This window comes from Coenobita brevimanus, chromosome 15 (assembly GCF_032717465.1).
Source record: "Coenobita brevimanus isolate Jiangsu-jjx chromosome 15, ASM3271746v2, whole genome shotgun sequence".
NCBI classification, from domain to species: domain Eukaryota; kingdom Metazoa; phylum Arthropoda; class Malacostraca; order Decapoda; family Coenobitidae; genus Coenobita; species Coenobita brevimanus.
Genome location: NC_136968.1, coordinates 36,093,384 through 36,165,472, shown reverse-complemented (window position 1 = coordinate 36,165,472; position 72,089 = coordinate 36,093,384). Strand labels below are relative to the sequence as shown.

The 72,089-nt window shown below is 42.4% G+C and overlaps 3 protein-coding genes across 4 annotated transcripts in view; 2 read left to right on the top strand and 1 right to left on the bottom strand.

Moving 5' to 3' along the window:
• Nucleotides 1–3,749, top strand: part of LOC145390757 (uncharacterized) — a 12,659-nt gene extending 8,910 nt beyond the window's left edge. The window contains exons 7-8 of the mRNA XM_080265555.1: nt 1,363–1,479; nt 3,629–3,749. Of these exons, the coding sequence (XP_080121681.1) occupies nt 1,363–1,479; nt 3,629–3,749 (238 nt within the window). The remainder of the gene's footprint in view (nt 1–1,362; nt 1,480–3,628) is intronic.
• A 16,421-nt stretch (nt 3,750–20,170) lies between these two features.
• Nucleotides 20,171–31,182, top strand: LOC145390652 (small subunit processome component 20 homolog). The gene is made up of 6 exons (XM_080265445.1): nt 20,171–20,383; nt 21,185–22,541; nt 22,659–22,962; nt 23,431–24,372; nt 24,427–26,980; nt 27,074–31,182. The coding sequence occupies exons 1-6, from the start codon at nt 20,171–20,173 to the stop codon at nt 30,878–30,880; spliced, it is 9,177 nt and encodes a 3,058-aa protein (XP_080121571.1). The 3' UTR covers nt 30,881–31,182.
• Nucleotides 31,183–42,724: 11,542 nt separating this feature from the next.
• On the bottom strand, nt 42,725–52,809 carry LOC145390651 (uncharacterized). Of its 2 annotated transcripts, XM_080265443.1 has the most exons (8): nt 52,557–52,809; nt 50,206–50,317; nt 49,898–50,014; nt 49,091–49,237; nt 47,338–47,473; nt 47,024–47,059; nt 44,219–44,354; nt 42,725–43,098 (listed from the first exon to the last, which is right to left on the bottom strand). In XM_080265443.1, the coding sequence occupies exons 1-8, from the start codon at nt 52,743–52,745 to the stop codon at nt 42,922–42,924; spliced, it is 1,050 nt and encodes a 349-aa protein (XP_080121569.1). In that variant the 5' UTR covers nt 52,746–52,809; the 3' UTR covers nt 42,725–42,921. The 2 variants fall into 2 exon arrangements, with proteins under 2 accessions (XP_080121569.1, XP_080121570.1); XM_080265444.1 differs by lacking the exon at nt 47,024–47,059.
• Between the last annotated feature and the right edge of the window lie 19,280 nt (nt 52,810–72,089).

Genomic DNA, 72,089 nt, shown 5'->3' with positions numbered 1-72,089 from the left:
TCAAAACTAAAGCTCACTGATATTCACACAACCAGAGCACAGCATTCAAGTTACGTCGACCGCCCAGTTCCACCACATGAGAACAATTCCATGCTTTTGCTGAAATCTGATGTGTACCATTCCTACCACATATCACGTATAAATTTTTCCTGTTTGAGGATTACCAAAACATTTTCTTCTCAGTTACTGAACCAATCATGGTACAGTACGTCATACTGTTTTGAAACTGGCATGAAAACTGCCATCCAGTGGTACCAGAGTTCTTCCATAAAAGAGCAAGATGTAGCTGAGAAACATTTCCAGTGGGCAAGAAAAGAGAACGAAGAAGTTTTTTCTCAGCTATTAGGCCAATCATGGTATGTCATGCCTTTTTGAAATGCAAAAACTGCCCTTCAGTGGTACCTGAGGTGGTTTGGCCATGTGGAGAGGATGGAGGGTGAAAGACTGACGAAGAGAGTGTATGTGAGTGAGGTGGAGGGGGGAAGAGGGAGGGGGAGGCCGAGGATGAGATGGAGGGATGGGGTGGAGAGGTATATGAGAGAGGGGGGGTGTGAGTTGGGAGCAGGGCAGTGAAATGGCGGGGAACAGGGCGACTTGGAGGCGATTTGTTTGTGGCCACCACAACGGGATTGAGGCGTCTGGCAATAGATAGACAGATAGACAGTGGTACCTGCCATTATCAAAAAATGGAGCTAAATGTAGTTAAAAAGGCCAAAAATACAATCTTGTTAACTCAGATATCTTCCACACTTCCGATGTCAACACTTATTCCTTCACAACTCTTGCTGCTTGAGATTTCTCTGATCTGAATAAAATCATACAACATTAACCAAAAACAATACAAATCTGATGATGACCAATTAACCTACATATAATAATAATAACAACAACAATAATAATCATACCGGTAATAATAATAATAGTCTTCGTTGCTTTATTCTTTGTACTTCCAAACAGTATCACTTAATTTAGAAATGACCTACAGTAGTGAAAGAGTTAATGAAGACTACTGACCTAATTATCTATTTAATATGCTGCATCTGAGTATCCACACACCTGATTATCCATACCTAATGACTCACATATCCAAGATTCGAAATATCTCATGACTTTGTTATCTGATGTTCATACCACCACAACTACCATCACCAGTATCACACCTACTACCAAAATTACCACCATCACCATCACAACCACAACCAACCACCACAACCACAGCTAATATCACCATAACCACAACCAACCACCACCACTACCACCACAACCAACCACCACCACCACTACCACCACATGCAACTACCACTACCACCACATCTACTACCACACCAGGACCACAACTAACCACACTACCACTGTCCGCAGATCGAACCTTTGCATACCAGTGGGTGAGAAGGAAGATGACCCCGTGATGCAAACTTGGTGTCGGGAGAACTGCCTCAAGTACCCACCAAACTGCCCTACAGATTTGTGCCGTTGTGTGTAAGTACTGGAGTGTTGCTGTTAATGGTCAAAATAGTAGTAGTAGTAGTAGTGGTACTGTATTGTTGTTGTTGTTGTTGTTTTTATCATTATTATTATTATTATTGGGGAAGTAGTAGTACTGTACTGTTTTATTGTTATTATTATTATTATTCACTCTCATCTTAAGTGTCAGGACCAACTCCCTAGCTCCGGGCTCCTACGCTCCTCATGGGGCAAAGCAGGATTGGATGATGGATGGATAGATTATTATTATTATTATTATTATTATTATTATTATTATTATTACTATCAATGTGGGCAATTGTGTGTGTATGCGCCAAAGCAAGACCGTGCAAGCAGAGTGAGAGAAGAGTTCTGGACAAATGTGGAAGCCTGCATGGAAAACTTTGAAAGGAATGAAAGAGTGTTTTTGATCAGAGATGTGAATGGAAAAGTAGGGAATGTGAATGTGGATGGAGTAGTTGGTGAGTGGAGTGTGTCTGCAGAAGTGGAAGAGAATGGCAGTGCTCTAGAGGACATCTGTGCAGGGAGGGGTTGGTGATAGCCAATACCCTCTTAAGACCCAAAATGACCCACAGGTATCCATAGCGAATGATGAGATTGGAGGCTGGTGAACTGAATGAACAGAAGGCAGTGAGTAATTATGTGTGTGTGGATGATAGAATGAGGTGTGTAATGGATGCAAGAGCATACAGAGGTTGGGAGAGTGGACTTTCTGACCAGGGAACAGAGAAGTGAGCATGGAAGTAAACAAGTAACTGCATGACAGTATTGTGATACCAACTCTAACATATGGCAGTGAAGCTTGGACTTTGTTGGAGGGACACAAGTCAAGAGTGAGAGCGGTGGAAATGAGTTGTTTGAGAGGAGCATGTGGAGTTACATGGAGAGACAGACTGACAAATGAGGAAATGAAGGAGCACTGTGGTGTGGATGTGATAGAAGGTGTTAGGAGAAATACATTGAGGTGGTTTGGCCATGTGGAGAGGATGGAGAGCGAAAGACTAACGAGGAGAGTGTATGCGAGTGAGGTGGAGGCCGAGGATGAGATGGAGGGACGGAGTGGCGAGGTATATGAGAGCGGGGGAGCATGAGCTGGGAGCAAGGCAGTGAAGTGGCACGGGACAGGGCAACGTGAAGGCAATTAGATGTGGCCACTCCTTGCAGTATTGATTTGTCTGGCAGCAGATGGATAGATAATTATTATTACTGTATTATTATTAAGGACACTGGAAATGGGTTCTTGAGGAATGTGTGTGAAGCATGGAGAGTGAATAAAGAAATACTGTAATGCGATTCATGAAAGATGTGAAGCATGGAAGTCTGTAGACATGAGCTCGAGAGGGTGTGTTTAAATGGTATAGTCATGTAGAGAGAATGGGTGTGACTAGGGTGGTGAAAAGGGTATATCTGAATGAGTCTCAAGATGGGAGGAGATGTGGTAGGCCTCGAATAAGGTGGATAGATATGGTAAATGTCTGCCTGTGAAAGCAAGGTATGGAGAGTGATGAGACTAGAGAAATGAGTGGATTAAGCTAATGAATGATAGCTACAGTATAACAGATGAATGTGTAGGAAAGGGAGGTATGGAGAGGGATAAAGCAAGGGAAATGACAGTGGATTGAGACAGCTGGAAGAGAGATAAGGTAATTGAGTTATGAGGCTAAGGAATTGACAGTGGACTGAGCTGATGAAAGATGCAGTTGATGAATGTGTAAGACTGGGAGGAATGGAGACAGATCAGGCAAGGGAACCAACAGTGAATATAGTGGAAAGTGAGACATGGCAAGCTGGTGAGTGTAAAAGCAAGGTATGGAGAGAGATGAGGCTAGGGGACTGACTGGATTGGGCAGGTTGCAAGAATTTTGTGCAGAGGAGTGACAACCATCAGATTTACTCTGTCTGATAAGTGATATGAAGCAAGTAAAAGTGAATGTTTGTGCCCATGGGGTAGAGTCAGGATTCAGGGGGCTGTGGCACATGAATAAGAGTATGGTCCATTTTACTGGGCAGAATTTCAGTTAGTTTCTCCTTCTGTGTGATTTTGTTACTGCTCTCAAGGCCTAACCTCACCCCATTGTTAGGTGGGAAAAAGAAGAAATGATGATGATGATGATGATGATGATAACGATGATGTATATTTCAGACACAAATGCAAGGCCATTGGTGAGTTTGCCCTGGAACACCCAGAGAATGATATTTTCTGCCACCAGTACTGCCTCGGCTACCCCTCCTACTGCCCCAAAGACAAGTGCGAGTGTACGTAAATGTAGAAGGTGTACGATAGTCGGCTGGTTTCATCTGACAGGACTGAACCATTCTTATGATACAGAAGTAGATAATGCACTATTGCCAGCTGGCTTTCATCTGACTGAACCTCAATGCTCTCACAATTCCCTATATCATTCCTCCTCCTCTCCAAGGACAGGTGTGAATGTACACCCACTACAAAAATATCTGTTACCCTTGGGTGTGATGAGCTTGAAATTATTTGTAAAAGTGACACAGCGCTCATTTGGTACTGTTGGTATTTCTGAATCCTCAGTCCACGAGTCACAATGTATCACACCACGAGGGTAGTGAATATTTTATTAGTGGGTGTACATAGACGTACACACGGCACTAAAGCCAACTGGTTTTCATCGGACAGAAATAAACTGGACAAGGGATGACTGTATAAAGCTGATTTAGCATTCAACTAATTTCCAGCACCAGTTGTACAGAAAAAGCAGAGATATTTTGGACCAAAATCCTGACACATTATGAGCACTATTGTTGGCTTGATTTCATCTGATGCAAGTAGGCCACTCTCACAACTCAAACACTGTGTCACTGGTACATGAACTCTGATGAGCTTTAGGTATGTGGTAGGATTTTTTGTTTTTCCTTTCAAGCAAAGAAAAAAATTAAACCAATGGCAGGACTTCCACAAAATTTTTATTTCCAAGAAAAAAATAAACAAAAGAGTGCCAAATTCAAGATCCATTCATTTCAAGATGCCTGGACACCCTGCGTGTAAATGACTGGAGATCATAGCGAGAGGGAAATGCAGACTAAGGAAGACAGTTTCCGAGCTGACCTGTTGCATGTGCGAATGACTTAAAGTATCAGCTAACTTTTATAATAGAGAGCTGGAGAGAATAAGGATGACAGTGTGCTACCAGATGAGTGCTACAAGCCTGCCATAAGAGAGGAGGGATGCAAACAGATATTCAGAAGAGCAGCAACCACTGAAATATTTATAGTTTAATCTACAGCATCTACATTCTGAATTAACTAATTTTTAACCAACAGCTGTACTGGAAAAGGCAAAGTTGACTCATTTACAGGTGAGTGACATTGGTGAGGCAGACTCATCTACACCTGAACATTATTAGAACGAGATGGGGTATTCTGTCAGTTAGCAAAAGTTTCAGCGAGCCTAGTGGTATACCCACTAAATAAATATTAATTACCCCTGGGTGCGATGAATTCTGAAATTATTTGTAAAAGTGAAACTGTGTTAATTTGGTACCGGTGGAGGTTCACAATCCTTGGTCCCTGTGTCATATTGTATCACACCACAAGGATAATGATGATTTTTTTTAGTGGGTATCCTTCTGCCAATTCAAAGCTTCACCAGACTCGGCTGAATCAGCTTACTGAGAGTAGCCAAAAATGCAAGACAATGCAGAATTAAAGACATGGCCTAGATCTATTCCCTATAACAGCATTTTCCAACATAACTCTCTCTATCTACCTATCTGCCTATCTATCTATCTATTAGCCAGATGCCTTTACTACTACACCACTGAGTGCTCTTTGTCTATCTACCTACCTCTGAGTCTGTCTATTGGCCTATCTATTTCTATCTACCTACCTGTCTATCTGTCTATTAGTGTCTCTTTCTCTCTCTCTCTGTCTACCTGTCTACTAGCCAGATGCCTTAACTACAAAAACACTTAATGGAAATCATTCTCGTATCTCATACTGTATTCTGAGCAACAGGTGTGGTGCTGAAATGTATACTTGCTGTTATTATTTTATTTATTTTTTTCTTGGTTAATCAAACTGGTTAATGCCTTCAGCCCAATTTAGTGTACTTTCAGTTGTTGTGGCTTCTGCTATGGATGTTGTATTGTATGTACAGTCTACCAAAAATGTATTGCACACCTGGGGATCAATGGCTGTGAAAATGAGTGAGTTTTGCAGATGCACATGACTCCATTAACATGTTACCTAAAAACAATATACCATCCAATATATGCCGATGTATGCAACTTCATGTTGTAATAATTACCAAGGACAATATTTGCAGGTACAATTACAGGCTTTCCCATACATCACAATGCTTGGTTCGCGTTTCAGAATATGTGCAGTAAGATGGCCGGTACTTTTTTGGTTGACTGTGGCGTACATGAACATGACAATTCTCGTACTCTAAAGGTGCAAATGTGTGTGGAGTGCAAGTGAGTTTTTTCAAAAGTAGCAGTGCTTATGAGAAACAAAAGACCAGATTATGATGATGATGATGATTATATTATCATCATTATTATTATTTATTATTATTATTATTATTATTATTATTATTGTTGTTGTTGTTGTTGTTACTATAACTGTATTATGAGGAATTATTGCTACTGTTATGATGATGATGATCATCATCATCATTATTATTATTATTATTGTTATTATTAGTAGTAGTATTCAGTATTATATTATTATTATTATTATTAATGACTATGTTATTTTAATAAACTTTGAAATGCTATTGAAGAAAGGGTTAAGGAATCATACCTCTAACTCATCTAATTTGAAGGCGCTCTCCTAAACTGACTGAAACTCTGGTGGTATTCTCACTGCCCTTCTGCAGTTCACCATTCTCCTTTTGAGAGACAGGGAGGGAGCTGAGGGATGTTTGTACTGCACGCAACACAGCCACAGAGTTACAGTGCCACCACATGAAGGCATGTCTCCACCACCAAAACTATGAGTAGCAAGAATCAAAGTGGAAATTTACATCACTGGATGATAGTAGAATGATGCCTCCATGTGGTGGCACCAATATAACAAGGCAACTCCACTGCCCAGTTAGACAGACATACCTCAGTGTACTCCCTATCCTCTGACAGGAGAATGGTGAACTGCAAGTGATGGAAAACTTGTCAGCAGTCCACCAGGGTCACATTCAGATGAGTTTGGGGATGCAGCTACTAATAACAATAACAATATTTAATGATAATGATAATAATAGTAATAATAACAATAATACAGTAATAATAATAATAATAATAATAATAATAATAATAATAATAACACGACTGAGGGTGTTAAGCAATATGGCCAAGCACAGTGGTTAATCAGAAATATACTGGATACCTAACCATGATTTTGGCTGTTAATTTATTCTTTAAGTTATTTTCAGTTAAACTGCTTGTTATTGCTGCCACTGTCAAGCTTTCCTATTTATTGTTGTTAAGCTTTCCTATTTATTGTTGTTAAGCTTTCCTATTTATTGTTGTTAAGCTTTCCTATTTATTGTTGTTAAGTTACTGGGTGAACATTGTTAAATATATACCAGCAAAAATGTGTGTATGTGTTTACTATCCTATTGTTGCATTTGTAGATAAAGTAAGCAGGAAAATGTAGTGGTGGTGGTGGTAGTGGTGGTTGGTGCGGTGGTGGTAATGATGGCAACAACGATGGTGGTGGTGATTAGTGGTGGTGATCATTGGTGATGCTGCTGGAAGTGACAGTGATGATGGTGATGGTGAAAACAGTGGTGGTGGTGCTAAGGCAAATATGGCTCCTATACAGTCAGCAACTGAAGAGTTAGGAAGAAATTACAGAGTTGGTGTAGCACAAGTAACCTTTGAGAAGCTGATTTTGCAGGTGTTGTATTCTTTCCATACCACAAGAAATAAGATACAATAGTAATTACACCCTTGAATGTTTTAGACATAACCTACATTGCTATTACAAAGACAAAAGTGCATACAAGAGAATACTAACCACTTTTGGTGTAACAAATGAAAGCCTGGTGGTCTAGTGGATTAGGAAGTGTCAAATGAATTGTTATTACAGAGACAAAAATGCACTGATGAGAACATTAACCCCTTTGAAGATAACAAATGGACACCCGGTGGTCTGGTGGGTTCAAATGTATCGTGAATGTGACCCAAGCTTACTTCTGAGAGGTGGCTGGGGTTTACTACTCACTTAATGTTACTCAAGGGTGGTAATGACTGGTTCACTACATTCTGCTGTCCCTGTCTTTAAATCGTATCACTGTTACATTAGTTGAAAACAATGACAAGAAACCATCTCTCATTTTTTGTCATAAGCCAGTACAACAGACTGAACAGGGAGGCCGCCAGAGATTAAGCATCGAGGTGACCAAGCTGACATATGCAAGAATGTTGGAAACTTTATAAATGATACAACGTGTACGAACCATCTCAAAACGATGAACAGGTTTGTTGTTGTCTGCTTTTGCCTCCATTGTACATTTGGCTTAAGTGTGTGGACTGAATATTCTCGCCCTGGCCCCTTACACTGCTATAAAGGATTGAATAGCTTATGAATGGATGAAAGTAGGAGTCCAATTAGGGGTGAAAATATGAGTCCAAGTAGGGATGAAAATAGGAGTCTAATTAGGGATGAAAATAGGAGTCTAATTAGGGATGAAAGTAGGAGTCCAATTAAGGGTGAAATAAACCAGCAGTACAGTAAATCTACACTATATTGACCATGTCTTTTATCAAATGCTTTAAAACTGTGACACTTTCTTCTCTTGTACCAAACTCAGTCCAAAAATAATTCACATAAATCAATGTTCTGATGTACTCTTGGTTTTACTACCGTACTTATTATGCTTCACTAATATGCATGACCATTTCTTTCTGAGCTACCTGCATACTGTATCAGATATCTGTCTTGTAGTCGGCATACCAGTATCCTTATTTACAAACTGTCTAGTAATCACATGGGGTTAATAATATCACTACACCTGAAGTATACAGATACTGGTATGGGGGTCCAAATATCACCATATCTTAAATTAGGTATTACAGTACTTTCTCACTTCCTCATGCATATCACAGAATGATGTGTACAGTCACAGAAAAAACTATCTTCCCAGTTCTGTATGAGGAAAATTTACAACTGGTGAAATACAGTGAAAACCCCATCTCTTCCACTTTGTGTTTCAGATGATTCTATTTTTCTGTTATGTATTCATCAAACTTTGAGAAGATACAGTACTTATTTCTCTCTCTGTACCTTAATGTCACTGAGCACTGTTCTGTGTGGTAATGACCTTGAAATATCACGGCACTTTAAATTCACAGACATAAGGGGCCCAATATCTCCATATATTAGATTTAAGTACACTTATTTTTTGACTTTGTTGTACAGTTAGAGAAACAAGTATATTCCCAATTCTGTCCAACAAATTTTTGCAATTGGCAAAATACAATGAAAACCCTGTCTCTCATAAGCATGTTTCAGATTATTTGATATTTCAGTTGCATCTTCATCAAACTTTGGGAAGATAGTTGTCTCTCTTTCTGTACACTGTGATGAACTGACATACGCATCTTTGTCTCTCTTTGCTGGGTACTTTCATGTCATTGAGTATTGTTCTGCGTGGTAATGAGTTTAATGATATCACTACACTTAAAATTAGCAGATATGAGGGTCTTAATGTCACCAAACATTAGATTTGGGTTCACTTTCTTCCTCACTTCGTCGTACATTGAATGAACCGACATGTGTGTCTTTAAGGTATCTTTTCTAACGAACATTTTGTCACACTGATCACACTTAAATTCCTTGACCCCTAAATGTGTTTTTTGGTGGTTCTTTAAGTGGCCCCTCTGGGTAAATTTCTTATCGCATACATCACACTCGAATTTTCTTTCGCCTGTGTGGATCAAAACATGCTGGATTAGATCACCCCGATGGCTGAACTGCTTGTCACACTCATCGCACTTTAGGTTCTTGATTCCCATGTGTCGTTTGATGTGTGAAGACAGATGGGAACTCTGAGCAAACCTATGACCACACTCCTCACATTCGTACCCTTTTTCACCTGTGTGAGTCTTGTTGTGCTGGTTCAAGTCGCTCTTCCGTGCAAACCGCTTATCACACTCTAGGCACTGGTAGTTTTTGACATCAGAGTGAATTTTCAAATGCATCGTGAGGTTGCTTCGCTTTGTAAACAACTTCCCACACTGAGAGCATTCATAATTCTTTACCCCTGCATGCATCAGCATGTGATCTTGAAGACTCGCCTTATGTGTAAACTGCTTCCCGCACTCTAGGCACTCGTAGTCTTTCTCCCCAGAGTGAGTCTTGATGTGGGTCCTCAAGTGACTCTTCTGCGTGAACAACTTTCCACAAATCTCGCACTTATGTCTCCTCTCCCCGGTGTGAATCAGAACATGCTGATCTCGATCATATTTTCTCGTAAACGTCTTCAAGCACACCGAGCATTCATAATCTTTCTCCCTCGTGTGAATCTTCCTGTGTGCCCACAGGTGACTCCTCTGCATAAACAAGTTTCCGCACACCTCACACTTGTGTCTCCTCTCCCCAGTGTGAGTCAAGCTGTGTTGTTCTAGGTCGTATTTTCTCAAAAACCTCTTCTGGCACTCCACGCACTCATAGTCTTTCTCTCCTGTGTGAATCTTTGAGTGTATCCGTAGGTGGTTCTTGAGCGTGAATGACTTTCCACAGGTTTCGCACTCGTGTCGTCTCTCCCCAGTGTGAGTCAGGATGTGTTGGTCTCTGTCGTATTTTCTTGCAAACCTCTTTGGACACACCACACACTCGTAGTTTTTCTCCCCTGTGTGAGTCAAGGTGTGTTTGTCTAGGTCATGCTTCCTTGCAAACCTCCTCAAGCAAATACGGCACTTGAACTTCCGAACACCCGAGTGTACAACGGAGTGGCGTGTGAGGTAGCACTGAAGTGTAAATGTTTTGCTGCACACCTCACACTCGAACATTCTACTTTTCTCTTTCCCCACTTTCTCCTCCTCTTCCTCCTCCTCCTCCTCCTCTTCCTTCCCTTTCTCCTCCTCTTCTTTACCTTCCTCCTCCTCCTCCTCCTCTTCTTTCCCTCCCTCCTCCTCCTCCTCCTCTTCTTTCCCTCCCTCCTCCTCCTCCTCCTCAGTGTACTCTAATTCCTCAGACTTTATCTTTCTGTAATCAAGGATTTTATTTAATCTGTCTCTGCATACAAATACCCTATCTTTCCTCTTCTCTCTGCACTTGTGCATTTTAGTAACTCTTCCTTTGCACTCAACTGATCCATTCTCCTCCTCCTCACTCTCTAATTCCTCAGTTTGTTCCTCTTTGCACTCAGCATCTTTACTCACACTTTCATTACCATTGAATACTGGTACTCTACCTTCTTGTTTCTCTCTGTACCTTAATCTATTGCTCACCTTTTCTCTATGCTGAAGCAATTTACCTTCCTCAACCTTGCATTCTAAATCTTTCAGGTGTTTCCCTTTGCACTCATAGTCTTTGCTCACACTTTCTCTGCACTTAAATACTCCATCTTCCATTTTTTCTTTGCATCTCAACCTTTTACTTGCCCTTTCTCCGCATTCACCTGATCTACCATCCTCCATTTTGTACTCTAAATCTTCCAGGTGTTCCTCTTTGCATTCATAGTCTTTATTCACTCCTTCTTTGCACTCACACAGTAATTCTTCCATTTTTTGCTGCAGTTCAGCCTTCTATTCCCTTTTCACCTTAACTCAGCCCAGGTTTTGGTTCTTTTCCAGCATATTTCATGTAACACGGTGCCAGGAGCAGACAGGATTATGGCTCTACATCCCTTCCATAACACTGCTTCAAGACTAGCATCATGGCTAATCTATTGTTACAACTCAGTACTAAAAATGGAGATGGTAATTTCAGGCCAAATTAGAGTAAAATCAGTATAGCTACTCAACGCCTCTTTACACTTTATTTACGTAGGGTACTGCACTCCTTTTCTACTTTTCCAAATCCTTCACAGTTGCATTTAAGTCCATTATACATTTTATTTTTGTACCTGAAATTCTTGTCATTACTTTATTTTCCCTTTTATATGTCCTGCTCACAGAAGAGACTGACTGCCTGCACCCAAAGTCCCAGCAGTCCTCCTACATGCCACACACTTTCATTTATCACCACTTGGCCACTAATATCCACTGTTCATACTAAATACAAGTCAGGGGTCTCTCACTCAGGACCTGTGTGAATGTATAAGCAGGCATGCTTTTTTTGTTTTTCTGACATGCAAGTGGGGTCTTAAAGATCAAAAGTGTCTATTATATGAAATTCAAATCAAACTGTACCTTGCACCAGCCTGGGACTGAACTCATGACCTTTTATACAGCAGAACACTTATCTAACCACCTGACCACCACCTCTATTTTCACACCCAAAGCTTTGACGATTCTAGACACAACTACAGCACATTCATTTTAACTAGGTAGATATAATTCTTTTGCAACTTATTTCCTGTAGTTCACTGACAGAATAGGACAATACTATGGCTCAACATCCATTTCACAGAACTCTGCTGTGACTAGCACCTATTCTAGTGATTTACTTCTGTTTCAGCTGCCAGAGATTGAGCAGCATGGAGAATTGCCATTAAGTAACCAAAGCCAATACATGCAAGCATACTGGACCCCCTATACATGGTATAATCGATATAAAATGGAGCGATGGCAATTTTACACCTACCAGTTATTAAAGTGAACAAGGCATATTCTGACACAAAAATTATTATCACTCTAACAGCTATGAAAAACTGCCTTGAATACTATCAACACTCAGCCCTGTAACACTCCATAAAAACAGTTCTTTATGGATAACTAATTTCTTGAACACAAAAGACAGTGTTTATACCATTGGATGTGAAATTCGGATATGATGGCAGAAGTTTCTGACAACTGCCTCTAAGCCTGTATGGGACAAGCTTCTTATGGATAACTTAAATTTTAAACATGAAACCAGAGAGGATGCGAAATTCCAAATCGATGGTGGAGTTTTTGAAGACGGGAGTTAGCTTTCATTTTTGTGTCCTCTTCACGTTCTTGCAGTACAGCAATTTGATCTGTGAACAAAATTATGTAGGTGACCTTACTGCTGACCTGAACATTAGCCTGAGGACATGCCTTGTCTCTTATTCTAGCTATACTGTAGTTCTTTCACCTTAACTTAGCCTGGATTACTGTCTCATTAATTTGTGTGGCTCAGTGGCAACAAAAGACAAATATATAGCACTACATCCTTCCCATTAAAACTTCTTTGTGGCTACCAGGATAGTGTTGATCCTTCCCTCTTAATCTACCTATACTGTTTTCATCCTGGCTTGGTTTTTTGTCCCATTGCAGCTTAATCTATGTAGCTCAGTGGCAGGAAATGACAAATCTATGGCTCTACATCCTTTCCATAAAAACTTCTTTGTGGCTGCCAGGGTATTCTAGTGTTAACTATTTTAACAACTTAGTGTTCAAGATGGAAAGGTGGCGAGTTCAGGCCAAGTTAGAGTAGAAAGTGTATAAAGATAATATGAGAAGCTGGATAGTCAGTCTTTCTCCCTCAATGGCCGGGGTCCAAGCTGCTTGATCTCCGGCAGCAATCTGGTCAACTGCCTTAACCCTGACAACATGCCTTAGAGCCTCATCCTATGTATTTTTTGGTCTAGTAGCAGAGGTTGTTCCTTCCATGTTGCAATGTGCTGTGTTTCACCTACATGTGATGGCATCAATATGAACAAGCAGCAGAGATCAGTCCCCTCCCTATCCCCTAACAGGAGAGTAGCCTGCATTTCACTGGCTTAACAATCAGATGGACTTGCCACTACTACTGCTATTACAAATGCTGCTGTTATCTGCACTACTAATACTACTGCTACAACTACTTGGGGCTGTTCGGCCACACTGCCTTGGGAACAACAACAACAACTACTACTACTACTACTACTGCTACTTCTACTATTATCTCTACTGCTGCTATTACTATTACTACTACTATTACTACTACTACTACTATGGTACTGCTGAACTGTTAAGTAGCAGGGAATGTCCCTTCCATGTTGAGATGTCTCCAGTGTTTCACCCAGTTACTTTCACTTAGTGTATGGCATTTATAGCCTTTACCCCTACAAACAGAATATTCATTCATTCATTCATTGCCAGACGCCATGTATCCCAAACGGGGTGGCCAAGGCTTAGAGTTAATTGTTTTACAGGGAGGGGCACTAATCCTCCACCAACCCCACTTGACACGTAGGGAGAACATTATGCCAACAGCATCTGGTGTTCCCAGGCGGTCACCCATCCAAGTACTAACCAGACCCAACGTTGCTTATACGAGAGCATATCAACAAGCCATATGTAGAATAAACTAGTAAAGATTAAGTGTTAGGGAGCTTCCTCAACAGACTGTAAAGCAGTTTTGTGTCCACCACCTCCAGCTACCCATGTACAGTGGCGTTCAGGAGAAATGATACGCATCTACTCGTTTGGTGTCGCATGGTATCCACTGCTGGTAAGATGTGGAACTAACTGCACTTACTGGCACACTGATGATCAATGCACCAGGCAGTAAGCAAACGGTTCTACATCTCACCAACAGCAGACAATATGAGCAGATGTGTGGGTATCCCTACTTATGAACGTGGCTGTACATCACCTCTCCTTCAAGCCTGTTCATTTTTACTTCAGTACAGTTAAATCAGCAAAAGCTTCACGTGGCAACATTTAATTGGCACAGAATGGTGGTAGTTGTTTAGTGGTGGTGGTGGTAGTATGGTAGTGGTGGTCGTTGGTGACAGATGTGGTGGCAGTGCTGATGGTGGTGGTGGTGATGATTTGTGATAGATGTGGTGGTAGTCGTGGTGGTGGTTGGTGACAGATGTGATAGCCCAGTGGTGGTGGTTGTATGGTGGTGGTGGTTGGTGATAGATGTGGTGGTGGTGCTGGTGGTGGTTGTGGCAGTGGTGGTGGTTGTATGGTGGAGGTGGCAGTGGTTGGTGACAGATGTGGTGGTGGTGGTGATGGTTAAAAAGACCTCTCTCTATCATATGTAACAAAAATCCATTCAATTACTTTATTCACCTGCCATTACTTTCCTTTTCCTTACATCCCTAATTGCCTTTGTTTATGGTTATAATTCCTCTTTGTCATGTACACATATAAAATCTCCTATAATGTACCAATAAAAAAAAATGATCACGGCTAGTAACTTCTTTCAAACACCATTTTTTTTTTTTTTTTTCATTACTGTACATCTAGGACAACCTTCCATTCACTCTCATCCTCCCTCTTTGTCATTAAGTGGCAACAATCCCAATACACACACACACACACACACACACACACACACACACAACTTGCTATGCTTAACTTGGTATATACCGGTACTACGCACTGTGTGTGTGATGTGATCGATTATATGCAACATACCCCATCCCATGAATGGATTTTTTTTAAAAATCAAAATCACTATTGCCGAATGTAATTTGGTACATTCTGTGCCATGTGCAGTGATCCAGTTATTTGATGCAACCCCCTCACAAAAAAAATCTATCTATCTATCTATCTATAGCCCAACGCCCTAATTCCGCAAAGGGTGGCCGCAGACAAAACGCCTCCAAGTCACTCTGTCACCCACCTTTTGACTACCCTCCCCCCAACTCACCCCCCCCTCCCTCAAATACCTCTCAACTAAATAAATAATAAAGATGCTATGCCTAACGTGGTTCATTCTATGCCTTGTGTGTGAGGTGATCAATCATTTGCTGCATCCCCTCACCTCTACAGAAGATGAGGAAAAAGAAGAGGAAAAGAATGAGACAATGATGAAGAAGAAGAAAAGAAGAAGGAATAAAATTTTGCTCTGTCTGCCTTGATGTATTCTTTGCCTTGTGTGTGAGAAGGTGCTCAATTATATCTCCTGCAAATCATGTATTATTGAGAAATATCTAGTACATGTACTTATTACTAAACTCCCAACTACCTCTTAGTACAGTACCTGGAATTTAGGTAGCATTAACAAACCCACTCCCTCTTTTGAGCCCTGCCTTAAGTTGCCAGATTAAAAGATGCTAAAATACTGGGTTAAAACTTGAAAGAAAATAACAGTAATCTCTAGAAGACTGCCAAGCTATTGATAAGATCTTCAGAAAAAATCAGTTTTTTATTTATAAGGTATATCACCAGCAATTAATAAAATCTGGCACTGGATGGCTATGAGAATCTCCAGACCGGTTGCCAAAATCCTAATCTGTCAAATGTGTCCCTGTGCTATGCAATTCAATGCAACACAAGAATAAAAATTACCCTTCTGATACATTGTGGATAGTTGGTCCTCACTGTCAACTTTCTGGATGCTGTTTTGGGCAGTATTAAACTTTACAAAAGGTTCCACTGCAACATAAAAAATAAATTTGTTTATTTCCCCCAGTTAACAGTACAGCAATGAGCATATGGAAGAAATTGTGATATCTTAGAATACACCCAAACCTCCTGCCTGACCAGTAATGAGGACTTTCTGTAGAGTACGGTAAACCCTTGCTTTACCATACCCTGCTAGATCAAATAACAAATTTAACTAACACTCTGAGATCCCCAGACAAACCGTTATATATACGGTACCAGAAAACATCTAGTAAATGGGAAAAACCATGAGAACTATTTGTCATATGAGGCATATGATGCAGGCCTGCCAGAGCAAACCACACAGCTTTCTGCATGTGGGGTGACTCAGAATACAGTTACCAACGCTAGCAGTGTTTTTCTTCCAACCACTTGAGCTGGTCATGAAGAAGTGCTATGACAAAGATGTTAAATTATGGGCTATGAAAGTGTAAAACAGGTATAATTTCCATTTTCAGTAATAGAATATGCTATTTCACTCATTTGCTTTCCACTAAGCGCTTGAAATCCCACTTCAGGGGAGGACCAATGAACTTACCAGAGTATTGGCTTTATCGGATTGGGCTTCCCCCTAGTTGATCCGGTATAGAAAGGGTTTACTGTATTCCACATCCTACCAAAACACACAAGCTACACACACTGACCTGATAGCAATGACACGAGGGCAGCAGAGAGGATACAAGACAGGGGCACCAGGGAGCAGGTAAGAGGAAGACTGCAGCAGTATTAGGCTATCCTTGGACATGCTTGTGTTCAGTAGATCCTTAGCAGGTTAAGATGCCATCCCCTGAAATAAACTGAAATTTAAGTCACTGATATTTGAACACTATACAGTACATATTGTACTTAGTTTAATTTCACCTGATGGAACTGGCTGACTGCAACTGAAATATGCATGATGAATTTAGCCCTAAGATAATATACAGGTCTAGAGAGAAACAAGTATCTTCCCAAATTTTAATTAATACACAGTGGAATAATTAAACCATCTGAAACACACACTAGTAAAGATGAGTTTTTTCACTGTATTTCACCAGCTGTCAAATTTATTCAGATGGAACTGGGAAGGAAGCTGTCTCTCTCTCTCTCTCTCCATTATTACTAACACCACACAATCAATGCTTCCTGTATATTACCTTTCTCCGACATTCTTTCTATCTACCTGTCTATAGCCACATGTCATAATCATATAAGAGGTGTTTGTTTGCCTTGGAGTTTGTTGTGTTACGGGGAGGGGCACTAACCCTCCACCAGCCCACTTGTTGACACGTAGTGAACACTTTATGGGTTCACTGGAATGAATTACTGAATAGGTGGTCATTTACCAAATCGGAACCAAATCTGTACAGAATCAGCACTTTTAATTGGAAAATATTATAAATCTTATCACCATATAGGTTCATACGTACTTAATTATCTGAAATCCATTCAAGGAGTTGTGCTTAATATACCTATCAATAAAAAGTCACGTTCCAAGGCTAAAACGTGTTATTGTTAGCGGGTATCTCCCCTTCAGACTGCCAACATGTTTTGACCGACTTCTGTTTTCCATAAACATTAATTAAAAGTGCAAATGAATGTATCTACATTGTAAATAATTATTTATACAAAACAGAAGTCTGTCTAGGAGAGTTGTCAAGCTGGAGCCAAGAGACTTCCACTAACCAACAAGTTTTCCCTCTGAATCCTGAATTTGTATTGAGTTAAACAAATAATTTTTGACCAGATTTCTGATAATTAGGTTTGTATGAACCTATACAGTGATAAAAATTATATTTCCCAATTAGAAATGCAGATCTGGTATGTCATCGCATCCCTCATGAGTTGGTTATCCGGTATATAGTCTTCACCCAGCGTTGTGAATGGTGTCCTGGCTTCTACATTATTTCCAGTTAAACTAATACAGTACCTGTTCAGAAAATTAGGTTACTTAGATTCGTTGGAAAAAAAACACTGGAATAACCCTGACTTTGAAAATGCAAATTTACCGAAAACAATTATCTATCTATCTATCTATAGCCCGACGCCCTAATCCCGCAAAGGGTGGCCACAGACAAAACGCCTCCAAGTCACTCTGTCACCCACCATTTGACTCCCCTCCCCCCAACTCACCCCCCCCTCCCTCATATACCTCTCAACTCCATCCCTCCACCTCATCCTCGGTCTACCTCTCCCTCTCCCTCCCTCCACCTCACCTACATACACCCTCTTAGTCAGTCTTTCATTATAGTAGTAATAATACTGTACCGTAGCACAATACAGTAAGGATTATGAGTTCTGTGCCCTGGTATAAACAATCTAGGTAAGTGATATGCAGCAATATAAACAGAAGCATAAATTCTAATAATATGCGATTCAGTGAAGTTAATCCAAACACATCGGTAAACCTTCCGTTTCAACCCATAATCAGCCTAACTTATTTCATTGCATCCCAAGACTTTGTTTCACCAATTTCAACTCTTCCTTACAACACTTCATCAAAGGAAATAATAACCCATATAATGCCTATGTCAAAAAACAATTGTAGGTTGAAAATGAATTACTAAAAGGCTGTGATCAAACTCCAGGGTAAATTGAACCTCAAACTACCAATCTCCAGCATTACACGTCTTATACCACAATTACCCAGTTCACCTGGATGTTCATATTAATGCACACTTACTTAATGTAGCCCTAAATATGCAATAAAAAAACTTAACGCCCTAAATTCACCACAATATATAAACTCAATCCCCTCCTGTCAACATATGAGGGGTTATCTTTGTAAGCTTGTCTGATGAATGAACGCCAAATATCATTAGTTTCCGAAAATTTAGGTGCCGTTTTCTTCATATTAAATCAATTACTATCAGCTTTATCTATATAATAGAAAAACTGAAACTATAAAAAGAAAAATATTTATACATACTGTCCTCTACGAAGTTCACGACTAAAAATGGATAAATTTTTGCTATTTACAGCTGCCTGACCTTTTCCATATACAATAACTCCTAATTATAGTACCTGCATAATAAGTTACATGGACATCACAACAGAATAATGATATCTTAGCCAGTGCTCTAAAAGTGTGACATCCATAAATGTTCCTTCATGTCAGTGTTCAACACGTGTGATGCTGCTATGTCTATTATGGAAGCAAATTTCATCTGTTTATTGGATTTCTCAGCATTAGAGCTCCTTGTGGTTCAGATGTGAGGACAATTAAAGGATTCAATATGTAAGTTTTCATTATTTTAAAGATTGTTCTTGGCGTAGATAAGGCTTAATTCCTGCCAGTAACATCCAGGGAACATGAGGAATCTTGTAACATTATAGTAGCTACGGATTCAGTGGTAGTATTATGATCAGTATTGCCATTTAATTTAGGATCTGTATTATAAGGTATGTGTGGGCGACATCGATCAAATGTAAGCAGGTCTATCTATCGCCAGACGCCATAAACCCGCAAAGGATGGCCATTTGACTTTGAGTTATTTGTTTTACGGGGAGGGGCACTAACCCTCCACCAACCCACTTGTGACACGCAGGGAACACGTATGGTTTGGTTATATGGTTACCACCCAGTATTGTAAATGGTTTTTTGGCTTACAGGAAACAATTTGGCTTGTCACTCAATGTAGAGCCGCCAGTAAAGAAAAGCAATAAGAAGTTACAGGAATGATGGGAGAAATAAGGTGAGAGGAGGACAGACACAGAAAAAGAATGATAAAGGCTAAGGAAGAAGTAGGCAGCACTACATGAAGTGAGTGGATGATGATTGCCACCACCTACCAGCAGGTGCTAGCTTCAAATGGCTCTACACTCAGTGACAAGCCCAGGAAACCATGCAACACACTGGGTAATGACCAAACCACATAACCAAATGAAGCCCAGTGGTCTAGTGGATTAAGGCACCAGCCGGGTAGCCTAGGGCCCGGCCTACAAGAATTTACATCAGAGGGTCGGCTGGGGATTATTGTTCACTTAAGGACACCAAGTGGTCCTATGAATTACCAAAATGATTAAGAAAAAACAGTGAGTCTAAATAAATACTCAGAGGAAGGAGGAAAATCCCCAATGAAGGTGAAAGCACCCAAATGAACTTAAATGCCAAAATGGAGGAAACAAATAAGTGACAATAATTACCCAAATGAAGCAAAAAGCATTAAATTAAGAATATGCCCAAATGAGGCAGAAACACCCAGATTGATAAATCTAAGTGGAGTGATTGAGTTAAAGATAGTATCTATAATGGCATTTGTCTATATTTTTCAGTGTTGAAAATGAGGATCAAACTGGAACGTCAGACCAAACATCGTAACACCAATACACACACCTTCAAGAGCTTCACAGAGAAGGTACGCGCATTACGTGTGAGTGCGCGTACATACCTCCTCCAGCGTCCAGGTGCACATGATGATGGTGACGGTGCATACACACACTTCCACCATGCACTTACACGTGCACGGGAACTCAATCTCACACAGGATTTTCAGGTGAGAGAGAGAGAGAGAGCAGGCAGTAATTTTTGTTGGTACAGTAATTCCTTGTTTTATTTACTTATTTACTGTATTTATTTTTTGTTATTATCTCCACAGTAGATTACAGAAATACTTTCAGTTAAATTTCCATTTTCATCTAGAAATAAAATTTGTATTTCAGTTTATTGGGAAAATTTTTTACTATTTAGGAATTCATCATCTCCAACTGAAAGAGTATTATGATGCTGCTGGTGGTGGTGTTAGGCTAATGATGATGATGATATATTTTGAAGATGGTGATACATTTTGAAGATGATGAGGGTACATTTTTATGATGATGATGATGATGATGGTTCATTTTGAAGATGAGGATGATGATTAGCTACAGAAAAATTGCCTATTATTCCCTATACTCTGAGGAGGCACATAAGCTGAATATTATCATACCATTAACCATAACACAATACAAAATAACCATATGTCTTTGGGCAAAACCTTATCAACCTGTATAGATATATTTGATTTACCAGTTTATCTTATTGAAAGTACCAGTGATCTTTTTGTATAGCTAGGTTCATTTCAAAACTCAGCTTTGTGTATGGTAATCACTAAAAAGTTCTTATTTAGCTACAGTACCTTTTGTGTGTTCATAGTCTTTCTTGAATTTAACAAGGTGAGACGGATGTTAGAGTACTTCAGGTGCAATTAAGTGTCTTGACAAACCCAACTCCAATATATATAAGTAGGAGACTACCTTTATTAAATGTTTGAAAGCCTTTGTGATGTCTTGAAATATATTTTTCCTTGATATTGCAGGATTTTCAAAATGAGGTTGGGAGTGAGATTCAGACAACGGCCCAGCTGGTGCTACGGGAGGGCCATGTGGCTGAATGTCTGGCCAAACACCTTAAGCGGCCCGACACAATGGCCCTCCACCCCCTCCTGAACCTTCTCGTGGCCTTTGCTAATGATCTGCCTCAAGAGTTTTATAATAATCACTTCTATGTTTTTTTACCTGTATTGATGCAGTGTTTGAAGACCAAGGTACCGGAGGACATCGAAGCGGTGTTTGTTTGCTTGGTTTCCCTGTTTGTGACCCAGCACAAGGCCTTACGCAGGGACATACACCGTCTGTACCACACAGAAGGCTACGCCAAGCTCTTGGATCGGTCCCATCCTTGGTACATCAATGAATTGGCTGCCCAGAGCCTCACCTTTCTGTTACGAAAGCTTCCAGACAAGGATGTGTTTCTGCGCCTGGCATTTAGGAAGCTGCGAGCAGATGAGGGACAGATGCAGGGGGTTGGGCGGCTCTTGGCAGCCATGATGCGCTCAGATGTCATTCAGCGACTACACAGCTCAACTGCAGATACCCTAAAACACATTCTACAGCTTTTAGGGGACAAGGAATTGCCCCTTAATACCATGGAGGAGGCTGTCAAATTTGCTGCTGTACAGTTAGCCCACCACATCACCACCAGACACACAGATAAATCCATCCTCTGGCAGACTGGGTGGAAAGAGGACAGTGTTATGGTCTGGCCGGTGTTTTGGGAGGTGATAGACTCCCTCCTGCCAGACATTTCATCATCATCATCACAAACCAAAGCACAACACCTTCATGCCATTCTCCAAGTCCTCCATGTGTTACTGGATTTTAAGAAAGGTGCTCTTGTGATTGACTTTCCTGATACCCTTACTCACTGCCTCAAGGTAGCACAGACCCCCAGCCTCTCAGAAGAAGTCGGAGAGACCCTGTTCGACACAATCGCCGGTCTCCTCACCTCTCCACAACACCAGCCGACCACTGCCACCATAAATAAAGTTCTGTCAGGCCTCCTAGCGTCACACTTCTCCCACAAGATCAAGCTTGAATTCTTCAGCAAATTGTTCAACATGCCACGATTTGATACGGAGATTCTGCCTTCCATCCTGCAGTATTTACACACAATAGTAGCCAGCGGAGACAAGGAGGGAATGAGTTTAGTCAGAGGTGTCAAAGGTGAGAAATTGGAGGTGGGTAAAGGGGACGAGGATTTACAAATGGACGTTGTGAGGATTCTAGCATCTCTGGTACTCCACAAGCAGCCCCCATGCAAGACAGGGATGGACTTAGAAGCATGGCAACGATACCCTTTGGACTTTACTCTTGCACTGGCTCGAAGTAGAGGCCGTAACAGCATCCCTATACTAGTTCAGGGGAAAGAGGGAGGAGGCAGAGGTGAGGAGGTAGCTGAGAGGAGAGAAGGAAGATACAGAAGCACTCCCAAACAAGTAGAGAGGGAAGGAGGCAGCAGTGGAGGTATCCCTGAGCTCATTGAGAGAAGATTCAAGGCCGGACTGAAAGAAGACCTATCAAATATTGAGGAATTATTGCTGTGCTTATTCAGCCTGCCACACCTTAGTCCACTAGACCACCAAGACCTGGCTCCCTACTTGTCCTGGGTGCTCAGTGACTTGTTAGAACACCTCAAAGACTGCACCGAGAAGGTTGTTGAAGATGACTCAGTCAAGGTGATGAAGAAGAAGCCAAAGAAAAAGGGCAAGAAATCTGTAGAAAGTGATTCAAACATTCTGACTATTGAATCAGATGTGTTGGAAAATCTCAAAGACAACACTGAGGAGGTTGTGGAAGACGACTCGATCAAGGTGACTAAAAAGAAACAGAAGAAGAAACGGGGGAAGGCTGTGGACTCTGCCAGTGACCCAGACAAGCCAACCAGTTGCTCAGATGTGATGGAAGATCTCAAAGGTCTCACTGAGAAGGCCGACAAAGACTCAGTCAGAGCAACGAAGAAGTCAAAGAAGAAGGGCAAAAAGTCTCTGGACACAACCATTGACTCAAACAAACCAAACACTGACTCCAGCACGATCCCAGAGTCAAATGAAAAGGGTAAAAAAGTCATGGATGCAGCCAGTGACTCAAGCAAGATACCTAGTGACCCAAATAAGGCTAGAACTGATTCAAAGAAGCCAGCCACTGACTCAGAGAAACCAAGTAATGACTCGAGCATCGACTCCAGTGCAATACCAAGCATCGACCTCAACATAAAGCAGTACAGTCCCGTGGACAAGAGACGGTGTGCGGTACTTCTGGGGTGTGTGGTGGAGGCCATGGCTGTGGTACTGAGTGGTGAGGACTTTTTGGCCATCCTCAGTAACATGCAGCTGCTGGAGCTTCTCAAACACCAGCCTCAGTACCGCGAGAACATCCATTTCCTCCGGGCACTCAGTTTTCACTTCACCTTGGCTGCACGCGAGAAGGACCCCGCCATTTTCACTGAGGAGTTTCTCCGGGTGCTTTACCCCCTCCTGGCCCCATGCCTGGCTTCCGCAGATCCACAGGTACGCCTCCTAGTGGTTCACATGCTCTCTCTCTTCCCTGTCTCCGTGCCTATACCCTCAGAGAGGACAGAAGCCCCTGAGAGCATCTTTCAGATAATGCTCATGGCTGAGAAAGTCCCAGTTACTCCCTGGCAGTACAAGGACCGTCTGAGATACCTCACCAATATAGATGCAGACCATGTTGGGCCACACCAGCCTATCTGTGGCACATACACACTGGCCCCTTTATTGATGCTCTTGGGCCAACTGTACATCAATTATAAGGACATTTGGCCACCAATTCTCAAGGCTATCGCGAGCTATGCAAATTCCCTCCCAGATCGACTTTTCTGGCCACTCTGGTTCTCCCACCTCAAGATTACATCACACATCACCCGAGAGGTCCACCATGGCAAGGCAGACAACACAAACGAGGTGCTTTTCCCCACGTGCATGATGATCAGTGAGGTCATTCACTCCTTAACAACACATGAAGGCTTTTCCCAGGTTCCAGTAAAGCCAGACATGCTAAACTACCGTGACCTGCTGTGGAATGCCATGGAGAAGTTCCCTGAGGTGTGTGAGGCACGGAACAGGGATCTGGTTCCACTCTTCTTTGACTTCCTAGAGCTAGAACTTTTCCCGGTAGACTATACCATTGCACCCACACAAGACCTAAAGCGTGTCAGGTATGAGAGTGAGGTGGAGATGACACAGGGTGAGGATACTGACAGGCCTTCAGATGCAACAGACAAAGCTGAAGATGCAGCGCACAAAGTTGAAAATGCACTGAACAAAACTGAAGATGCATCAGACAAAACTGAAGATCACAGGTGTAAACAAAGAACAGAAAAGCATTCACCTGAGGAGCACCAGAAGGTAGAGGGTCGTACGGCACCACGTCGCGCACCAATCAAGTCCCTCTGTGCCCAGCTTTCCCTCCTTGCAAAGTTCCACAACCCTCGTATGTTGAACCAAACCCGAAGACTTGAGAACATGTACCTTGAACTGCTCAGTCACCCCTCACCAGTCCTGCAGAAGCTCTCATTTGACTGCCTCCTCACCTACAACCCTCCTTTCCTCCTGCCGTACAAGGACAATATCTACAAGATCCTGGATGACAGATCCTTCAAGAATGCCCTCACGTTATTCAGTATAGACGGTTCTGAGCAGCTTGTGCAGGAGGACCACCGAGAGGGACTCATGCCATACCTGATGCGCATCCTGTACGGCAAAATGCACTTCAAGACCGGCTCAAACAGCTCTGGAAAGTCAAAAATCTCGATCAGGAAAGCCACCATATTAAGATTCCTCGCCGGAGCACGGGAATCGGAACTGACCGCATTCTTGGAACTTGCGTTTGATGTCCTGATCGCCCACCTAAAGGGACCTGCTCTCGGAGTGGTGACTAGAGCCCGCAAGAACCTAGATTTGAGCCGGGTAGTGCCACTGAGTCGAATGCAGGGGGCACTGACCACCCTGGACAACATAATTGAGAAAATTGGCAACCTGCTGAGTGACAAGGTGCCTTTCCTATTGAAGATCATCCTTTATATTCTAATGGTTGTTTCAACAGTTTTAGAACACCGGGTGGATGTGTCAGACCGCAATGTATCCTTCCTTAAGCACCTGAGGCAGCAAGCACAGAGGCAGCTTCTGGCATTCTTCAAAAGGTTCAGTGACTATAACTGGTCCTTGGATGAATTGGATGCTGTGTTTGAAGCAATGGTTTGGCCCAATTTGCAACGTCTGCCTGATGAAGGTGTTGCATCACCAGTTCCATTACTCCAGTTATTCCTGTTCTGGTCTGCCTCGCCTCGCTATACTACACTATTGGCGCGACACTACCCTGCCGACACCACCCTCACGCCACTACCCTATGTTGTCAAGTTGCTGGCACACCATAAATGCAGCCAACATGTTTCTGACATGGTGCTCACAATGGTTGAGAATTTGCTCACACTGGACCAAACTCAGACAGGGACTAGACAGACTGAGGGAGAGAGATTGGAAAAGACCTCCCAGCCCTTGCCAGACAGCCCCCACACCCTTCCGGTGGTGAGAAAAACTAATCATGGTGGTTCAAGGGAACAGAGTTTTGGGGCAGCCCTGCTCACCCCACACTTAGACCCCCTGTTGGCCAGCATGCAGCGGCTTCTGTCCAGACTGGGCAAGGGCCAGGCAGTCACCAGCCGAGACATGACCATCCTTACCAACCTGACTGAGTGGGCAGATGGAAAAGCCGTCAGTGCTGACCTAGTTGGACTCATCATACCCCTGGTGGTGAAGAGACATGTCAGGAAAGAGGAAAAACTGATGCAGCTTCTGACCACATGTTCTCACCTCCTACCCAACATTGACACTTGCCTTCAGTACCTCCACCCCCTCATATCACAGTTTGCCACCCTGGCAGGTCGCCATAGCAGGGAGGCGCTGTGCAAATGCATGGAAGCAGTAGCCAGTTGCCACCCTCAGTATCAACCAGTGGCAGAAATTGCAGCAGATCTCAACGCATGGAACTTACGAATGGTGGATGAGGTGGACTACGAGCGCCGTCTGGGATGCTACCAGAGGCTGTCCCAGTACTTCACCACACAGGACACAGTTGAGGTGAACCTGTGCCATTTGGTGATGTACAACTCAGTGTACTTTCTGTGCCATGCCACGGATTCTTCCTTGAGAGATGTTGCCAGCCTGTGCCTTACCCAGCTGGTAGATCATTGTAGTCGCCTGCAGAGTAAATGTCCTAAGGAGTTTAAGGAGGTAGTAGCAGATAAATTCCTACCCAGACTGAGGCCCCTTTTGAGGAATGACAAAGAGGCGGTACGAATGGAGGCATTGGCCGTGTTACGCCATACAGTCATCAAGTGCCACACCAAAATTGACAAACTTTCTGACCTCCACAAGCTGGTGGATGAGGTGGACAGTGATCGAGACTTTTTCCTAAACAGCAAGCACATCCAGAGACACAGGCGGGCCAGGGCACTATCGAAACTCTCAGACAAACTATCCAATGGGGAGTTGGCGTTCACAGCCGATACACTAAACGATTACCTCACACCGCTAGTCACGGTCTACCTCTTCAAGGACACGTATTCAAGTGACGAGTACCTCATTAGGAGTTGCATTGCCTGCCTGGGTTCAATAGCTCGGCAGCTTCCCTGGTACCCCTATCAGAGGCTCCTAAGGACATACTTATCCCTGGTCATGAAGGAGGATTTGAAGCACCTGAAGCAGAGTGTGAGGATCATTGATGAGGTCTTGGATGCCTTTCATGAAGAGGTTGAAGTGTGTAAAGATGAGGGGAAGATGATACAGGCTGATAAGACTGGTGATGATGAAGAGAAAATGGAAACACAGATGTGTAATGATGAGGCACAGAAAGAGGATAAAAGTGTAGAAGAGGGAGGGAAGAAAGAGAAGGAAAACAAAATGGAAGAGGAAGATATAAAGAGAAGTGGAGACAAGGATGAAGAAAGAATAGAAGAGGCAGAGGAGGAGGGGGAAGAAAAGAGAAGGAAAGAGGAGGAGGAAGAAGGAGAGAAGACCAGGAGTGGAGAAAAGGTGCTAACAAGAGGGCAGAAGGTCTATCGCTCTCTGGTCCACTCCATCATCCCACAAATCCAGAACACACTGTCGGCTCGAACAAAGGCAGATACAGAGCACAAGCTGAACCAGAATAAACACCCAGAAGACGAGGACATCAAACGCATCCCTCTGGCGTTTGCACTCGTCAAGATGCTGAAAAAACTACCTAAGGGCCTGCTTGATGCAAACATAAACAACGTGCTGATGAAGATTATAACCTTCCTCAAGTCAAAAGCTGAGGGGATCAGGGAAGAGGCAAGGAATATGCTGGTTAAGATTATGCTCGAACTAGGAGGAGGCTACCTCAAATGGCTTGTTGATGACTTGCAAAGCATCTTGAATCAAGGCTTTCAGTTTCATGTGTTAGTTTATACACTACATGCTGTGCTTCACAAACTAAGGCCGCTACTTACCCCGAGCCACATAGACTCCTGTATGACCCAGATGATTGAGATTTGTAAGAACGATATTCTGGGGATACAGGCAGAGGAGAAGGAAGTGAGTCAGATCACTAATAAAGTCAAGGAGGCTCGGAAGGATAAAAGCTACGAGATTCTCTGCTTCACGGCTGAGTTCATCTCCACCGAGCGTTTGCGTGACATAGTGGTGCCCCTGAAGGAGGTCTTGGCCGAGACTCAGGACAGGAAGGTGGTGAACAAGATGGCCAGGTGCCTGAAGGAGGTGGCCAGTGGACTCGACCGCAACAACAATATCAGCATCACACACAAGTCCATCTTCATCTACGGCCTGCTGACTGAGAGACTGTCGGCCCTCACCACAGACATGAAGATGGAGACAAAGCCTGCCAGCAAGATGGAGATACAGAAGGCAGACTCATTTCTGCTCTTACCAGAGCCCAAGCGAAATCATCTTGCCCCAAAAACTTCCTTCAAGGCAACTGCTCATGTACTCATTGACTTCGCACTGAAGTTCCTGTGCACCCTTATAAGACGTGAGCGATTCGTACCCAAAGAAACAGAGCACGTAAGCTTGCTAGATCCATTTATACCCATAGTGTCAGAGTGCATCAACTCTGAGTACCCGGAGGTCAGCATGGAGGCGCTCAAATGCATCAACTGTCTGATTAGATTTCCGCTGCCCTCATTGGCCACCAAACTGGAGGACATCTGTAACCAGCTGTATGTGATTCTCAGCAAGTTCTCGTCCCCGGAACTGGCCCGTGGGAAGGTATATGACTTGGTTCAACTGGCCTTCAAGACCCTCGCTGGCATCATCAAGACAGCTGAGACCTTTACACTGACCGAGGACCAGCTCAAGGTGCTTCTCGAGTACGTGGAGCGCAACCTTGAAAATGTAGATCAGCAGCAGACTGCCTTTATTGTCCTCCAAGCTATTATAGCAAGGAAATTCAGCTCAGTGGAGGTTCACACAATCATGAGGAAGGTCAAGGAAATGAGCATCACCTGCAGTCGCATCTTTGCCTTGCAACAAGCCCGCGTCACCTTCTACACCTATGTCCTCAGTTACCCCCTGAAACCAAAGCAGATTTCCTTCATCATACTCTACTTCCTGGGTAACATAGCGTATGAAATCGAAGAGGGCCGCTTTTCCGCCCTCACCATGCTCAATGCCATCATATCAAAGTTCCCAGTAAAGGTGTTTAACCAGAAGATTGAGACCAACACGTGGTTCCATCTTTCACGCCAGCTCATCACTGAGACCTCCAAGGAAAACCGAGCCTTACTGCACAAGGCCCTAAAGACCTTGTTTCAGCGCAGCAAGAGGCGGGAGAAGCTCGTTGACCTCTGTGCCAAGCTACTTAGAGACGACCAGGATAGAATTGACTTTGTGGCGTACCAGTTAGCCGCCAAGTCCCTAAGTGCATTCCTTGATGCCCCAGTGAAGTCTTTGACACCAAATATCCATTCATCAGTCATTCCTTTGGTCATAAAGCTGATCAACCCCAGTAAGTATGCAGCACAGCTGGATGGTGTCGTGGATGATGACGAAGACTTGGAGGTGCGGCAGATGGACACGGCCCTGACTCACCTGCTAGAGGTACTTACAAAGCTAGTTGGATCATTCACCTCAAGCACAGACTTGGAGAAGAACATGGGGGAGGAGATGTGGGCAAATGTACAGGCCCAGCTGAGGTACCCACACATACAGGTCAGATTAGCTGGGGTTAATCTGGTGGGGAAGCTCCTGGCTGCCTACCCAGTGGAAAATGCCCCGTCACCAAAATTTGCCGAAGATACGGAACGTGCTCGGTCCTTAGTTCTGGACCTGTGTGAACTGCTGAAGACTGAGGCACCACATGACACCCCACTCCTAACTCAGCTCTCTCTCAGCATTGTACGGAATCTCATTTACCTAATTCGGCATTCTGGTAAAGTCCCACTCGTTAGGCCAAAGACTCAATTGAATGGCACTGATGGGAGTGGGGAGGAGGATGAGGTGGATGAGGATGTGAGTGAGGCAGGATCAGGAAGTAGTCTCGTAAAGGAAGTGAGTGAGGGGGTGGATGAAAATCAAAATCAAGAGAGTAAAAAGAAGGGTAAGAAAAGACGATTATCTGCCAACGACTCAGATCCTCAGAAGACAGTGAGTGAAAGTACCCTTGAGAATGTCACAGAGATAGTGCCAAAGATTCCTGGTGGGAAAAAGAAAGCCAAAAAGAAGAAATTATCCAGAACTTCTGAGTCTCAGAAGTCAGCCGCTGAGAGTGGGCTAGAGAGTGCTTCAGAAGCTGTCCAAGAGAGTGCTGAATCTACCTCCACTCAAGGCAAAAAGAAAGGCAAGAAGAAAAAATTATCTGACACTCCAAAATCAGATGTCGAGTGCACCCCTAAAAGTGAAGTAGAGAGTGCCACACAAAATGCCACGCAGGGTGAAAAGAAAGGCAGAAAGAGAAAACTGTCCATCATCAACAGTTCTGAGGATGAGAAGAAGGCCAGTGAGAGTTCTCCAGAGGTGTCCGAATCCTCCACTAATGAAGGAAAGAAGAAAAAGAAGAGACAGTTGTCCACTGACCCTCTTAATGTAATCCATAGCGTCAAGTTCCAAAGTATGACATCTCAGAATTCCCAAAATGTAGCCAAGCCCCCCATTACTGAGGATAACCCCACAGTTCCCAGTGCAAAATGGGTCCTGCACAGGGTTGGAAATCTGGCATATGAGGAGCTACAGACACATGGCAAGGAGAGAACAGTAGTCCGGGAGGCTCTTCTGAACCTCATAGCTGGGCTGGTGGTGGTAATTGGCACCGGGATCAAGACTCCACACATCTTTGGCTATCTGATAAAACACTTGGCCAGGGAATTGTCTGACGAGCACTTACCCAAGCATCTAGCCACTCGGACACAGGAGGTAGCCAATTTGATAAAGGAGTGCGTTGGGCTGGAAATGTACACACGGCACTTAACTTCTGCACAGACGGCCCTCACAAAGAAGCGGTTGCAGAGGCGGGCGAACGAGCACCAGCTGAAGGCGGTTAATCCTGTTGTGGCGCAGCAGAAGAAGCGGAAGAAACAGGAGGCACTGAAAGAGTCGAGGAAACGAAAGATTGCTGAGAGGAGAGGAAAGATCGTGAAGAGTAAGAAGAATAAGCTGCGTGAACAAGTAATTGTGAAGGAGTAAATGAAACACAAGATTGCAAAGAGGAAAAGGAAAGCCAGGAAAAGTAAAAAAAAAGTAAACTGTGTAAATGGGAAGAAGTGAATGAAACAGGAGTGCAGAAAGGAAAGGGGGGCTGTGAAGAATAAAGGTTAAAAGCTACATGAACAGTTAACACTGAAAGAGTAAATGATACCCAGATTATGAAAGGTCATGAAGAGAGAGAGAGAGAGAGAGAATAAGATGTGTTAATGAGTCATAGAATACTGGAATGAAAGTATGAATGAATGAAAGACTGAACAAGTGAAATCAAACTGGAAAAACAGAACTGGAAAGAAAAAAACTAATTGTTATACAAGCATTTGTCTTGAAATAGTTTGTTAAGCAGGTATGAAAAATACAGAGTTCCTATCTCCAATACCTGGATATCTGAAAGTCTAGGACTAAAGTATGGGCCTGTAAAATATGTATAATGTATGGGATAGTGTTAACCATTTGCAACATTAAAACTGCACTACTCAAGAGATTAGAAACAAGTTAATAAATATTCTGTTAAAAAGTAAAAATAAAAACGATGAGGTGGAAAAAGATCTATCTATCTATTGCCAGACGCCATAATCCCGTATGGGGTGGCCATTTGACTTTGAGTTATTCGTTTTACAGGGAGGGGCACTAACCCTCCACCAACCCACTTGTTGACACGTAGGGAGCACGTATGGTTTAGAAGAGCTAATGTAGAAAGATTGAGACTGAAGGATAGAAGAAACCAATCTCTGTTCACACTGGAATTGAGACATAAGGTTAAGTAGATGACCGTAAGATAAATGAATGCATATGAGAAAAGGAAACGCATTACAGGAGTGTAAAGTGTTTCAAAATGGAAAATAATTATGAAGGTTAAATGGAAAGACAAAGGTGTGGGAATAATTAAGATGAATGATTTTAAAATCCTCCAGAATGAAGAGAGGTTGCCACGAGATGCCTAAAATATTTGAAAGAGAAAGAAGATATTAAAATCAGGATTCTAAAAGGTTTGAAAAAGAAAACAAGACTGAAGTGGGATTATTGTACATACAGTATTTGAAAGAAAAAAAAAAAAAAAAAAAAAAAAAAAAAAAAGAGAAATGAAGTGAGGTTACATATTTAAAAAATAAGATTGTTTTCAAATTACTGAACAACAAAATGGGGCATGAGGGTTACGTGAGAGAGATAAGAATTAGATTCCTATAGATACCGTGTACAGATAGTTATATGGCAGGATATAGAGAGATTGCACACACACAACTTGTATACTGACAGAGTGGGTGTGTGCAATGGAAAAAATGAGATATGCACATAAACAGTTAGCTCATAGACAAATACAGTACAGTACAGTAGACAAGTTTTATGAGGCTGTGAAATTATGTATGATATTCTAAAAGCTAGAATTTCCTAAAATTGCAGATTTTTAAATTGTAGGATATTCTGTAAATACCAGTACACTACAAACCCACCTAGTTGTGTCTTGTGTACTGCAGGGTTGACTTAGGGTGTAGGTGTGGGCGTGAGTGTGGCAAGTGGGAGTACAGTATTGCATTGTTTACAAAGGCTCCAAAATGCTTTCATTCATTGGCCTTGGTCACTTAATGGCGGCTCTCCACACTGCTTAGTCCCTGGCAGCCTCCCTACTCAGTCCCTTATTCCTGAGGCCACACTCTGACTTATCCCAGGCCTTTTTAGATCTGCTTCTCGCAACCCTTCCCGACGTTCACATTTCTCACTATCCACACCCAGTTGTCATCCAGTAGGAAATTAATAAATGATGCAGATAGACATTGATAACGCTGATTGAGCCGTCCCTGGAATACACGAGAAATCATCCAGCAGTTTTATATGGACCCGCCTCCGCAGTACTGCAGTGGGATTCTCGAACACATCGACAATTGATTCTTTGTTGTGATTGTTGCTGGTGTTGCAGGAAAGACGGGGAAAGGAGTGTGCAAAGTCTTCTCATGTTTCACATCCTCCTACAAAACCAAATTCTTTAAATGAGGGGGAGAAGATTATCACAAGACTATATCTGTTTTCTGCGGGAAGAAAAAAGAAAGCCAAGTGCAGAATGTTGCCCTGTCTAGTTCTCCCAACAAAGTAAAATCCAGATTACAACAGGGAATTACAATTATGTTCAAGAATTCCACCTCTGTACTGTATCCATACTATTTGACTATAATATAATTCATCCTATCAATATCCTGCACATAATAATTGAACAGTTGTTTATATGCATTTAATTTTATACTGTATTCCTATAAAATTTAAGATGTAGCAATATACTTAATTGTGTACACTTGTGTTATGCTAATTTTTTTACCTTGATACAGCAAAGGGAACTGCAGTGTTTACAGTTTCGTCTAAAGGTTATGTACAAATGGCTTAATTATGAAATTGTTGCTAGGATTGGTTATATTTTCCTTCAGTGTGTTCACCAACCTTTAGGGAATGTTAGCAGACTACAGTACTGTACTTGTATTTCTCTCTCTCTCTCTCTTTCCTGTCCATTGTCAGACACTTATTCTGCTTGGCAAATATCATACAAGAGACTCTTAATATGCCACACGCAGGAAGAGGTGCTAGGATGAAAATAGAGATCTTAGTGCATCTTACTCCCCGATGGTGGTGGTGTTAATGAACACATGAAAGACGTATGACTTTATTAAGAATTACATTTTGTACGATGACACACGGAGATCAAAAAGAGGCCCAATACCAACTGACACAGTGGCCATCTCCGCCATGCTGGATACAGATCTATCCACTCCCATATATATAAATGACCTGGATGAATTTTGGGACACGGCATTAGGCAGTATGACTCGTAGAAAATAGCATGTTTGTTCCAGCTGACAAAAAATCCCTAACCTCATTCACCTCAGTCGATGGCCAGGTGATTAGAGGGTTGAGGAGTAGCCCAGTTCCATCAGGCAAAATCAAACTGCCTGTGCAGTCCAAGTTCTGGCAAACCATAGTATCAGATAAGCCTTCTTCCTGCCACAGATGTGCTTAGGTATGATCAGGGACAGTTGTTATGCCAGTGGGTCTGATCCACACTCATGGCTTGTCCATTACCTTCCTCCCAGACACATACCAGAAACAGTCATCTATGGGCAGAGAAACACACAATGCCGTGCCTAGTTCAGAAAGATTAGCCAGCTGGAGGTAGTGAGAAACAGGTGTGGAAGAATATCTGGCACACCTGTGTCCCATATTGTACTGGTCTCTCCTTCAGGCATATCCCAGACAGTTTCTTCAGCCAAACTAAGTTGCCACCATTTCACAATCTTAAATTAATTTGAGCATGAACTAGAAAGAAGTATATCTGGTGTACACTGTATTAACCCAAATACAGTCAGTTTTAAACCTCTTCAAATGATGATGCAAGTTTTATTTTGTTCTTGCTTTCAGATAGTTTTATTCAACTTAGGAATGGTCCCTTATAATGAAAGGGTTTAGTAATGCTGTATCTGCCTCTTCCACCTTGGAAAGTCTGTCATAAGCTGAATAAAATCAGGAGACAGCAATACAGTACCATATTAAAATGAAAGACATCCTTGGGCTCAGGGGGTTACATGTGAGAATCAGATTACAAGGAGGGCACCTGGACTGTTTTTAACCTCGTCATTACAACTGGTCTTTCCAAAGCACAGCAAATTTGTCTGGAGGTACGTGCATTCATTTGTATCATATAATTATAAAGGCAACATGCTTTGCTTGCACGTGTCAGCCTTGATCACTTAATGGTTGCTCTTCACACTGCCTGGTCTCTGGCAGCCTTCCTATTCAGTCCTTTATCCCCAAGATCACACTCTAAGACCTTGTCCCAAGAATAACATGATATCTCAAGGTGATGGGGCTAAGGTTCAAATATGATCCGGAAACAGGAAAAGGCAAATCAAATAAACTTATACACAGAGTGCACATTTATATAAAGCACTGTTGTTACTTATTGTCACCCCAGCCTTAACCCGCCGAGCCAAGGCTATTGTTTTCATTTTCGATTTTGAAGGCTCCAACATGCTTGTATGTGTTGGCCTTGGTCACGTAATGGCAGCCCTCCATGCTGATCGATCTCCGGCAGCTTCCCTATTTAGTCCTATAACCCTGAGGTCACAATGACCTCGTCCCAGGTCTTTTTCAGTCTACCTCTCACTACCCTACCCCCAACATTAACACTTCTCACTCTCTGCACACAGTTATCATCCTTCATCCTCTCCACATGCCCAAACCATCTCAGTTTACATTTCCTCATCACAACACCAATACACTCCAGTCCCATCCTACCTCTCAGATCTACTATCGTAAACCTAGCACCCCCAGGCCTTGCCCTCAAGGACGCACTGCACATCCACCTAATCATTGCCATTTCCGTACATTTGAGCCTGCAAATATTCTCTTCCTTTACTGCCCAGGTCTCACAACCATACAGCATTACACTCCTAACACATGCTGCATACAAAGATCCCTTAGCATGGAGGGAGAGCCCTCTCATTGTCAGGAGAGGCAACAGCTCCCTGAACTTCTTCCAGTCACTCCTCGCTCTAGCCACAGAGCTAGCTCCAGCCCCACCTCCAGCACGTAACATGTCTCCTAAATTAGAAAACTCTTCCACACACTTAAGAGACCCACCAGAAAATTAAATCCTTTTATGCCTGGCAATATCCACATGCTCTCCCCAACACACTGCACACATGAAATCAGATTATCTCACAGTCTACCTCTAATACCACTCATCTGATATATTGCCAATATGCCGGGAATCGAACCCGGGACTCTCAGGTGAGAGCCAGGCAGCATACCACTACACCACGACCAGGTAAAAGTTAACTCACATTGTCACAATCTTGTAACCAATGTCCCTCCGCTCCCACTGTGGGCCTGAAGAGGTTGAGTTAACCCCCTGGCACTCGGGCAAGTAGATGCTTTTAATCTATCCCAAGCACTTACGGCAAGTCAGATGATTTTTCCTGTGTACAGTACAGGTTTTTCTCTTCAATCTAATACCACTATATCTCTTACGCACCTAGTTATCACAAACACTGCACAAGGTGGAATTACTTCCCACGCCCTTGCAACAAATCACACAAGGGCACTCTCCCTCTTCTTTGACAGTACCACCCCCAGCCCTAGATACATTCACTTATGTTTTTTCTACTTTTACTCCCTTGTGCCCCATACCATCTTTCCACTTCCTAAATCTTTCCTCTGCCTTCCATTCATCCTCTGCAACCAACACCAGATCATCAGCATACATCTGTGGGAGTCCATTTCTGAAGTCAGGTGAGAGGGTTTCACGTATCATGATCAACAAAGGGCTCAAGACTGACCCCTGGTACACACCAACATTCACGGAAAACTCATCACTCAAATCTCCATTCACCCTTACCTGGGTGTGAGCACCCACATACATGGCCATAAGGACCCTAACCAGCCACTCCTTGATCCCGAGCTTTCTCATTGCCCACCTCACCACCTCTCTAGAGAGACTGTCAAAGGCCTTCTCCATATTAACAAAAACAAAGTACAGATCCCTTTTCGTTCCTATATATTTTTCCTGAAGCTGTCACACAATGAATATGGCATCAGTGGTCCCTGTGCCTGGTATAAACCCAAACTGCATCTCATCAAATCACTCTCTCTCTCTCTAATCATACCTTCTAGAACTCTCTCCATTATATTCATTATCTGGTCTAAAAGCATTATGCCTCTATAATTTCCTCTTTCCAGGGCATCACCCTTCTCCTTGCATACAGTTACATTTACATTCAGCCAATCATCTAGGACAACACACTCATATATAATCGTATTTATAAGGTCAGTAATTAACCTCACTCCTATATCTCCTGAGGCTTTCAACATCTGTCAACCCAGACACACCTGCTGCCTTCCCCACGTGCATCCTGCCTATTGCCGTGCTCACAGTAGCAGCGTCAATTAAAGGCCATGGGCCAAAATCTGGATCTGCTTCATTGTATTCTCGTCATATCATGATTTTATTCAGCTCAGGATGGTCGTATCAACTGGAGGGGTGAACATGAAGCATTAATAAAACCCATCAGCACAAGAGGCCTTTCCTACACTGAATGCTATTGTCTGGCAGCAGCAAGAGTGAACTAAAATGGACATATAGATTCAGGGGGTTAATTACCAATGTCACTGAACCCTGATCTGTCTATCCAAACGGACCCATTGACCACAGGTAAGCAACTACCCCAGTGTGGTCATCAAATGGTTGTTAAGATCCAGCAATACTATTGCACAAAACAAAAGCTATTAATAAGATACCCAGTCCAGTAATAAGCAGCTGTCATGATCTTCCTAACATACTTGCCACTAATACTGTAAATATGCAGGCTGAATCCAGAAAAAGGAAAATGAAAACACACCGAAGACACTAGCAACAGGATGCTTAGAGCAAGAAATATATTGCAAGTACTGTACTCGACATCTTAAATATACAGGATGGCCACAGCTGATAAAGAAAATGAAAAACTCCTGCACATAACAGTCCTCTGTGGGTATATCTGTAAACGCTGGCAGAGGGATCTGTTGGACTGATATGTAGCCTCATGAGGATATATGAGAGGATATCAGCAAGGAAGAGAGAGAGAATCAGGAGGTATGGTAGGAAACTATTAGAAGGGGAAAAGAAAGTGAAGATATTAGGATAGAGAGAGAGAGAAATACTGGGTAGAAAATACACAAAAAAGGCACCAGGGCAGAAAGAGAGGATACTGCATGGAGAGGAAAGAGTGAAAAAGGATATCTGGGGAGAGAGGCTATCAAGAATACAGCAATATAAAAGAGAGAAAGGGAGGGTATTAAATATAAAAATTAAAAATACACTACCTGTAAGGAGACACGGATGGCTCATCATCATCCATAGTTCATTATCATCATGCCACAAAAAAAACGGGGGTGGATAAGATCATAAATGAGGAAAACACAAAAGATGAACCTTTCAAAAAGAAAACAAGAATAATGAAAAGCTAATCGAGACTGCAGAACTATAGGATATCAAACACCAATATACTTGTACAAACACCAACTAAAACATGACCAAACTCTTGAGAAAACATATAAACAACATAATGCTGAGAAAATGTTGTTGTTGTTGTAGCCACAGCCTCATCTGTATCATGGACCTGGTGGATTGCAGGCTAAAGGTGCCCTCAACCTGTGTTCACCATCCTCCTTTTGAGGGATAGGAAGGGAGCTGAGGATGTCTGCATAACTTGGTAGGGAAATTACCGTTACATCGGTGCCACCATATATAAGCACCTCGCCAGTACCAGACTCTTGAGAAAAGCATGATCCTAAGAGATCACAGGAGCAAGGGAAGGGGGACATATTTATAATGTCTTGGCTGATGAAAAGCTAGATGCTGAGAAAATCTTTCCCACTGCTAAGTTACAAAATGTTTATAAGAGTGTAAATATAAAACTATCAAGATTTAGGACACCAGTTACATCAACTTTTCTGCTGCTTTGGATGCATTCTAAGATAATGGTGAGGTTTACACTGGCACTCAGATATGACCTACACATAATGCTGTTCATGGAAAAGTGACTGGCCCCTATGCTGCTGATAGGGCAGTGAAGAGTTGGATGATAAAAAGATGATTGTTGCTGGTCAGTGAGGTGTGTGTGTTTTTGACCATGAATATTTGACTCCACCAAGAGGGATCCATGGGAGGAGTTATTGCATAAGGGTATCAAGCAATCTGCAGGACTCCACCAAGATAACTCAGGGCACACACAGAAACTCCCCCGTCTCCCAGACTCACCACTACTCAGCTAACTACAAACACACATTCTCACTGTAAAAAGAGCCAATCCTATATTACCCACTTCAAGGTGTATGGGCCTAAGGCTTGGGCACTGTAGTCCAGTAACTACATTTAAGGACACATGGTCAGCCTACTTATAATCCCTGTCAACTCTTGGGTATCAAACCTATACAACGACATCACTCTGGCTGGGGCATTCTAACCATCACTACCACCACCAGTAAACCCTTCAAAATTATCTATCTATCTGCAGCCACATGCCTTAATCCCACCAACATATCACCTCCATGTCACACTATCCCCTTCCATTTTGCTGCCCTTCCCCCCAACTTGCACCTGCCTCTTATATACCTGTCACTTGGGTTTTGTTCTTGCCACCATCATGCTTTTTTTATTCAGCTTAACGGATATCTCTCATGTTTGGAGTGAAAAGCCCTCACTAAGCCTTTCAGTCCTGGAGGGACAACTTCATGTGGTGGCAAAAATATATATATACTGGAACTGAGTAGCTCCCCTGCCCAGTTACACAAACATACCTCATCCACCTCCCCAATCCCAAAAAGGTGGATGGTGGGCTGCTGAAGAAGGGCAGCCTCAGCCTGCAGTCCACCAGTTTCACATTTCAATGAATCAGGGGCTTTGATTACTACCACTAGCTACTGCTGCCATTATTACTAACCCTTTCTGTAGGATGTGGTGCTGGAGAGGGAAGCCTTCATGTGATGGCACTGATATAACCAGGCAGTTCCAGTCCACTTGACCACGTCCCCCAAAAGAACGATGGTGGACAGAACGAGAAGGGTTGTCAGCCTACAGACAACCAGGTTCACGTCCAGGTCAGCCTGGGACCACAACAATAACAACAAAAATTGAGAAGTGTGGTGCAGCTAAGGTGTCTTAGGTCATCTACCACAGTATCTTTCTGAACACCTTGTATTCATCTACCACAGTATCTTTCTGAACACCTTGTATTCATCTACCACAGTATCTTTCTGAACACCTTGTATTCCTCTACCACAGTATCTTTCTGAACACCTTGTATTCATCTACCACAGTATCTTTCTGAACACCTTGTATTCATCTACCACAGTATCTTTCTGAACACCTTGTACTTAATGATGATGTGTAATTTTCTACCAATATATTAAAGATACACTATGACAACTCAAAGGATTTCCCACAAACACACTAGCTATATATATATTGCAGCAACATCTACATAAAAAATTTCTACAGTACAAAATACCAGGTATATCAACTCCTTTTCTTCAATGACATTTTTTCGTTTACTTTCGTTCTCCAAACAAATTTATTTAACTTGCGAGACTTCAAACCGGAGGGACTAGACATGGTCCTTAATTACCCCCTTCATTACACGAGGTAATCCTACCCAGTTAAAGAAAAGCTTCCTTGTCAAAAAAATCCCCATATTTAGGCTGGTCATGGCACAGTTGATGTTTTCTATGGACTGGAAGCTAAACCAAGTACCAAAACCAGCTAATTACTTCCCAACAGCTGCTGGCAATTGTTGGGGGAGGAAAAACACATTTCCAAGACATGTACTTAAGATCTCTACCTATATATGTCAGCATTTGAATTTTGACACTACTGTATTTACCAGTGGCCAAGTTTCCCGTCTGTGAATGCTAACTGCGTGAATGATTTAAAGCCTGTAAAGCATAAAATAAAATAAAAATAAATTTATATTTCCTTCATTGAATGAGAAAAAAAATACAATAAACCAAACTCGCACACCATCCTTGACTGACAATAAGAAAACACACTTATTACAACAGTAACAAAAACTGAAAACTAAAAAAAAGCTACCCTCACTTATATTTTCCTGCCTATACATCACAAAAACACTATAACTCTCCAAGCACATCATAAAAAAAAGAAAGACTATCTGCTAAACCTATCATCAAACTAATTCAACTGCATCTTCAACAATTCCTGCCGTATTCCACTGATTCAACTGCAAGCAAACAGTCTTAGTTTTATCATATGAGGCAAGTCATATCTGGTGCTTGATAGATGCCTTCATGTCGTGCAACTGATATAACCGGGTAGCTCCACTGCCTGGCTACACAAATGCCCCTCAACTATTTCCTATCCCCCAAAAGGAGGCTGGCAGACTGCCGACAGGCAACTTGAGCAAACAGTCCACTGGGTTCACCCATCAGATTAGCCTGGGGCTGGAACAAAGGACATCCACAGAATCCAGCTGTATTAATCTCACCCAGCTTTATCAATGTGACGCGTGACCAGATATAACACATGTATAGTCCACTCCAAATCAGAATCACAGTTACAGATAATGGAGTTAGCACAAAGGAGTACGGGCTGGTGTGGAAAGCTGGGAGTTGACAGTGAAATTAAAGATCTCTGGGCATAACCACTACACCAAAATCAAAACCAAGGAGGAGCTTTCAACTGGGAATTACGGACACAAGGTACCTTCAGAGTTCCTCCGCCGGGCGCCTTATGTTACTTTTTATGGTCTTGCTCTGTGAAAGAACTTTGAGGTCCCAGATAATTTGCTGTCTAACTACCATCTCAGCTTAGCTAATATGGCTCTTTTGGCATTACTCCAAGCATTGCCTCAATTCTAATTTGGCATGGATAATAGTATGACACAAAATTCCAGATCCACTAGACTAATTCTGAAGTGACCACTGCTAAACAAGAACTAAAAAAAATTAGATATTCTCAAGTATATTAAGCACTTCAAATTATTTAAAACTTTTCAGCAAACAGTACACCAATGCAACAAAAACACTTCTGACGTGTGAACCAAACACAATGGTGCACTTTCAAATTAATTACAGCTTTCAAATATATAGGCCAATACAAAATGAAATCTGTATGCCAACTAAACACAATGTCATCAATTACACCTTACTGAGCATTAAATACTAGCAGCTACTTGAGAGTGTAATAAAACTTTCCAGTGTTGATTCACACCACCACTACTGATGCTGATAACAAACCCAATAACCCTGGGTATGACAGATTTCATTCCATTCTTGCCATTTCCAGATAATTATAATCAGCTCAGGGGGTCAGATACAGCCTTACTAAACCCCTGATCACTACACTATGTGACCTGGATGGAGCATATGCAGCATCCATCCAGGAGCCAAATCTTACATTTCCTTGCACCTCACCATAGGAACCAGTGTCTACCACAGGGGGTCCCACGATCCCTACATGGTGTGTGTACTGTACTATACCTGTAGGACGGCCCCACAGCAGTTGTTGACCCGTTGTTGACGTCTGCTTGACCGGACACGTTAAACAACAATAGATCTTCCCAAAGCTGAATAAAACTGTCTGGTAAGAGCAAGAATAAACCAAAAATTATGTCTGGCTCAGATGGGTTAACTTGCCCCTACAGAAAGAAATACCGGTAAATAAAAAAGATATCTGAATTAGAAGGGTTAACTTGCCCTACCTTTTACCATATCCATTACACTCTTCAATTTTTCTATACATCCTTCATCTTGTATGCGTCCATTTTTCAGGCAATAGCTATTCAACTTTTGTACAACAACCAAACTTGCTACAAAATTTGGAAACACTGAGCGATTATCCAACTTTGCTCTGCGTACTCAACCATTGTCTTGCATGACTTGTGTATACACAACACTGTTCATATAATTTTAACTTGTCATTTACTCTTGTCCATCCTGCCTGGATATTCAACTTTATGCTGGTAAGCCTTTTGTGTATCCAGTATTTCATTCACTAGGTTCCTGTCTCGTATTGATCGTACACTTTTAAACTTGTTGCTAAACCTCATCTCGTGGATACTCAACTTTGCAAATCTCCCACAGACTTGATCATATGAACGGCACAGTTTAACTTATCAGCTGCTACATTCCATCACTCTTGTGGACATCTAATGTATCAGTCACTAGATTTTTGTCTCTCTTTCATTAACAGAACATTTTCAAAATGTCGTGAGTCAAATACTAACTCCCTCAGCCTTTTAACTTTATTCTTGACATGACAATTTTATTCAGTTTACAGGCTCTTCATACTGGAAAGGTTATATACAACTTTAGTAAACCCCTTCACTATGAGAGGCCTTTTCTAAGTTGAATAAAATCCACTGGCAGAAGCAAGAATACAGCAAAAAGGATGTCACTCAGATGCAAGGCAGTAACTTGTTACAATCTTGTGTATATATTCACCCCAGTGCTGGAATGGGGTTGTGTCAAGTGTTCCTGCCCTATGAACCTCAAGCCTTGGTGTCCTGTGGGAACACTCGCTGTTCCTGCTCCGATGGTGGTGGTGGCGGGGGGGCCGGGTCACCCTCCTTCACTGCTGCTGCTGCTGCATCCTCACCTGCAGCCGTCTCGAGGGCTTGACGGGCCAACTGCTCCACCGTCTTAAATGGATTTTCTGACGATGTCGTCTGGAATGAAGGTTTTCATCGGTGAACAAGTCACCTGAGTCTTGTGGCACACAGGTGTGTTTTTTATCCAAAAAAGAAAGAGCCAAAGGCTAAAAAGCCTAAGAAAATGTTCTACCCAGGAACCTGAGGAAAAAGCCAAAATCAATTCACTTATTCTGAGCTGCCTGAATACACTGTATTTCCAAGGCTGGGTGTCACAGGCAGAAAGAAAACGAAAGTGAGGAAGAAAGTTCCAGAGATGACCGACTGTATACTTGATGGACTGAAAGAGTATCAGAGAACACTTGCTGGACAGACAATGTTGAAGGTGTGTTGCTAAAGGTGTGGTGTGCCTGCCGTAACCAAGGAGATGCAAGCAGACAGTAGACACTCAAACTTCTGCAGTAGCGGAAAGCTTGATGGGCATCAGCAAGAGGAAGGGAGACAAAAAAAAAAATCTCTGAATGTCACCCTGTTTAAAAAGCTGTGTGATGACCCCCCAGAACACACACACACACACACACACACACACACACACACACACAAGAGCAATGCTCCACACAGGGACAATGAAGGCCCTTGCATGAAGCCATCCATTGCACTGAGGTGAAAAAATATATAAAAAAATAATAACAATACTAACGACAATAATAATAATAATAATAATAAAAATAAATAAATAAATATGGTGTCTGTTTGACATACCCAATCTCAGTGAAGTGGATTTTACAACGGCAGTCATAGAACAGTTTGGAAATATTCTGATGGAAATTGTCCGATGTGAACTTATGAAACACGGTATTCTCTGTCCAATCAGACACCTGAGACAAAGAGAGTGTGCTTATCAAATGGTATGTGCATGTGGAGAGAGTGGGTGTGAATGATGGTGAAAAGGGTACATCTGAGCAAATCTAGAAGTGGGAGGAGGCAAGGTGGGCCTAGAAGGTGAAGAGATATGGCAAATAAGTATGTGAGAGAGTGAGAAAGACATGTACAAAAGTTAATAAGGCTTTGGAGATGACAAGTAATCGAGCTGAGTGGATGAAGTTTGCTTAAAATTCAATTAACATACTAACAGGCCCACAAAATACCACAATGCCTGTAACAATAGATTAACACAAGACAACACACATACACACACCTGGTAGCAGTACAGAGCAAGTGCCATGATCAGTGCCAGGAAGAAGAGTTTCACCGACATCCGCAGACACACTCCCATCTTGCTGGGTTTGCCTGCGCTGGTGTCAGTCTCATCAATGTTGTCATGCACCACACCGCTGAATAGAGAAATTGGCCATTAATTCCCTCAATCTGGTGAGGCCTATTTCATCATCATCATCATCATCATCATCATCATCATCACCATCTTACCAACCTGTCTCTCACCCAAGGTCAGGGTGAGGTATGGTTTTGCTACAACAGTACTAAAGTATAAGTAGCAGTATATGCTGTAGATAATTTGGTAGAAACAGGCTTAGTTAAGACTATAACTACTCCCTCCAATTTCAAAAGCACAGACAAAATATTCAGTGGTGTCCACTGATGCATGGGACTTACCTAACTTCTTCATTTCAGTGATAACAACACTCTAATTCAAATAGCAAAATAGTAGTCAGCTGTTATTAGGAAGGATTCAGATTAATAAACCAATTATAACTACAACCACACTGAAAGCATACATTAACAGCTTCATATAATGGCCCTTCAGACCAAAATCAATTAAGTTCACGTAACCAAGACTCAAACTAGTAGGTAGACGGAAGAATGTTAGTGTGGAGACTAATGCCTGTGAGCTGGAGTCAGGATCTGGGGGACTGGATGGTAAGTGACAGTAAGACCCGTTCAATTAGACAAGTTTGCTGAATTCCTCCCTCTATCAGATTTTTTCTTTCTTTCTTTCTTTTTTCTGGTTCTCTGGACCCTGCCTCACCCCATCCCAGAGTGGGAAAAGAGGTATGAATGATGACACCAACATTCAGTATTATTTTATTCACTTTACAAGATGCCTCTCACACTGAAGCAGTTAATTATGCCCCAGCAACATTTAGGATGCACAAACTATCAGTATATTTATTATCTTGATAGGTTTATGTGAAGCTACAGAATGTGGTGAATGTTTCTGGCATATCAGACAGAGCCAGGATTCCAGGGGCTTGAATGGCGAGCAAATGGAAGTGTAGCCTAAAGGACTGGGCAAATTTGGGCTGTCTGGACACTGCTACTCCTCACCCTGCCCTAGGGTGGGAAAGGATGTCAGGATGATGATGATGATAATTCACGAATTTAAAGCCACCCTAATGAAATATGAAAAAAAGATCACTCAGCACAATAAGAATGGCAGAGTTAAAAACTGCTGCGTATGCATCCATACAATGCAAGTAATAGTGAGGGTTAGGTTATTAAATCATTGTGTAAGTAACATACACAGTGAAAGCGTTAGAATAATAAATGTTTTCTACAGTAAAAGTGATAGTGCATTAGCTTGTTCTTGTTGTTCTGGTCCCCAACATCTTGAACTCGGCACAACACACTGAACAGCCAGCTCTTTTAGCCAGACACTGTTGTTCGGTTACACTGAAGACCTATCAGTGTTACCCAGTGATGTGCATGAGGTGAGTGTGCTTTGGTGTGAGAGGGATGCAATGCAATGAAGGTTAAGTGGGCTTTTCTGAGTTGTGCTGTACAGTATTTGATAATGACACCAGTGCACAGACAGTGTTGTTGATCCTACTTATTAATATATTTTTTATTGCTTCTGAATCTAGGCATAGATTACAGTCTAAGGTCCAACAGTCCTCCTGAACACCATTTGTTGATGGTACCACACACCTTCACCTGTCACCAGATTGCCACCAAACCATCCACAGCAAGTCCTCATTTCATGATGGTTTGGAAAAAAAAAATCCATTACATAACAATTTATTGTATATCAAATCAATTATAGTATAGGTTCACTGAGGATATATTTTTTGCCAAGGGTCACCCACCCAACAAGGTCTAAAAACAAGTTTCCAGCTCACCTAAAGTGGTTTCTATTTCATTTCACTGCACTTCCCATGGTACTTACTACCAAATATAAGTCTAAACACAAGTTTCCAAATCACCTAAACTGGCAGCAGCTATTTCACTTCACTTGCTGCTTGAACTCCAACACCACACTACCATTCCATCACTGACACTAAGACACCTGATGGTCATGAGTGCAAATGCCATCTTGGAACAAACAAATGACTGAACACTTGTGAGGGCAATCATCAAAGCGAAAATAATGACGTTAATTTGAACAAACAGATTTTGTAGAGGATCATTATCACTGTATAAGTGAAAATTCCTACATCAAAAAAGGTACTAATGTTTTCAACACTGCATAAGCGATTCACTGCATAAAAGTTCATACTATGACGAGGGTCTGCTGTGCACTGGACACATGTTAGGGCTGTCATGGTGTAAGCAAGGCCATTTTTATGGCAAGTCACATGGTCATGTGGAAGATTCATTACAGTAACAGTTAAACAAAAATCTCAAATACTCTGTTCTCTGCCCCTACCAGGAACAGAACTCAGCTCTTACAATCAGCAGTTCACTCCTCTACCATAGCTGATATTCAACGACCTCCTGGATTAAAGGGGTTAAGCCGTGCAAGTATTACAGCAAATTTGTTTTCATCTGACAGAGATCCAAAACCCCTTCAAGCCTGGTCTGACAGCCAAGTTTACTCTGATCACAAGATGGACCTGGCCAGTAACCAAGGAGCATTTCATGCAATCACAACTTTGTATTTAAGTTATAAATACAGCCCAATTTTGTCAGATAAAAACAAACCAACTATAGTTTGTTACAAAGATGCGCTCTCACACCAGGACGGTGACAACTCCACACCAAATGACCACAATGAATGACGCATACACCCAAAAAAACGACAGGTGCCCCACAAAACGTTTCTTACCGTACTGGCATCCGCAGTTTAGTCTTGCCCACACTACTGTAAGTACAAAGTGACCAAAGGTACTTTTAATCATCATTGTTGCAAGTTTCATCACCACAGTTACAGTTACATTCACCATGATCATTATCGTGTCTGTAATCATCATAGTAATTTTATATCGTTATCACTGTTCGTCATAATCACTTCAAAGTAATGGCAATATCTAAAAATAAAACCCCTGACAAATGGAAGGGGCAAAAGACACTTCTCATGTATTACCAATATCATAAAAGTAGAGGGATAAAGAGTGAGTCAAGTCTCTCTCTCTCTCTCACCTGCTGCCATTGTTGACAAACTTGCGGAAGGTGGTAGTTTCCGAGGATGAAGATGTGACTGTGCGCAGTGAGCGGCGTGGTGATGGCGTGTGTCGGTCAGGGTCGAACACTACAGGATCACTATCATGCTCACTCCCTGCAACACAATAATAATGATGATGACGATGATAATAATAATAATAATATAATAACTATCTGTCTCTCTCCTTCATTCTTTCCTCTTCCTTCTATCTAAGGGTTAGTCTACACTGAGTGACAAGCCAAATGGTTTCCTATACACCAAGAAACCATTTACTATGCTGGGTGGTAACCATATAACCAAATTATGGTGCTTGGTGGTTTAGTGGGCAATTCAGGTACTCCAATCAGATTGGGCCTGTGCAGGTTTATATCCAAGGGGTGGTTGGGGTTTATTGCTCATGTAATGCCACTCAGGGATGAGTGAGGATGGTCACTCTCATCTTAAATATCAGGACCAACTTGCCTAGCCCCGGGCTCCTACGCTCCTCATGGGGCAACACTGGATTAGATGAATGAGTGAATGAATAATTATAATAATCCGTCCATCCATCATCCAATCCTACGTTGCCCCACGAGGAGCATAGCAGCCCGGGACTAGGCAAGTTGGTCCTGACATTTAAGATGTGAGTGACCAGCCTCACTCATCCCTGAGTGGCATTACGTGAGCAATAAACCCCAACCACCCCTTGGATATAAACTTTCACCAGCTCAATCCAACTGGAGCGCAGTAATTACCCACTAAACCACCAGGCGCCAAAATTTGGTTATATGGTTACCACCCAGCTCTGTAAATGGTTTCCTGGTGTACAGGAAACTATTTGGCTTGTCACTCAGTGTAAAGTCACCCACAGGCAGAAGGATGAGGAAAGAATGAAGGAAAGAAAGACAGAAGAGGGAGTGTAAAGTCACTAGTAGGCAAAAGGACGAGGAAAGAATGAAGGAAAGAAAGACAGAAGAGGATGGAAGGAAAGAAGGATGGAGGAGAGGAAAGGGTAGACACCTGAGAGCAGCACTACACTGAGTGAGTGGTTGGTGAGCACCCCCACCTACCACAATAATAATAATAATAGTAATCCATCCGTCCATCCATCATCCAGTCCAATGACGCCCCATGAGAAGCGTAAGAGCCCAGGGCTAGGCAAGTTGGTCCTCCTAACATTTCAGACGAGAGTGACCAGCTTCACTCATCCCTGAGTGTTATTACATAGGCAATAAACCCCACCCACCCCTTGGATATAAACTTACACAGGCTCAATCCGATTGGAACGCCTTAGTTACTCACTAAACCACCGGGCACCATAATTTGGTTAAATGGTTACCACTCAGCTTAGTAAATGGTTTCCTGGTGTACAAGAAACCATATGGCTTGTCACTCAGTGTAGAGTCACCCACTGGCAGAAGGAAGAGGATAGAATGAAGGAAAGAAATACACAAGAGGAAATGTAGTCACCTGCAGGCAGAAGGAAGAGGAAAGAATGAAGGAAAGAAACACAGAAGAGGAAGGAAAGAAGAGAGGAAACAGCAGACACCCAAAGCAGCACTACATCGAGTGAGAGGATGTAGTAGTAGTGGTAAATAATAATAATAATAATCATAATAATGATGTCTTTCTCATCTTAAATGTCAGGACCAACTTGCCTAGCCCAGGGCTCCTACACTCCTCATGGGGCAACAGAGGACTGGATAACAGATCATTTTGCCTTTTGTTTCTCCACTACAGCGATACACTGACCTGAGGGTATGAGGACACGCCTGCGTATATCTGCTAGGTTTGATGACTGTGGACTGGTGGGGGAGGAGGCACTGGATGTGGTGTAGGAAGTTCTGCTCGTCTCCACTCGGGATGATGTGTGTGTGGTCACTGGCTCTTCAACAATCTCTGCAAAAGGCACAATTTAGGCTTTGGTTATGGTCACACGTTAACAAGTTTGGTAACGACACCACACTTGTTCTAAACTGACAAAAGATCCTTAACCCCTTTCAGCTCAACCAACAGCCAAATGCTGTCAAACTGGGAGGTTGATCTGACTAACCAGGGAACCAAGCAGCCTCAGTCCTATCTCAACTCTGGCTCGTCAAATCTTGTGCAACTGTAATTTAGTATGCAAGCTGTGACAAAGTTCCATCAGGCAAAAACAAACCCACTAAAGCCTCACAAAAATCACACAGGCAGGAAACATTCAGCCACAAGTAAACAAAATCAAAGTTTAGGCTGAGACTCACATTTTTATATATCTTATACATTTGAATCATCCCAAGAATAGAATAAAACAGGGTCCAGAAAGTAAGGAAAGAGAAAACATGATAGGGAGAGAACACCAATCAACAACATACCCTTTGAAATGGACCACACACTCACTATTCAAGCCTTTGGAATCCTAACTCCACCTCACTGGAACACACATCCACATTTACATATCAGCAAGACACACACTTCTTTACCATATCTATCTGTCTTCTTCTACCATGGCAATAAATACTACCACTATTGCTAATAATACAGCTACCCTCAGTAACAAAAATCATCCATGCAGCTCACCGTCTTCATTGTCGGAATATTCCTCCTCATCCACATCACCATTGAACGCTGGTGAGTCTGGCAGCTCCCCACCCATCAACACAAACAGTTTCCTCTGGTACACCTTGCGGGTGGAGTCTGCAACAGTGGCTTAGGTTAGGTGGAGAGAGGCAGGCAATTATGGCACTGAGAGAATCATGGCATACCATACATATAAGTGCATCATTACCATGTACAGTACAGTACACACAAACCTGCCTGCATGTGCACACACACACACACACACACATTCTCTCTTTCTCTATGCAGACTAAGGCAACAGTACGCACCTACAATGGGCCCCACAGTTGCCCCAAGGTCTCTGAGGCGTGCAAACAGCTCATCGTCATCCAGCTGAGTGATGTTGATGCCGTTGATGATCAGGGTGGTCATGGTGTGACTCTGCAAGGGAAGGAAAAGGTAATGTAGGTCACCATCATCAGTTAGTACCAACGTTAGTGGCAATTAACCTGCTGCGCTACAATAAACAGGAAATATGCAGTAGTAATAGTAGCAACCCCTGCCTCATTTGAACATGAACACATTGGACTGCTCTGCCGTCCAGTCCTATCAGTGGCACCACATGAAGGCACCCCTCTCAGAACCTGAATGCAGGAGCTCCCATGCACTTAATTTACAAGTGCATTTTCTCTTGATGAGTTACAGCCTATTCAGCCCATCACAGTGATATGTTTAAAAAGCTGCACAAGTGGAAATTTGTAAAGAACTTCCTAATTTACCCCCAACAATTTTACAAATGAGTAAAACAACCCCCATGAAGGACTTTCAGGTCAATTCTGCCCCAGCCATTTCTTGCCTACTAATCTAACCAACCTTTACTTCATCTAATCTACCTTAAAGTAATCTAACCTTCCTTGTAGAGGATCCACTGTGACAAGTGGAAATGTTGGGTGGGACAGATACAGATTACAGCTTCATTCTTTATTTTCCTTAATGTTTCAGGCTCTGTGTTGCCTAAAAGGTCGGAGAAAATAAAGAATTCAAGCTCTAACCTGTCTCTCCTATCCCTAACCTTACTTATCCAAACCTAGCCTACCTAACTGCAATGAAAGGGTTTCGTTTTCGTTTTTAAAGGCTCCAACATGCTTGCATGTGTCGGCCTTGGCACCTAATGGTGGCTCTCCACGCTGCACAATCCATTGCAGCCTCCCTATTCAGTCCCTTAACCCTATAGTCACACTTAATGACCTCGTCCCATGTCTTTCTCGGTCTACCCCTCATAACCCCACCCCCAATATTAACACTTCTCACCTTCCTCACCCAATTATCATCCCCCATCCTCTCCACATGTCCAAACCACCTCAATCTACCTCTCCTCATCACAACACCAATACACTCCAGTCCCATCCTACCTCTCAACTCTTCCATTGTAAACCCAGCCCCTCCAGGCCTTGGACGCAGGGACGCACTGCACATCCACCTAATCATTGTCATTTCTGTACGTCTGAGCTGGCAAATATCTTCCTCCTTCACTGCCCAGGTCTCACTGCCATACAGCATTACACTCCTAACACATGCTGCATACAAAGACCCCTTAGCACGTAGGGAGAGCCCTCTCAATGTCAGGAGAGGCAAGAGCTCCCTGAACTTCTTCCAACCACTTCTCACCCTAGCCACAGAGATAGCTCCAGCCCCACCTCCAGCCCACAACATGTCTCCCAAATAACAAAACTCTTCCACACACTCAAGAGATTCACCAGCAAGTTCAATCCTTTCACATCTGACAATCTCCACCTGCCAAAAAAAAAAAAAAACACTGATTAGGAACTACAGGTATCAAACAAAGATAAACACAACAGCGTAACCATCAGCAAATCCGTGATTCACTATTCACCATCAGCAACGTTGAGCATTATATACCTCAGTAAGAGATAAACACGCACATCTGAATTCCCAAAAATAAAAGCAGCTCCAAATTAACTGCGATAAAAGAAGGGTAGAGGTAAAGATCATAAAGGCGTAACCACCAATGACATTGTGAATCATCTTGAACTGGCGCGCCCATCCCTGACCCACAACCACCAAATGCCTTATTTACGCCCATTTTTTGCCTCCACCACGCCACCTCACGCCCACAGACACAGGGAAATAAACCACAGCAAGGGTTGGATTGTCCCCTCACCCTCAGCTTACCATATCAAAGGAAAACTGCCTGAAAATGGACGAAAACTGTGGAGAAGTGAAATTTGTAACTCGCCACAAGGTGTCAACAACGCACTGAATCGCCGCTTTCGTTCCTGTATTTATATTAATGTTCGTCTTTTGCTGATTATCATTATTTACCATACGGAAATTACACAGCTATTAACATGGACCACTTATCATTATTTATTATCATCAGAACTAATTCAAATACCCTTTTACGACTCACATGTAAATCAACCACCGAGTTACCGAATATTTTCGTGGTATTACATAACTACAATTTTTTGTCCATAATTCGCGTTCTACATTATTGGGGCTGTATAACTGTACATGATAGATATCCACAGTAAATACATGACCTACTTCCCAGCTCTGAGCAGAAAGAAGGCAACCGTAATATTCCTTCCCGCCAAAATGCCTCTCACATCAACCACTTATATTTAACTGTTATTCATGTCCTCATGGCCGAACTGACCTGACTTCTGACGTCATTTAATGGCAAATCTTCGTCGTCTGAAGAGAAATCCCCTTTAGATCTGGCCAGGGGGGCGACATATTTCTCATATAACCGAACATACTCCTCCTTTTTCGCTGAAGGGGACGGCAGTTTGACGCCATATGAGACCAGCTGGGTTTTGAGCTGATCTTTGGTTAATGTGGACATCCTACTGACTTTTGCCACACCAGAGGATGTATAAAATAACCCACAGCCCCCCAAACCACGCGTCCCTCCTGTTTAACAATAAAGTTACTGTGGCTACTATAGCGGAATGTAACCGTAAACCGGATTGGCCAGCAAGGCCACAGCCAGCGTTGCAAACTCCAAAAATCATATAATGCTAAACAAACGCCTTCACGCAGTGACACCGATAGGCCTACACCCAGGAGTCTGCAGGGCCTACGGTTTATTCACCTTCACTTGGCGGAAGTTTTCGTCCCTGTCGCTTTATTTCCCGTAGTTCAATGACAAACAAAGCACAAAACTAACACTACGGTTCTATATCCTTTCCATATGACCATTTCGTGACTAGCACCATATTTTGTTGTGAATATCTTCTTATAGCTCAACATTCAAGCTGGAGGTTGCACTTTTACGCAGCTAAACCAAATACGCTATCGTAGTTATAAAGTCTGTCATTTCCCTCCCTATCCCTCAACGAAAGAAGGCGAACTGTTGGAAGGAGGGTGCAGTTTAAACAGCGTGCAGTCCACTGATTTCGTGTCCAGACGATCAAGCCTGGGGCCACAATCAATAAATTTGTTTTTAAATTTCCTGGAGGAGCCGATGGTGCAGTGGTAACAAGCTGGCAACTGGAGGATCTCCAATTTGATTTTCAGTCAAACTCTTGGGCGAAGACGATGAATAAAATCCACACTTATAGACGGACATATTTACCAGTTTCATTGAACACTGCCACCATCTTCTATCTATCTTGACCACTGAAGATGTTGGCAGTGTCCACTGAAACTGTTTGGTAACTACACTCTCTGTCTACAAGTGTGGGTTTTATTCACCGTCTTTGATTATCACGCCAGAGTCGCTAAATGCAAACCGCAAAATCGAGATATATCACAAACTTTGTAAAGTCTAATACTTCCAGAAAGAATAAAATAAAGCTAGATTCCTTGCCCCTAAATGTTAGAAACTGGATACCTGCAGATCTAGCGAAGGAAAGGCTAGCCTACAAAAGTCTATTAGAGCATTATCAAAACCTTCGGAAAAATCTTTAGCATATAGTTGGGTTTCTCGCTGCTAAACGCTAGAAAAAAAAATATAATAATAATAATTGCTAAAATGGAAAAATATCTCTTCATCTAGTGAGTAAAAATCGCTAGCTTTGCAACTCTGAGAACAAGGCCAACAGTAGACTAGCTCACATCCACCTTGGTCCCCCTTCTTTTCTCTACATATATCCAGTTCCTAATTCCAACATGCCGACGGGATTTCAACATGCGCGAGTTTACCCTAAAATTCCTGAAACTAACAGTGATTTCCATAAGTGTCTTGCGCTTCATTTTTTTCTTTTTTCGTTACCGTTTTAAACCACAGAATATGCAACTAAATCTGTGATATCTTTATATTAGTTAACCCTAAACAGCCTTTCATCCCTTGCTTTTTAATGTTCCAAGTCTATTTGCTCTCAAGTCTGTTATTATATATACCGTATACACCACCTATAACTGTTTTTACTACAGTATATTAATTTTCGCATCCACAAGTCAAGTTGATAAGGATATTTTTGCCTGGAAACACTATTATCTTGCACGTTTCCTGTTTTTGTTACGGATTTCACCTCGACCGTCAAATCTGCCGGGCCTGTCTCCATCCTTTCCTACCTGCCTGATTGTCTCTACTTACCTACTTGCCCCTCTCCCTACCTATCTGCTCCATTCCAACCTACTTGCCTGCCTCCCTCCTTCCCTGTGGTACCTACTTAACTGCCTCCATCCCTACCTACCTACTAACTTCACAAGCTACCACCTCCCTACCTACATGCCATGATCCCTACCTATCTACCACATGCATGAACCATCTCCCTCCACCCAAGTACAAAAGCATATCAATACCTTCTATACTCATCCTTCCCAGCTATATACCCAGTTTGTTTTCATCTGATAGAAAGTATTTTACCTCTTTCACCTCAGTTTATGGCAAAGTGTGGTCAGACTGGAGGGTGGATTTGATAGTAACCAAGGAGACTGGTTCCCACCTCTTAGCTCATAAAATTTCATACAACCATGGCTTTGTATTCATGCTGTGAGTGTCTCCCAGTTCCATCACATGAAATCAAGCTGATCACACACTGGGTAACCTGTCCCTTAGTGAGACAGACATCCAGATGCTGTATCCATTCTCATCTCATCCTCTTCACTGTTTATATCACTGTTAAATTTTCCTCTAGACTGGACATGTTTCACTATCATACATGTTCTAAGGAGGGACCTCTTCATGCAGTGGCACTAATATAACTGGGCAGCTCTATTGCAGTGTTACAAAAATGTTCCTCGGCTCCCTCCCTGTTACCCAAAAGGAGGATGGTGAATTGCAGAACAGGGACAACTTTAATCTGCAGTCCACCACAATAATAACAGCAACATTACTACCATACATCATACTTCCTACACCTTGAGCTGCATCTCACAACAAATGATTGGTGTGGATACAGCCTTACCCTCAAAATGGAGTGATGGTTCTGTAATTATCAAGTGTCAACACCTCCCTTTACTCCAATGACTGAACGTATATATCTTCTTACTTTAGTGTGTTTAACCTGACATAGATCTCTAGCTCCTTTCAGCTTAGGTAATTGCCAAGTATAGTCAAACTGGAGGGTTGATTTGACCAGCAATCAAGGACACTCATTTCTATCTCACAGCTACACTATACCAAATTTTAAGCACCCAGTTTTTACAAGTGGCAAATCAGATGAAGAGGGAGAAAAGGGATATCACAGGTGAAAAGTGTGTGTGAAAAATGATAAGGGCATGGCAGTGGTGAACAGTAGGGATATTAAAGACACCTGTAGAGAGCACTACAACCGCTTGTTGAATGAGGGGTTTAACTGGGACAGGGAAGGTTTGAAACCAGCAGATCCAGTGTCTGGACCTTGACCTTAGATTGACGCTGCTACTGTGAGCAAGGCAATAGGCAGGATGTTCGTTAGGAAGGCTGCAGGTGTGTCTGGGTTGACTGCTGAAATATTGAAAGCCTCAGGAGATACAGGAATGGGGTTAGTCACTGATTTGATAAATACAATTATGTATAAGCAATGTTGGGTCTGGTTAGTACTTGGATGGGTGACCGCCTGGGAACACCAGATGCTGTTGGCATAACGTTCTCCCTACGTGTCAAGTGGGGTTGGTGGAGGATTAGTGCCCCTCCCTGTAAAACAATTAACTCTAAGCCCTTGGCCACCCCGTTTGGGATACATGGCATCTGGCAATGAATGAATGAATGACGAGTGTGCTGTTCCAGATGACTGGCTGAAAAGCGTGTACATGGGGAAGGGTGATGCCCTGGAAAGAGGAAATTATAGAGGCATAGTGCTTTTAGACCAGATAATGAAGGTAATGGAGAGAGTTCTAGAAGGTATAATTAGAGAGACAGTGATTTGATGAGATGCAGTTTGGGTTTATGCCAGGCAAAGGGACCACTGATGCCATATTCATTGTGTGACAGCTTCAGGAAAAATACTGTATATAGGAAAGAAAAGGGATCTGTACTTTGTTTTTGTTGATATGGAGAAGGCCTTTGACAGAGTCCCTAGAAAAGTGGTGAGGTGGGCAATAAGAAAGCTTGGGATTGAGAAGTGGCTGGTTAGGGTCGTTATGGCTATGTATGTGAATGCTCACACCTAGGTAAGGGTGAATGGAGATTTGAACGATGAGTTTTCTGTGAATGTTGATGTGCATCACGGGTCAGTTTTAAGTCCCATGTTGTTTATCATGGTACGTGCAGCCCTCTCACATGACTTCAGAAATGGACTCCCATGGGAGATATTGTATGCTGATGATTTGGTGTTGGTTGCAGAGAATGAAAGGGAGGCGGAGGAAAGATATCGGAAATGGAGAGATGGTATGGGGCACAAGAGATTAAGAGTAAATGCAGATAAAACAAATGTGATGGTATCTAGGGCTGGGGGTGGTATTGTCAATGAAGAGGGAGAGTGGCCATGTGTGATTTGTCACAAGGATGTGGGAAGTAATTCCATCTTGTGCAGTGTTTGTGATAAATGGGTGCATAGGAGATGTAGTGGTATTAGATGTAGGCTGTGAGATAATGCTGATTTCATGTGTGCGGTGTGTTGGGGAGAGCACGTGGAGATTGCCAAGTGTGGAAGGACTGAACTTGCTGGTCAGTCTCTTGTAGGTGTGAAAGAGTTTTGTTATTTGGGAGACATGTTATGTGCTGGAGGTGGGGCTGGAGCTAGCTATGTGGCTAGAGCGAGGAGTGGTTGGAAAAAGTTCAGGCAGCTGTTGCCTCTCCTGATATTGAGAAGACTTTCCCTCCATGCTATGGGATCTTTGTACTGTATGTGGCATGTGTTAGGAGTGTAATGCTGTATGGTAAAGTGACCTGGGCAGTAAAGGAAGAGGATACTCACAGGCTCAAACATACAGAAATGGCAATGATTAGGTGGATGTGCAGTAGGTCCCTGAGTGTGAGGCCTGGGTGGCTTGATTTACGATGGTAGATTTAAGAGGTAGGATGGGACTGGAGTGTACTGGTGTTGTGATGAGGAAAGGTAGACTGAGATGGTCTGGGAATGTGATGATGGGGGATGATAACTGGGTGCAGAAAGTGAGAAATGTTAATGTTGGGGTAGCAAGAGGTAGACCAAAACAGACCTGGGAGAAGGCCATTGAGTGTGACCTCGGGGATAAGGGACTAAATAGGGAAACTGCCAGAGATCGAGCACAATGGAAAGCCGCCATTAGGTGACCAAGGCTGATGCATACAAGTGTGTTGGAGCCTTAAAATGAAACGAAACTTGACTTGGTATACAAGCTGTGAGAGGCCAAGTTTCCTCGTATGATGACAAGTTGACTATAACTGTTTCGTTTTTCTTTGCAGGGAGAGGTATTGCATTACACACCCACTGTGTTCATCCCTTCAGTCTGGCAATGTCTTTCTCATATTATTCTGGCTGCCTTCAGACTACTTTACTTAGCTTAAAGTACACATTTTGAACTGGAGGAGTTAGATACAGTATAGCTTAAATCAGCTCCTACAATGGAGTTCAATCAAGTTACTTAATAAGATTGTCTGGAATGTAGAAATAATACCGGTATATAAAATGGTGGAAAGCCATCATTAGGCAACCAAGGCAGATGAATGCAAGCATGTTGGAGCCTTTATAAGTGATGTAAATGATACAACATCACTGGACTGGTGGCTTAAGAAATAAATGCAGTATCATCACCCCAATTACCATAAAAAAAACTTCTCTGGGAATGGTCTCAGTTATGAATACTTAAGCTGAAAAACAAAAGCCATCTTTAAAACTGTCTTAGTTATGATTCTTCAGAAAACTGTCATAGCTATGACTACTGCATATTTTTATTTTATTAATAGTGCATATGCAGGACATAAAAAATCACTCCAGAAACTTAGTTACTGGTATGAATACAAAAGCTGGTTTATGTGAAACAGAGTGGTAGAGTACAGGAGAGTACAAGATCACATCCAAACACTTACTGGTACAGGTGGTGACAGGAAGGAGTTCTACAACACTGTCACCCATGGAATTTTTCACCTGCATCTGCCCATGTTCACTGAGGCCACTAGTAGAGGTTACAATGAATCCAAACTCCCACCCACACTTGCCCATTCCAGCTAGCGGTTGGTGTAATGCAGCCTAATAGAGGTGTTGTGCAAGAAACTTCACTGATACTGATCAGGTGAAGGCAGTACGAGGCCAGAATCCAATGGAAAATATTCAACTTATTTCAAAGCAAGAGTGAGATGCCTTCAGATGGTGACACTGATATAACTTGCTTACACAGCTCAACATCCCCAGTTGTACAGATGTCCCTCTTTCCTCCCTATCCCTCAAATGGAGGATGGTGAACTGCAAGTGAAGGATAAAAAGTCTGCAGTTTACAAGGCTGACACACAAATGGCCCTGAGGTAACAACAGCAACAAGAACTACTTAATTTCTTACAAACTGGGATACTGTCATGAATCTCACATTATCTACCTGTCTATAGCCAGATGCCTTAATCCTGGATGGGGTGACCACAAACAAATTGCATCCATGTTGCCCTGTCCACTACCATTTGGCTACCCTTCCTCCAACTCACACACCCCTCTCTCATAATCTCTCCACTCCAGCCCTCCATCTCATCCTTGGTTGCCCCCTCCCCCTGCACCTCACTCATAGGCCTACACACTCTTCTAGACAGTCTCCTAATGAGTAAAACTGATCTAAAAAAAAAAAAAAAAAGACCGAATCTATCCATTATGAAATTATTTTTAAACCTAACCATCCTTCAACATACTGTATCTATTAATAAATGACCATAACTAACTTTTAAAATTAACCAAACCTACACGTAAATGACCCAACAATTAAAACTGAACAAACATAACCAGAACTAACCTATTCTGACCAAAAATGACCCAACCTATATGAGAAAACAAACAAATCTACCCAAAACTAATCTATCTATCTATCTATCTATTGCCAGACGCCTCAATCCCATTTGGGGTGGCCACAAACAAATCGCCTCCACGTCGCCCTGTCCCCCGCCATTTCACTGCCATGCTCCCAACTCACACACCCCTCTCTCATATACCTCTCCACCCCATCCCTCCATCTCATCCTCGGCCTCCCCCTCCCTCTTCCCCCCTCCACCTCACTCACATACACTCTCTTCGTCAGTCTTTCACCCTCCATCCTCTCCACATGGCCAAACCACCTCAGTGTGTTCCTCATAACGCTTCCTATCACATCCACATCAACACCACAACGCTCCTTTATATCCTCATTCGTCAGCCTGTCTCTCCACGTGACTCCACAGGCTCCTCTTAAATAACTCATTTCCACTGCTCTCACTCTTGACTTGTGTCATCTAACTCATCTAACCTGATAAAAACTAAGGAAAATTCACCAAAAATATATACAAGGATCAAGGTTATACCAATATGACAAAAAAAATGAATTATTGTTCACTGAAAAAAAAAAAAATTCCACATGACATGGAAAGAGAAATGCATCCTGTAAACTGGAAAAAAAAAATCAAAGTATACTCCATTTCACCAAGTCTGGGACCATATCAGTGATGTAAATACCTGTAGCACTGATAAAGGTCCTTAGTACTGGATGTACCTTTTTGTGCTCCCTTTACATCATCATAGTACTATATACAGAACCTATGAGCATAAGCTTATTAATTTATCAATCTATCTGAATATCTATCCATCTACTGTATCTATCTATCTTTCTATTAATATTATTAGGCAACTAAAATATGAAAAGGATAGTAAAGAATGCTTCTCCCTATCCACTAAATTCTTTCAAGTGCTCAGTCACATTGGAAAGCACTGTGTAAAAGATACTGTTATTACAATACTTTATGTGCTTGTCGATTGATATATTTATTGATATTTAGGTAGATACATAAATAAACAAACAGGGGAAGGTATGTAATGAATAAGTGAATCTAGTGAGGTGGGCAAGCTGGTAAGTACACAATCACATAGGTGGAAGAATAGGTAGGTAGGTAGATCAGCATCACATATCAATAGCTAGGAAGGCAGGAAAAGGGTAGTAGGTTCAAGTAGGTATGTGGGGAGGAAGGAAGTGGAAAGGTAAGTAGATTAGGTAATAGGCAGCTATGTATGTAAACAGATAAGTAGGCAAGAAGGTAGGTCTGGAAGGCACAGAAAGTAAGTTTAATAGGTAGGAAGGTAAGTCAGGCAGGTAGGTAGAAAGGTAGGTCTGGAAGGCACAGAAAGTAAGTTTAATTGGTAGGAAGGTAAGTCAGGCAGGTAGGTAGAAAAGTAAGCAGGAATAGGCCGGTAGTCTATAGGTATACGTTAAGGAGACAGGTAGTGATTAGCCAGAAACTAGGTAAAAAGGTAAATAAATCTCGTTAAGTTGGTTAGCCACAACACACGGTGGTGTTAATCCCATAGGTTCATATTTCGTGTTAGGAAGCCACTGTGCATAAAACAACAATTTACCTGTACTGGTGGCTCTAATTTATTATAAGACAGAAATTCATGGAGCGTTTTCACACCACCGGCTGCTGAAAACAAAAGCGACCACGCCTCCCTCTGCTACAGCGTTGCCAATCCGCTTAGACCAAAAGTCACTATTTAGTATTTACAACGAAAAGTTGCTAAATTTCCCTATCACAGTTTAGCACACAACAAGCAATACTCGCACCTCGGATTTGCCTCCTTGGTTACGACTCGCAGCCCACCTCCCGTCCCGTCGACACCTCCACTCCAGTCCGTGGCGGGACCAGCCCCGCTAGCATCACCGAGGAGGGTTGGCCTGTCCTTTCCACCCGGAGGGCCATGGCCTAGGACCTGCCCGTCAGGAGGTTGAGAGCAGATTTCTCCCTCCGCCCACGTGGACCAGGGCCTGCCCTCCCTGCGACCGTGTACAGGCCTACCTTCTTGGTCTCCATTTGCTGCGGGGCTGGGCGAGTCTTTATGGCCCTTTTCCATCAAGGGCAAGGGGGTTGAGGGCAGCGGCGGTGCTTTTTCCACCTGCAGTTCTTCGTCGGCGCCTTCCACACGGCGCCGCGCCTCTGTCCACCTCTGCACGTCCCGCCCTGCCCTCCACGACCATCAGCTGTGCTTGCCTGCCCCTTTCACGGCCCCTCCCTGCCTCTGCTGCCTTTCCCTGCGTGCCATTGTCGGCCCAGCTATGCTCTCATTTGGAGGGCTTTTTTTTCCTGCCTTTTTCCCTGACGGGCTCCCTTGTTTGCCCGTTCCCCACCAGAGCTGTGGGGAAAATATTTCAACCAACCAACAGGTTACGATACTGCCACTGCGAAAGCAACACACACACACACAATATAAATATATGAAATATATATGATGACAATATACTGTATATATATATATATATATATATATATATATATATATATATATATATATATATATATATGTACACAGTTTCTCTCTCTGCTATAATCATCATCCGGACCTTTCCCACCATAGGGCAGGGTGAGGAGGAGTAGCAACGTCCAGAACAGCCCAAGCTTGCCAAGGGCCAGGCTTCCATTAACTCATCATTGAAGCCCACGAAATCCTGGCTTCATCAGACAGGTCAAAGACAATTTCACCATGTTCTGTAGCTTCACATACTGTATACCTATCAGATAGAGTCAACCCGAACGCTGTCACGTTAAAAAGGAGTGCCAAATCCCTGGTTGTGCGCTTCTCACAAAATTCATTCAGCCAGCTCGGTCTCTTGTCAGTCCTTTAGCCTCACCAGGTTCCATACCTCTCTTCCTCACACACTCATCCACTTTCCCTCCTACCTCGTCTCCTTCAAATGCGCTCAGATATGTCTCTTTCACCACTCTATTGTCATCCATTTTTGTTTTCTGATTAATGGCAGACCATTTCATCCAGCTAGGAAAATCCAGATTATGAATCAAATAATCAGGGTTGATGAATTTTTGTTAGATTTCCACTACAGTTTGATTGGTAGTCACTCACTTAAGACCTAGGCTACAGGAATAACCTGTAGTCGTCAATCTCGTCATCCACCAGGAATGAGGATTGACTGTATGGCCGATTTGCACTGCTTGTGTGTTTGGCTGGGTATAATTTTATATTTTATGGCTTCCAGTCACTTTGACGACTTCAGCTGGCACTTTATAGCCTAGGTGCGGCAGGCATCTTTTACTCTTCTTCAGCCATTTCGAACTGTGAGTAATGAACTGAACTCAAGCTGTCTTTCTGAGCTTCGATAGGTTTATATCACAAGAGTTTAGGAAGCTGAAGAACGGGGATCAAAGGTCTGATCATAATGTCTTCGTCTTAAACGAAACAAGATTTAATAGAGGAGAAATGGACTAGATAAACAACTGGCAATTTGTGTGGTGTTTGAACATCTTAAGGGATAAGTCAACCAAATAGAAACCAGTAATTCATAGCAGAAACGTACTTACGCTAAGTTGTCGTCGTCGTCGTCGCAGTTGTACTGTTGGCAACGCTGCTCCTCTTTTGTTTACATTAAATTCGGTGTGGGTTAATTTCGGATTGCTTGATTTTAATGATGGCGATAGTTTTCTTACATTTCTTTTCCCTAGAGTCCCCAATTTCTTCTCGAATTTTAATCGTTTTCACACAGGATACGCCATTTTATTCTCAAATTTAAATATGAGCCGAACTTAACTTGTCCGAGAATGCATCTTTTCTTTTACTTGGTTTTCAACCTTTACATCTTGTAAATGATTGAACCTTATAATTCTTAGTGCTATTCGATGAATGAATAATAAACAATTCGATGAAATGTATGCGCCTTTATGTTTTGTAATTTTTCACTATACAGTAAAACTTAGATATACATGAAAATATCCGAATACGAAAATAACACAGGAACACTGGGGTCTAAAATGGCCGCCCTCAGAGACAGTATTTACAATGAACCCTTGACAATTCTCTTAAAACTTGTGTAGAGCCACGAAAATATTACCTAGTCTTACCATTATATCGGTGAAAGTGATAACTATAGCGAAAAAATGCCCAGTGTGGCGAAGAGCGACGGAAATCGCCGAAATTTGTGAAGAAAACGCAGTCGGAAATTTTGTTTGGGAAAATCTAATTAACTTTTTGAAGCCAGTTTTGAGTTTGGTCGACGTCTGCCTCTCCACCTGGCCAGGCTCCAGTGCGGAGTGAGTATTAAACAAGTTTGCTTTGGAATTAGTTCCATAATATTTGAAATTTAGTGAGAACAAGCTCATTCCCTTTTGACACAGGGATAATTTTCTTTTGATCCGGTTTTCTGGTTTTATGTTGCCGTTAATTTACTCCACGTAGATGGAGATTAGCTCTCGCTTATTGTATTTATAATTTTTGCCAGATTTTAAATGTCAACAGACAATAGATACCAGCCAAAGGGCATTTACTTGTCACTTTTATTACCATGTTATTCTGTCTTTTTTGCCATCAACTTTAAGCAGTTTATGGATTGTGTAAATTTGTATGAGTTTGAGTAGCATCATGTAATTTGTAATAGCTATTTGTTGTAGGTTATAAATGCACTTGGAGAAGTTAATTTGTTCTTACTGTCATTAGTTTGTTGTTTTATTTTTACTGTAATAGATACGGTATTTATTATTGTTTGTTTCTTAGTTATCCTTTAAGTTGCTTTGTAGCTTTTCAAATTTAATTTCTTTATAGCTAATCATTAATTTCATGCGAAATTGGTACTGGAAGTATAACAGTGGTAGGCAATCCAAACTCATTTTCCTCTCATTGAGTATTAATAATTTTACACACTGAAAAATGGAGTGATTGAAAGATGCCTCATTGTAGGTGTGAGAGGGACTTCATAAGATGAAAACATGTGTGTGTAAAAGGTTTGTCTTGTGGGATGAAACAGAATTTTGAAAGCATTAAATGTTGGATGAATGGGGGCGTGGCACATGTAGGTTTAGCTGTTTTGTATTCCAATTGTATTCCATTGTTTTCTTTTTTTTGTATATTTGGATTCCAGTCACCCAATTTTTAACACTGTTATTGGAGCAGGGTTAGGACAGTGATTGTGAATGGAGTTTTAGGGTTCATTAATAGGTACCAGTGTAATAATACAGAAGAGTAGAAAGTGCTGTTTATATTTTGCGTGTAATACTTTTGTAACTATTGTGTTATGTTATCTGAGTCTACATTGCAGGTTTTAATTGAGTAATTAAACTCCTGGTGGTCTCAATAAGGTTTTAGCATAAATACAGTATGTTTATTGAAGTACCTGTATTACAAAGGTGAGTTGTTAATAATAGCTAAACTTCAGTGTAGGTTATGAGGCTAAGTGGGTGGAAGGAAAGTTTGATAAATGATAAAATTAGCTGTATGGGACATTTCATTGCAGAAACTTGTTTGGCTATATTGAACTGACCTCCAGTGTGGGCTAGATGGAGAAAGCTGAGTACAACCACACCAGTCTGAGACATTGTTAAGCACTGTTATGTTACAGTAATCTCTTGATTATCTGGATGGCCACTACCCAGACAATCCATTACAGGGATGCGTGATCTGTCTGTTTGAAACCATTATTCTTATATTTTTACTTATTATCTGGACAAAATGCTTGTGTCTGGGTGGAAATTATGGCTGCGCTAACATTTTTGTGCGCAACTGGGTGGGAGTAGCCCAGCACTGTGTCTGGCTGGGCACTTTATCCAGCGTCCACTAGAGACTCCCCTCACTTGGTCTGTTTCTGCGTGGAAGATGCGTAGTAAACAGCTCCTCCCAGACAGTTGTTATGGCGGTGCACATGGTGGTTTTTGTGGTTGTTCCCTACCTGCTTCAGGCCTAGCTTTTCCTTGCATGCCTCTTCCTAGGGTGTTTAATGATGGCCCCTTCACCATGGAAAAGGAAGAGGGTAGTGCTGACTCTTTAGAAGCGGGAGATTCTGAGTAAGATTGATGTGGAATGGTTGAACTGTAATTGCTGACATTGATTTTGTTCTAGCATACTGCAATGTACCATGATTTAGTTCTGTTTTACCATGATTTTATTCCATTTTACCATTATGTTTTGTGTGCCCACTGCATTTTTAGATCAGCTTGACCAGGCAGTGTTAAACAACAGGAACAAGTGTTGTACCCTACGATGTACCATACTGTCGTGGCCTAACACTGGCTTTCAAAGTTAGGTTATGTACAAAGGGGGCCCAGGGAAGAAGTCCATTATCTGGACAAAACTGTTACACGGACTTGCCGTTGGCTTAATTACATCGGAGAGTTGAGGGATTACTGTACTGTGTGTACAGCACAGGATATTAATGCAGTGCTGGATACAGTACCAGTAACACTGGAAATATTGTAATGCAGAAATATATATTATGCATATTGCACTAGAAATATTGTAATGCAGAAATATATGTTATGCATATTGCAGATGTTCAGTAAGCTAATAAATGTGCAAGTAGCTTATAAAGCATTTTTGCCCCAAACTTTTTCAGTTGTGTTAGGATGAGTGTGATGTATGAAAGAGTAATGTGGGAAGTATAGAATAGTAAGAATTTAACATCCTGAATCTGGTGACATATTTCTCACCTGTACTTTCTTCTTCCAGATTATGTTATTCAGCTTAAGAAAACATCCTAATAGTAAAAATATTCATTGTTCGACAGCTTCAGGAAAAATATATTGGTAGGAGAAGGGATCTTTATTTTGTTTTTGTTGATTTGGAAAAGGCCTTTGACAGGGTCCCTAGAGAGGTGGTGAAGTGGGCAATGAGAAAGCTTGGCTTGGAGGAGTGGCTGGTTAGGGTGGTTATGGCCATGTATGTGGGTGCTCACACCCAGGTGAGAGTGAATGGAGATTTGAGTGATGAGTTTTCCGTGAATGTTGGTGTGCATCAGGGGTCAGTCTTGAGTCCCGTGTTGTTTATCATGGTACTTGAAGCCCTTTCACGTGACCTTAGAAACGGACTCCCGTGGGAGTTGTTGTATGCTGATGATTTGGTGTTGATTGCAGAGAATGAAAGGGAGGCGGAGGAAAGGTTTAGGAAGTGGAGAGATGGTATGGGGCAAAAGGGTTTAAGGGTAAATGCAGATAAAACAAAATTGATGATATCTAGGGTTGGTGGCGGTACTGTCAAAGACGAGGGAGAGTGGCCATGTGCAGTTTGCCACAAGGGCGTGGGAAGTAATTCCATCTTGTGCAGTGTGTGTGTTAAATGGGTGCATAAGAGATGTAGTGGTATCAGAGGTAGACTGCGAGATAATGCTGATTTTATGTGTACGGCGTGCCGGGGTGAGCAGGTGGAGATCGTCAGATGTGAAAGGATTGAACTTGCTGGTGAATCTCTTGAGTGTGTGGAAGAGCTTTGTTATTTGGGAGACATGTTGTGTGCTGGAGGTGGGGCTGGAGCTAGCTCTGTGGCTAGGGTGAGAAGTGGTTGGAAGAAGTTCAGGGAGCTCTTGCCTCTCCTGACATTGAGAGGGCTCTCCCTACGTGCTAAGGGGTCTTTGTATGCAGCATGTGTTAGGAGTGTAATGCTGTATGGTAGTGAGACCTGGGCAGTGAAGGAGGAAGACATTCGCCGGCTCAGACGTACTGAAATGACGATGATTAGGTGGATGTGCAGTGCGTCCCTGCGTCCAAGGCCTGGAGGTGTTGGGTTTACAATGGAAGAGTTGAGAGGTAGGATGGAACTGGAGTGTATTGGTGTTGTGATGAGGAGAGGTAGACTGAGGTGGTTTGGACATGTGGAGAGGATGGGGGATGATAATTGGGTGAGGAAGGTGAGAAGTGTTAATATTGGGGGTGGGGTTGTGAGGGGTAGACCGAGAAAGACATGGGACGAGGTCATTAAGTGTGACCTTAGGGTTAAGGGACTGAACAGGGAGGCTGCAATGGATCGTGCAGCGTGGAGAGCCGCCATTAGGTGACCAAGGCCGACACATGCAAGCATGTTGGAGCCTTTAAAAACGAAACGAAACGAAAACGTAACTCTAGTTTAGAAAGTTTATCATGAGTTGAATAAAATCTGGTACACTTTAGTAGTTGCAAGAGCAAAATCCAGATACAATAACATAGGCTACTCTTAATGAAGGGGTTAAGGTAAGACTACTTGACTTAGCCGAGAGAAAAAGCAGAAGAGATTATTGTCGTCGTCATCCAGGCTCTAGTTCTTATTTCTTACCTGATTGATAGAGTGAGGCAGGATCCAGAAAGGTAAAGCACAAAAGGAGGAGAGATACCCACAGAATGTCCAGGGAAGTTGGCCACACAGTCATTCACACAAGTCAAACATTCAAAATCCTGGCTGATAGATAATATTGTTCAGTCAAGACAACCCAATACTGTACATGTAAGATACCAATATGTGTAACACCCATCCCTTATTTTTTCACAGTTTTGACTTTGCCAGTTTCAGTTCTTCATGGATGAGTAAACCAGCACACAATTTGTCAGTTTAATGTGTATTTTTTTATTATTAGCAAAAGGTATTGTTAAGTCATTTGCAAGCATGCATTAAAAAGTGTATCCAAATGTCTTGTGATGTTTTGGGGGCACCACACAGGGTTTTTAGATAGTCACAGACAATACAGTGGTTATGGCTGTGGAGACAGTTTTAGATATGGTTTTATTATTCACAGATTTTTGTTATTCACAGTTGTGTCTTCCCGAGGACCTGCAATAAATAAAGGATGGCTGTATTGAGGACTTCCTGTTATTGTCAGATTGTTGTGAATGACATACCATAACCTTTGTTGCTCCTGATGCACCTGAGGTTGACTCAGGCTGGCAAAGATTATTTTGCCCTGCGTGGAGACAGTTTTGCAGTGTTGGTAATTGCAACCCTAGGGTCATTTGAATGTCAGTGGACTGTGGGCTGAAGGTTGTCTTTCTTCTTCAGTCCACCATCCTCCTTTTTGGGGATAGGGAGGGGATTGGGGGATGTTTAACCTGTAGATTGTTTAATTAAGGATATGGAAAATATAGTTTATATACTGGTATATTTTTTCTTTAAAAAAAAAGAAGCAAAAACCATAGAGCACAAATATACCATACCATCATCATGTTCTTGGTCCACCAAGTTATCCGGGGGGGGCCCCCTAGGGGACCGGCAGCCCCCCTTAGTGAACAAGCGGAATTTTTAAATACCCAGGGATATATATGGGTACTAAACCTTGAGTGATGTGCTTCAAAGTGAGTGTATGTACTGTACATACTAATCCACCTACGGTTTAGCTAATCAGGCAGTTCCACTGTTTTTTCATATTAGTGCCGTCATGTGAAGGCGTCCCTCCCCATCACCAGCAGTGATAGGTTAAATTGCCACTTATAGAAGTAGAAACTGGGGATTTTGGTGAGATGCTTGGCAGTAAAACCCCATACCGGTACCCATTATTGTACGGTAACTATTTTTGGTGATCTGCCTGTTGGAATGGAGAGATTTATGAGAGAGGATGTGGGTTGGAGAGAGAATATCCTGATGGTAGAGGGCAGGATGACATGGTGGCAGTTCATTTGTAACTACCCCTGGTGGCATCTGACTATTGATAGAAGGACAAACTTTTTTTTCTCATCTAGTACAGTACATTTTTATAGGCTAAGCCTAAGCATTTTGTACTTTCTTTCACCATAATTTACTGGAGTTTTTTGTCATTTTGCAGCTTATGTACCTCAGTTTGAAGGCAGAAAAAGAGAACACTCCAGCCCTACATAGTTTTCATAACACCTCCATGATTAGCATCATAGTCCAGTGCCAATGTTTTGTTACAGTTTGGCATTCAGGATGGACGGATGACTGTTTTAGTCCAAGTTAAAGCAGACAGTACAGGATATACTAGTTACATTTAGGTATATATAGCCACATTTTGAAAAGCATGGGTCAGCCTTTTTCACCTGGTGGCAGCAGTCTAAAACCACTCAGTCTGCTTGCTTATTTCATGTTGTCATGTAACCCGTTAACTGCTCCATACAGCTTGGGCTGTTCCAAGTGCGACTGCTCAGTGCCGCCCTGGCTGCGCGGGTGAATTTCGAATATAGTGCCATGGTGACCAAGGCCGACCCATGCAAGCGTGTTTAAACCTTCAAAACCGAAACCGAAAAAGAAAACGAAAACCATACATTCCAATAGGGAATCAGACACTTCGATGTTCATCCATGGCTTTACCAAGGTTTATATTGAGCTAATATTTCGTTACCATATACAGTACTTTGGGATGTGTTCTCTCAATTCCTAAGACAAAATTTGGCCTTTGGGAAATTTCATTTTTACCCCTATGTCTGAGCACCACGGACATCTCCAAAAAAACGCCATGCGCAGTTAATGGGTTAAGTACTGTCATTTGCCTTACTCTACTTTTTTTTAATTTTTTTTATAATGCATAGAGATATGGGCTTAACACAGGGGAGACATATTATAATTGTGTGTGTGTGAGTGGGGTGGGGGAGGCTCTGGGCATAGGTGTGACAGCCTGTGCCTGTACACTGAGGCCCAGCAGTTCTACTACCTGCATACACCTTCAAAAATCACCACTCCAGCACTAAAAACCACTGTTCATTGAGTAAAGGCTGTCTGTTCCATTCAATACTGGTACAATAGTGATGATGTTTTTTTGATGTCATTGGGTTTTGTGGAAGGTCAGTGAAGTAGCTATGTTTTAACAAAATTCAGATAGTCAAACTGAGCTCTGTTGCAACTCACTTCACTTCATAAAGCAGACTACCTTTCTAGCCACTATGATAATAACTGGCAAGAGAAATACCAGTACATGTCTACTCATTAAGTCACCTCTCAGACATCACGTATGTGGGAACTTAATATTCAGTGTAGCTATGAGGCATTCTCGGTGTATCTTTTACTTAACATTCACTTCATGAGACATTCTTCGTATTGTTTTTTATCACACGTGGGTTCCATGCAGTGGAGCCCGCATATGCGGAGGGTCAAGTGTACAAATTTAGGTTGTGCAGGTGACACAGTTCCATCAGATGAAAAAACATCTAGTAATGATAGTGATGTTGATGAAACTTATTTTTAACAAACTCATTAATCCTTTCAGTAGTATGATGTTTTATTCTCAGTACTGCCTGATGATTTTATTCAGCTGGAGTGAATTGTTGGAACTTGGGGAAAGTAGTGCACATTTTTATCTGTATAGGAGTGAGAGACTGACTAGGAGAGTGTATATGAGTGAGGTGGAGGGTATAGTGGAGAAGAAGCAGAGATCACATGAGATGGAGGGATAGGGTACAGTAATTAGATGTACCGGTATGAGAGAGGGGGGTGCAAGTTGGAGAGAGGGTACCCTGATTTCAGAGGACAGGGTGACGTGAAGGTGATTTGTTTGTGGCTCCCCTACCGGAATTAAGGCATCTGGCTATAAATAAAGTGTGTGTGTGTCATGGAGAGGATATGTGTGTGGGTGTTTGTGTGTGTCAGATGTAAGTCATGTGTGAGTGTGTATTTTGGGAGGATGTATGTATGTATGCATGTATGTAAGAGGAGTTCATTGTTTTTCTTAGGTGCGTGTGTGTGTATGTATTGGGCGGATGTATGTGTGTATGCATGTTTGTAAGAAGAGTTATGAGTTTTTCTTAGGTTTGTGTGTGTGTGTGTGTGTGTGTGTGTGTGTGTGTGTGTGTGTGTGTGTGTGTGTGTCCAAGTGTGCGTTCGTGAGTGTGAGCATGCATGCATGTTTACAGTCTGGTGAGGAAATATGTGCCAAATGAGAAAGAGAGAGAGAGAATATTAGCATGAAAATGGGAGGGAGAGATAGTGAGAGAGTTCAAGGAGAGTCTAGAGATTAAAGCACACTCTCTCTCTCTCTCTCTCTCTCTCTCTCTCTCTCTCTCTCACTTTAGATATGGTCATTGTTTTTTCGGTATTGGCTTATGGAACGAATTTCTTTCCTTTCGTCACGACTTTCATTTCTTCATTTTCTTCCTTCATTTCTCCCTTTTTCCTTCTTTCCTTCCTTCCATCATTTTCTTCTTCCTTCCTTCATTTTGTCTTTTGTCTCCCATCTTTCATTCTTCATTCCTTCCTCTCAGTTTTCCTCTTCATCCTTCTTCAATTCTCTTCTTCCATTCTCTCGTATTTTGTTCATTCCCTTCTTAATTCCCTCCTTCCTTCCCTCCCTCCTTCCCTCCCTCCTTCCTTCCTTCCTTCCTTCCCTCCCTCCCTCCCTCCCTCCTTCCTTCCTTCTTTATATCATAACTGTTAATTCCTTCAGATTTGTCTTCTTACCTTCCTTCCTTGTCTTCATTCATTCCTCTTTTCCTTCCTTGTTTATTAGTGTGTGTGTGTGTGGATGTAGGTAGGTGTGGATGTGCATGTCAGTTGGTGTGGGTGTAGCTGAAGGTAGGTGTAGGTGGGTGTGGGTGTGAGTTTGGGTGGGTATAAGTGGGTTTGGGAATAGGTGTAGGTGATCGTGGATGTAGGTGGGTTTAGGTGGATGCGGGTGAGGGTGTAGGTGAGTAGGTGTAAGTGGGTGTGGATGTGCATGTAAGTTAGCGAGGGTGTGGGTGTAGGTGGGTGTGGGTGAGTGTGTAGGTGAGGATAAGTGGGTGTGGATGTGCACGTAAGTTGGTGAGGATGTGGGTGTAGGTGGGTTTAGTTGGATGTGGGTGAGGGTGTAGGTGGGTGTGGGTGTAGGTGGGTTTAGGTGGATGTGGGTGAGGGTGTAGGTGGGTGTGGGTGCAAGTGTAAGTGGGTGTGAGTGTAAGTGAAGGTGGGTGTTGGAGTGGTGACAAAACACCCACATTAAATTTAGGTGTTCAAAACAACTCTCTCTCTCTCTCTCTCTCTCTCTCTCTCTCTCTCTCTCTCTCTCTCTCTAATCTTAATTC

Bases quoted from the DNA above. Each gene is read 5' to 3' on its own strand.
- LOC145390651 (XM_080265443.1), bottom strand. From the start codon at position 52,745: ATGTCCACATTAACCAAAGATCAGCTCAAAACCCAGCTGGTCTCATAT. The intron at 50,318-52,556 runs GTCAGTTCGGCC...CTTCCCTTGCAG, and splicing joins TAAATGACGTCAGAAGTCAG to AGTCACACCATGACCACCCT. The intron at 43,099-44,218 runs GTGTGTGTATGT...CCTTCATTCCAG, and splicing joins TTGCTCTGTACTGCTACCAG to ACGACATCGTCAGAAAATCC.
- LOC145390652 (XM_080265445.1), top strand. From the start codon at position 20,171: ATGAGGATCAAACTGGAACGTCAGACCAAACATCGTAACACCAATACA. The intron at 22,542-22,658 runs GTAACAGCATCC...AGAGGGAAGGAG, and splicing joins ACTGGCTCGAAGTAGAGGCC to GCAGCAGTGGAGGTATCCCT. The intron at 26,981-27,073 runs GTGTGTAAAGAT...GATGAGGCACAG, and splicing joins CCTTTCATGAAGAGGTTGAA to AAAGAGGATAAAAGTGTAGA.